The sequence below is a fragment of the Epinephelus fuscoguttatus genome, linkage group LG20 (genome assembly GCF_011397635.1).
Source record: "Epinephelus fuscoguttatus linkage group LG20, E.fuscoguttatus.final_Chr_v1".
NCBI classification, from domain to species: domain Eukaryota; kingdom Metazoa; phylum Chordata; class Actinopteri; order Perciformes; family Serranidae; genus Epinephelus; species Epinephelus fuscoguttatus.
Genome location: NC_064771.1, coordinates 27,002,600 through 27,062,232, shown reverse-complemented (window position 1 = coordinate 27,062,232; position 59,633 = coordinate 27,002,600). Strand labels below are relative to the sequence as shown.

The 59,633-nt window shown below is 42.2% G+C and overlaps 2 protein-coding genes and 1 non-coding gene across 5 annotated transcripts; 1 reads left to right on the top strand and 2 right to left on the bottom strand.

Annotated features, from left to right (window-relative positions):
• Positions 1-1,887: 1,887 nt before the first annotated feature.
• trnai-uau (transfer RNA isoleucine (anticodon UAU)) lies at positions 1,888-1,981 on the bottom strand. The gene is made up of 2 exons: positions 1,944-1,981; positions 1,888-1,923 (listed from the first exon to the last, which is right to left on the bottom strand). It is a non-coding gene; the product is annotated as a tRNA-Ile (tRNA).
• A 3,534-nt stretch (positions 1,982-5,515) lies between these two features.
• Positions 5,516-50,315, bottom strand: mta3 (metastasis associated 1 family, member 3). Of its 3 annotated transcripts, none has more exons than XM_049564058.1 (19): positions 50,042-50,315; positions 47,732-47,799; positions 46,122-46,215; positions 38,788-38,914; positions 38,566-38,629; positions 37,989-38,106; positions 36,063-36,165; positions 35,680-35,779; positions 35,386-35,574; positions 32,570-32,644; positions 28,616-28,674; positions 28,344-28,462; positions 23,564-23,721; positions 18,009-18,231; positions 16,253-16,345; positions 15,964-16,125; positions 15,363-15,394; positions 15,162-15,280; positions 5,516-7,406 (listed from the first exon to the last, which is right to left on the bottom strand). In XM_049564058.1, exons 1-19 carry the CDS (start codon positions 50,067-50,069, stop codon positions 7,235-7,237), a joined length of 2,103 nt encoding a protein of 700 aa, XP_049420015.1. In that variant the 5' UTR covers positions 50,070-50,315; the 3' UTR covers positions 5,516-7,234. The 3 variants fall into 3 exon arrangements, 2 of the variants coding, with proteins under 2 accessions (XP_049420015.1, XP_049420017.1); XR_007448200.1 differs by lacking the exon at positions 5,516-7,406 and adding an exon at positions 15,532-15,639 and having other exon boundaries at positions 15,193-15,280; positions 50,042-50,313; XM_049564060.1 differs by lacking the exons at positions 5,516-7,406; positions 15,162-15,280; positions 15,363-15,394; positions 15,964-16,125; positions 16,253-16,345 and adding an exon at positions 16,820-16,845 and having other exon boundaries at positions 50,042-50,311.
• A 1,935-nt stretch (positions 50,316-52,250) lies between these two features.
• kcng3 (potassium voltage-gated channel, subfamily G, member 3) lies at positions 52,251-58,296 on the top strand. The gene is made up of 2 exons (XM_049564150.1): positions 52,251-53,058; positions 54,538-58,296. Exons 1-2 carry the CDS (start codon positions 52,433-52,435, stop codon positions 55,181-55,183), a joined length of 1,272 nt encoding a protein of 423 aa, XP_049420107.1. The 5' UTR covers positions 52,251-52,432; the 3' UTR covers positions 55,184-58,296.
• The last annotated feature ends 1,337 nt before the right edge of the window (positions 58,297-59,633 follow it).

Genomic DNA, 59,633 nt, shown 5'->3' with positions numbered 1-59,633 from the left:
TGTAATCAATCCTCCGCGCTAGCTGCCACTACATCCCCCTTAATTAATACAAACAATAAACAATAACAATATAAAAGGGCAAGAAAAACAACAGGGAGATAAGAATAACAAGTTATAAAGATATACCTCAACATCCTTGTCATTGTAATTTCTGTTTGATGAGATGTTTTCCCCAATGACAGGGTTCTTACTTGACCTTGTACTTCATTCTACTTAAGTCAGACCTTTTTTGTGCCATCTAGACGTAGTAAGAGCACAATACACAAATCCATGTAAAAACAGGATGGCAGCCATCTCTGCCAAGTCAGTCTGCAGCCGATCCGAAGGTCCAAAACCTGATCACAGAACAGAACAGAAATGAGAAACGATTTTTCGGCGGTTTGTTTTCTTGTAAACATGGCCTTAGATGAGAGGCGAAACGTCTTCAAGAAACACAAGGAGGTCCTGTCGCCTACGATATAGCACTTATGATTACCATGACCTGGGTGACTGAGAATCTTCACTGACAGTCTGGTGTATGCTGCTTTTTAATTCTCATCTGCCTTTGCATGGTATTTTTACTTGTTAGTTTCATGTATCTGTTACATGGCACAGTGGTAGAGGGTCATGGGAGGATACGAATGAAGCAATATTACATCAATTGGCCAAAGGGGGGCGCTATAGCAACCGATTGAAATTGCAAACTTTGAATGGGCATATCTCACGTCCTGTATGTCGCAGAGACATGAAACTTTGCACAGAGATGCCTCTCCTCATGAGGAACAAATTTGCTTCAAGAACCCATAACTTCCGCTTATATAGATTTTCCGCCATTTTGAATTTTTTTAAAAACACTTAAAATCGATCTCTTCCTAGGAGGTTTGACCGATCTGCATGAAACTGGGTGAACATAATCTAGGGACCAATATCTAAAGTTCCCTCTTGGCAAAAGTTGGAAAACTTACTAAAACTGAGCTTCTATAAGGCAATGAATATTGTGGAGGGCGTGGCTCATCACATAAAGGTGTATAACATCTCAAGGGTTTCACCCATCACCACGCAACTTTGTAGGCATATGACCACACATAATCTGAGGGGACCCCTCCATTATTGACCCCATCAAACAAAATGGGGGCGCTAGAGAGCTCATTTCTTATCTAGGCCTAACCGCCATATGGATTTTTACTAAACTTGGTAGATATGTAGAACAGGACGCCTCAAGGTGACTGGAGAAATTTAACTCTAATTGGCAACTGGGTGGCGCTATAACAACAGAAAAATGCTTAAAAATGGCTAAAATGTGACCGATCGCTGTGGCTCCCCCTGTGGACCAATGTTTGGGGGTTTTTTTTCTAATTTTTGGTATGACTAAGTCATGGTATGGTATGCTGTACATAATCACGGAAACTGTCAGTGTGTTGTTCTGTCAGTCAGTCATTCTGTCTGTCCCACGTTTTTCTACTTACTGACGTGGTCAATCTATGTGAAACTGCACATATGCATTGAGGACTGCCATAGGTAGAAGGTGACAAAGCTACCAATGGGTATGGACTAGTTTATATTTTATTTATCTTTCTGTACTTATTTCTGTGTGTTTAAAGAACAAAAGTGGTTTGGCGTGAACAGTTTGCCATTATATGCCAGTTCAGCTTTGTATTGAGTGATGCACAGACTGTATTCCAGATACTTCATTTTGCCTTCTTCGAGGAAACACACCTGTCAGCAGGAAGCAAGACGTCAGCGCTTTGTGGTGAGGCTGTACAGTTTGAGTAGAACCTGAATATACCACAGCTGTTATGGAGGGAGATTACTGTATGACGTCGTTACTGCGCAGTACAGGAAGTCCCCCTCTCACGCGGCGGAGGATTTGCTCGGTTGTCACCAGGTGAGGGGTTAATCTAAAAACTCTGCTCCAGGTGAGGCTCGAACTCACAACCTCGGCATTGCTCTGCTGCATACTGTCATATAAGTACCGCGCGCTAACCGATTGCGCCACTGGAGCTTCGGCGGTTAACGGCCAGGAAGTCGGTTTAAGAAAGACACGAGCGCACGTGTCGTACAAACATCGTTTGTTTGTTTATTTCCGCCTCCATTTTTGACTAAGCGTCGTCGTGGAGACCGGTGGAAGTGACTGAGACCCGGTGACAAACTTCCCGGGACCCCGGTGGTCTCACGGAGTCCAGCAGACGACGTGCTGCGTTCAAGTACCTCTCACAAAGCTCCGACTTTCAAGCTAAGCGGGAGCCATTGTGACGTGTGTGTTTATAGCGTTTTCTTGTCAAACAATTCAATACAAATAATTTCCTGTGGACTGTGTGAGTAGCAGTTGACAGAAAACTAATAATAATGAAGCTTATATACATGACACGTAGTCCTTGAGTCTTTTTTTAGTAAATATTCTGAAGATTTCAACAACTCTAATTGGTGTATCAAGACATCTGACAAAAAGGAAAATAAAATTGAATAATCTGCCATTAAAAATGACTCAACATCATCTTAATAGTATTTTACCTCCGTTTTAATAAGCTGCAAACTCAATTTACAAGAAAAACAAGATGTGTAAATCAAAGATAAAAATGAAAAACTGAGAAGTATAAAGAAACTGGAAAATGTAAGGTAAAAAAAAGTTTTAAATTTCCACTTTACGCACACAGAGAAGAGCTATCAATGGTAATTTAACTTTTATTTTTGTGATTTAAGCCATTAAGAAAAAATGTATGTTCACGTACCTTACCATTCACACATAATGTATGTTTGAGTTTATTAAAGTGTGAAATATTAAATCCAAATTCTGTAAAATGTCTCTTCCTCACCTTTAGTAGGTTTTATAGCTTCAGTGCTCTGTCTGCTGAGGAAATGTCAGTGCTTCATACGAGTTTATATTCTTCTGATATACTTGTGTCATAATTCTAATATTAATGACAGCACCTGAAGGCAGCAGATTTCTGTGTTCAGTGATGACACATGGGTGTGATGTTTAGGTGTCCACATAGTTTTGGCCACTATAGTTCACGTACGGTGTTAAAAAACACTCCAGTTTTGAGTTAAATGTGCAGCCGTTACAGATGAGGAAACAAATTACTATTATCATATTTATCAAAATAATTAGTAGTAGTAGTAGTAATATGTATTTATTCATGTATTCATACATTCATTATCATGAGTGTTATTTATTTTTTTAGTTACTGAACTTGCTTATCAATATTACTATAACTACAATTTATGTATTTATTTATCTTGCCTACTCCTGCTCATATATACCTGCACGTCCCTCTGGTCATAATATATGACACACGTACACAGCACACTGACATACATGCACAATAAATAATAAATACATGTATAAATAAATTTAGTAATAAATAAATATGGAAATAAATAAATAAAAGACTAAATAAATGCATAAATAAATACAGGAAAAAATGCATACACGTGGACCTCCTACCTCATTAATATATTGACACAGAAATAAAGATATAAGTAAATAAAAGTAGTTGTAAAAATCTAGAAATACATTTGATTCTTTTATTGACTTATATTCTGTTTGATTACCAACTTTTATTTGTTTATTTATGATTTATCTATTTATCTACATATTTATTTCAACATTTATTATTTCTTTATTCATGCATTTATTTTAACATTTATTTATTCATTTGATTATTTATTTCTGTATTTACTTCACATTTAGATTTTTTTTATTTATACATTTTGTCCTGTATTTGTGTAACATTTATTTATTTATGTGTTATTTATTTATGTATTATTAAAAAAATTGCTTTATTTATTTATTTATTTATTTATTTATTTATTTATGTATTTATTTTAACATTTTGATTGTTTTAATTATTATAATTACAATTATTTATTTATTTGAACATGTATTTATTTATGTATTTATTTCACTTTTTCATTGTTTTTATTTATACATTTATGTATTTATTTGAATATGTATTTATTGCTTTGTTTATTTATTTAATTTGCATTTCTTTCAACATTTTTTCTTTTCTTCATTCAAGCATTTATTTATTTTTTATCTATTTCTGTATTTATTTATTCCTGTATTTTTTAAATACATTTATTTATTTAATCATTTATTTACTTATTTATTAATTTACTTATCCCAGTATATATTTCAACATTTATTTATATATTTATTTTAGGTGATTTTTGTCCTCAATATTGTTTCACACTGGCAAAAACATAAATAAATTAACACTTAACTTTTTGTGTAAATAAACTGGGAAATTGATTTAACCATAAATAGCAATGCAGCAGTTGAAAGTAAATGTACCTCTGTAAAAAACCAACAACAAAAATCACAGAGGTTGCAACAGCTGACTGTACGCACATTCTTTAAAGCTGCAGAAAAACAAAACCTCTCTGAACACACGAACACACACACACACACACACACACACACACACACACACACACACACACACACACACACCTTGAGGCAGGCTGTAAGCCTCCAAGAACATGATTTATATCCAGAGAGCACTCCTCATTCCTCATCACTGTGTCAAATTACCATATTTTGTGGGGGTATTTTACGAGATCCTCACACAGGCCGCAGTGTGTACCGGGCCCCATCCATTACACTCCCCCTCCACAGCAACACAGAGAGACGGAGTAGGAGGCTGGGAGACAGGGCAGGCTGTCAGGATATAACACCATGAAATGACTCACTGAGACCGGACGCCATAATCCAGCATCGTGTTGTTGTTTTTTATTATTGTTCTCAGCATATTCATAATTCAACACATGACATACAGGAAACACTAACATAAACATTCTGAATGAAAGAGAAGAAATCATCAGCGGAGGCTCACACCTCAAAGACATGCGGCGGCGATGCCAGTTTTTAAAACCCATGAATAAACACACCTGAAGGCTGGATGGGTTCACTGGCAACTTAGTGAGGCGACGTCCTCTGGCACCATGGGAGGGAGAGAAAACAGGATAAACTTGACTGTTGGCTTTAAAGAACAATGAATGAAACGTTGGCAAACAGTTGCTCGTATGTTTTTGCCCCAAAATGTTGCCGGTACATCACAGCCTTGAGGAGAAGATGACAGATCCATGCCCTTTTCTGTTGCAAAGGAAGTGCTTTAGTACCCATGTTAGGGCTAGGTAGGTACAGTCGGCCATAGAAATAGGATGAGTAGATTTACAGTGCTGTAATGAGATATACAATATATTATACACTGGTTCATGAGGGAGGCTTTTGCTGTTTAATGTAAGCTGGCTCTCTATTAATTGCCTTGTGATGTTTTCAGACCATGACAACTTTTAGGGATGTCTCCAGGTCATCTGCTCCAGATTTAAACTTCAAGAGGAGCGTGAAGAACTGCAGGTGAAACACAATTTAAAGCGGCCATTTTCTTTCCAAGAAGGCCTCTGGTTCAGTCTTCGTGTAGTGCATTTTCTTTTTAACGTCAGCGTTGGACATTTGCCTCTTCTCTTATGGTAAAAGAACCTTAGTCCCCAACAATCCCACCCCTTCCCACCCACACCCTAATCCAGCCCCATGCCCCCACCCCGACCCTGCTCCCAAAATAACTTCATACAAACTGATAAAACTTCACAATGATTCACCATCAACACAAAAAAAAGTCCCACAAAGTTCTGTCGTTATGTCCTCCATCCATAAAAACCAAGAACAGCACACGTCAACACGCTCTCTCATGTGTTGTTGGCATGATCTCACACACACACGCACACACGCACGCACACAGACAGACACACTCTATCGCACACTCGCATGCACCCAAATACAGTATTTACACATACAAACACATTCCCAGGATTTAAGACAGGCAGCACTTGCAGTCACCTCAGGTGTTTTTTCTATTGCATCACGGCTCATGACATCCTTCTGTTGCCAAACAGTTAGACAGCTTCTTTAAGTGTTCGGGATTATAACTGCATTTTAAGGAATCAAGGACTTTAAAGGAACACTTCACCCACAAAATGATTATTTGTATATCAATTACTCACCCTGTGTTACGCTGAATTTGTGAAGAAAAATGTTGTTTTTGTCGCATCCCTCCGCAGGGAAGGAAGACTCAAACCCGCAGAAAATTCTCGATGAATTGAAGTCATAGGGGGCCACGTTTAGCAGCATGCTTTAAATACTCTCACACAGCTCATTGTATGCACAGTGCTTCCTAATTGACCCTTCACTGTGTCCCGCCCCCGGACGCAGACTGGCCAATCATCAACTTAGCATCAGGGTCCGACAACAACACAGCTGTGCTCATTTGTTTCAGATTTCCTTCATTTTCAGGCTGGTTTTTGGATTTGGAGCTAAATGTTGTGCCTGGGGCACATTGTGTATTAATGATACTCGTTATCTGGAGAGGTTGGAAAAAGATATACGTTTCAGACCCCGGAAAATGTAGGGTTAGCTAGCTAGCTACTGAAGATATAGCCTACTGAATGTATACACATGCTGCTTTTGCTTTTTAATGATTATAACAGTGAAACAAAGACCGACCCTGCTGTACAGGAGCCAGTGAAGGGAAGCAGGGAAACTTTGCTGATATTCAACCAGCTGTGTGGCATCACATGAATGTTGTTTGATTTCACCCAGAGATCCCTGCCCGTCTGGCGGCGGAGGTCCAGGTGCTGGCACCGGCCGAACAGCGTTCATCTGCACACACTGCGATGCCACACAGCTGGTTCAATAAAAGCAAAGTGTCCCTTTATATTCATTCGTCTTCTGTGGTGATCAGCAGTTAGTTTGCTTGTGTTATTGTGTGAGTTTGGTGAATCTGAACTTACCCTTTATGTCACCAAACTCACACAATAACAAAGACAAACTGATCGAGGCGGGGTAGACCAGCAGTTCAGTGATGTAAACTTAATGTTTTTTTGTCAGTGGAGTTTGGCTTTGAAGAGGGCATACTCGAGTTTCACTTCCAGTTCAGTTTTAAATGGTAAGGTTTAAATAAAAATACATGTGCTTGGGAAGTACCGAGCATACGGCTGCACGAGTTTTATGAGTTTGTAAACAGATAATTTGATATAGTTTTGCTGTTGTTAAATGTGGCCCCTCTGTACATCAATTGCTCACCATGGAGACATGCGAGAAAAACAGAGTCCTCTTTGCAAATTCAACGCAACACTGGATGAGTGGTTGATATACAAACGGTCATTTTGTGGGTGAAGTGTTCCTTTAATGAGAGAAAAGGAGGCGAGAATTTGTTGGTGTGTATGCAGCAGTGGTGTCAGAGGGTACGGTGTCCCGTCAGTCATGGATGACGATTGGGCCTCGCATCCTCAGGCTGGGGTGAGGGTGTGGAGGGGCGAGGACGAGCCCCTGTGGCGGGCCCTGGGTGACCCTGCGCAGGGTGATCTGCTCGCATGGCTGCCGACAAGCGTGCCTCAGCTGGGAGCGGGACAGCATCCGTCTGGCCCTCCTGGAGCAGTGAAGACGAGACAGGACATAAGTGCAGAAGAAGATACACTTATGCCAAGATAATGTTGGTTAAAAAAATCCAGACAGAAAGCACAATCATTACCTTGGAAACAGTAGTCAGTAACGGCAGCAGTAACAGTAGTAGACAAAATAAATCACCAGTCGGCCCGACTACTGTTTCCAAGGTCAGGAATGACTTTTTTTCATCTCAATTTTTAAGCCACCATGGTCGAAGAAGTCCTTAAAGTGCTCATGGAAAAAGGAAACTGAATCTAAAATTACAATTACAGCCAGGCAACTCCGCCTGCTGAGGAGGAGTGTGGTTGAATAAAGCTCCAGAACAGTTACTAAACACACCTTGTGGTGAGATTGTTTTGTCAATTAAAATTAGTCGTACAAATAATTTTGTTCTGATTATTTTGTTTCTTTTGAGCCAGGATAACTGTTCCCCCCGCTTCCAGTCTTTGTGCTAAGCTAAGCTAAGCTAAGCTAAGCAGCTGCAGGTTGTAGCTTCGTATTTAGTGTATCGATACAAGAGACCGTCTAACTCTCATCAAGAAGCAATTTTTTTCCCTCTTACATGTAGTGCTATTTTTTAATCTAGATTATTTTGGTGTGAGTTGCCATGGAGACATCTGCCTTCTCTCAAATATCTACTGCTAGTTCACTTAGCACCACTGCGCTAGCTAACGTTACAGCTCAGCAGAGGAGGACACCATTAATCTTTACATCTCATGCTGTCACACCCACGAGCCTCTCGTTCAGGAGTAGATGCACGCTTCCTTCTGTGCGGTGGTAAGGTTGGTGTAGTTCGGTAGAAAGAAAATAGTTCCTGTATGAAACTGCTCACAACAAGGTCTGTGGATTATCTTGAGTAACCAGGTTATGATTTCTGGGAAGAGACATTAGCTATGTTTCCATTCAAAAGTGATTCGAATCATTGGGAAATGTGCATTAAAAGAAATACGAATCCTGTGTGTTTCCATTAAATGTATGGACTTTGGTGAAAACTACGAACTTGCGCGAGTTTTCCGCAGAACCGGAAACAAAACAAGTCTCGCATTCTTCTTCTTCTACGTTTTCTGGCGGTTGGCAACCAGCTTGTAAATGCATTACCGCCTTCCCGACCCGGAGTGTGGATATCACCACGGAGAGAGGTGCGCTACGTCAGACTTAATTCGACCATAACTGTTTCCATCCGCCGTTTTGCGAATCAACATTTTTTCGAATCAACCAAAACCCGGCTAAAGCAAGTGTATTTTAGGTTGTGCGAATCAGGGGATTTTAATTTGAATTTTGGCGTTTCCATCATAATTTTCTGATGCGATACTTCTAGATGCGCATCTAAACAGGCTGATGGAAACATGGCTATTGCTGTTGAGTTTGTCAAACTCCGTCTTAATCCCAAGTTGTCAAGAGCCGGCCCTTGGGCAGTGACTTGTGGTGTCAGACACTGACGAAAAAGCTGTCCTTTAACGTTAGCATGATATGCAGGTGGTCGCTGGTATAGTTTAATGGCGCTCGGCGGCATCAGGAAGAAACACAGTGGGACAAGAACAAAGGTTAAGGTGGCAAAAGTCCGAGTGGGGTGAATGGGTCGAACAAACAACAACCGTCACCTGGGAGAGCAGTGTTCGCTTAGATTTTAAAGCCAAAGCCTGTTATTTTTTCCTAAACCCAACCACATGCGTTTGTTGTTGGAGAAAAAAAACATCAATTTGTGGTGTTGTAGCGATGTAGTGTGTTTATTTTGAAAGAGACTGTAAATGTTAAATTTCCTGTGAAAACAGAAGTGTATCTTGAAAGAAGACAATGCATGTAACAGGCAGAACTTGACATGGTGTCCCAGGGTACCTTACATGTTGTATGTGGACATGGAAGGTCCATGACCAAACGTTGATACGTGGTCAGAGTTAGGATGTGTTGTTTGAGCACCACAAGCCGAGTGCCATCTAGTTCTATTATATTGGAGAAAAGACAGACATCTCTACGGCTTATCTCCAACACTTGGCAACTCACACCAAAACAATCTAGACTGATAAACGGCACTAAAGGTCAGACGAAATACTATGTATTATTGATTTTGGGATGGACTGTCTCTTTATACAATACACTCGTTAGAAGCCAATAACCCATGACTGTATCTTTATGTTTCAGTAGCCATGCCCGCAGATAATGTTTGTCTGAATACATTATTTATACGGAGCTGACCACAGGCTCGATGCTGTGAGAACAGTGTGCAGTTAAAAGGCTGCCAACACGTGGAAACAATGATGAATTTGGCTTTGGGCTTTAGGAAAGAGATTATTTGTCATGTATGCTAATGGTTTACCAGCAGTTTGACAACGCTGCATGCTACTGCACCTAGGTAATTAATCACTTCATTGTTTGGTTGTGAAAATGTTGTCGTTATTCAATCTTTGATTTCGACAGTGTCTCCCATCTGTGACTGTTTTCAGTACATCTAACAAGCAACAGCTTTGCACAAGGTGTAAGTGTAAAGCCTCACCAGCAATAACTGATTCATTCAAGACATAAAATGAAGAAACTAATAAAGGAGAAATGTTCAGTTTAAGGGCATCAAGTTGAGATTCTCAGCTGCTAAGAAAGTAATTACAAATACCCACTTTTTTCTCATTTCAAGAGGATTCAAAGTGCAGCATTTATTGTGAGCAGAATATATCTGTTACAGAATAAAAGAGACTTCTCTGCAGGATATTCAGACTTATAAAGGAGCTCGCTGGTAATTTCCAGACTGCACTGCACTGGGCTTTGTGCTGTGACAGGAAGGCTTTTTTAACAGCCCACAGCAACCAGCGGCACTAAACTACAAGGCCATGGGGCAGACTCACAAGTGTTGGACACAATACTAATGGAATATTTTCAGACAAATACGAGATACATGACCACAACATACAGTTGATTCATGGTTCCCTTCAGGCGGTCAAGAAAAACACTTTCAGATGTAATGCGCGGCACAGCCCTCGTCTTTTCTTCGTCTTTTGCTGCTCTCAGCAGCACCGAGGATGTTTCTCTCATGTTGGGAACAGGGAAATACATCACTCCCCTCCAGATCCCTGCTGTTGATAAAATGAGCGCTAGAGTACTCATGAAGAATCTGCGCACATTATGTGCTTGTGCATCCAAGTATAGTAAATAGGCCTGAAATTGCATGCCGTAGCCGTGCATCCACACACACATTTTTCAAGTACAATGAACCCTGAGACTTGTTATTACACAGCACGACATACGTGATGTTACTTAGATTTAACGCAGAATATGAACCAGAGAGCAGATTTAGCTCTGGTGGCACATTATCTAAAGCTCTGCGGTTTGTCTGTTCAGCTGGCCGTCGGGAGGAGGAGAGCAAACATGTAAATCCATGCTCAAACACATCAAGCTGTCTCATTTACATTTCTGTTTCACTTTCTCTCGGTCTGTTTTCTAATATTCACCATTTCTGATGCTTTGTCCTGTTATTTCTCTGACTAATTTTGAATTCTCTGTATCTTACGCTAGGTGCAGCTGTGGAAGAAGTACGCAGAATCTTAAAGTAAAGGTACCAATGATACAATGCAGGGCCGTGATCACCTATTTAACTTTGGGGGACCATTTTCATTCCTCAAATTCTGGGATCCAGCCCTCCAGGGGAGTCTAAGAGGAGCCCAAAGGGTGGGTACAATGTTTCCACAGCAACACTGATGGGTCGCAATGGTGCTACTAGTGGTAAATGATGAATGAGTGGCGCTGCTAGCTTGCTCCTGCCCGACCAGGTTGGAGCGCAGTGCAGTGTTAGGGGCCGTACACATGCTGCATCTTTAACCGCCTGGAAAATGCGAGGTCAGGCGCTACATTTGTGCTTTTTTGTGCCAGCTTTCAGGACCGTGGCGGCAGGTTGCATCTGAGGTTGCTAAGGAGCATTAACAAGCATCATATAGCCTATTTACCTGAAATCCTGAGTGCAGAGCTGATCTTCTTCCAGGAGCTGTTTATAAGTGTGTAGGCCTATCTGTGGGACAGATGTAAAGCTCTGGGTAGCCCTGCAGTAACGTGATCAACGTGTCCGTATTTATCAGACTGAATATTTACAGAAGAAGGGAAAAATATCTGTCGTTCCAAAAGCTGAACTGGGTTTATCTCAGAGCACAGCTTCCGTGTCCTGAAAACTAGGCGCTTGGGAACGTGTGTGCGCCACAACAGCATCGCTCTAGCGTTTGAGTGCGCCTGCCATACGTTTACATTAAAAACAACAAATTTAAGGGCAGAAAAACGCCGCATGTGTATGGCCCCTTAGGCTAGCTAACGAGTAGAGACCAGGGGGTCGGCAGTGGACACTGTGTTTCCTTATTTTTAAGTGGCCAGCCAGCCGTCTGTCTCCCACCTGACACGGGTGGTGCACAGTGCAGTTAACTGAAGAGCAGCAAAATTAACCTATAGACCGACATGCAGTTGAAAATATTCTCTGCAATTAACCAACTAGTGGTAAACTGTTGACATCCCTTGTCTCGACACAACTATTAGAAGGGCTGCCATAAAATTAAGTTTCATTCTTAGGCGGAATTTATACCTCTGTGTTGAATCGTCAGCATACCTACACCGTAGCCTGACGTGCACCTCTCCAGAAATGTAACTACACGTTGTGGTGACGCAGACCTCCTGTCTATTTCTGTAAGCTGAAACCATTTCCCTCAGTGGAAACAAAGCTTTTATTTACTTTAATTTCACAGATAAGAAACAATAAATTGTGAAGACAATAAAGCCTCCACAAAAATAGCATCTTAAGTCTTGTGTGTGATTTATCCTGGCTTCATATGAGCAGAGGAAAACTCCGCTAGCTGCTAGGCTAATTTATACAATGTAAAATACCATAGGCTTGTGCTAATAACGTTAGCATGTTGTATTTGTTTGGAAAACGTGTTTAGTATAAGACAGTTGTTTTGTCAGTGAACCTTGTGAGTTGTAATGGAGCTGAATTTTGTAACGTTACCTTTGTTAAATGTTGCTGTTGTCCCTGGTTTCATATGAGTAGAGGGAAGTCAGCTAGCTTCTAGCCTAATTTATACAATGTAAAATGCCATAGGCTTGCGCTAATAACGTTAGCATGTTGTATTTGTGGGGAAAATGTGTCCAGATAAAGACAAGTGTTTGTCTGTGAATGCTGCGAGTTATAGTGAAGCTGATTTGTGTACTTGTGTTTGAAACTGTCTCTATTAAGCCATGTTTAATGTGTGTTTAATGTGTGTTTTGAATCAATTAAACTTTACAGCACTTCACAGAAACCTCCGCCGCCAACTAGTGTTTTGGAGGTGTAACTGCAGAGTGACACAGACACACCACCACACAACTAAACCCCCCTTAAGTATCTTATTTTTGTTGTGCATAGCGGTTTAAATTGTGTGTAACCTATGATAAGAAAAGTGCTAAAAGTGCTTCTCTCTCCCTTCCTGTCTCTATTTGTCTCTCTTGCCTCCCTGAATAAGTGGGAGTGATCTCCCACTCTTCTCTGCTCTGTGAAACACTGCCTTCTCCATCACACAGAGCGAGAGAAAGAGTGGGAGAAAGAGATGGAGGAGAGAAAGAAAATGAAACTTCCGATCATCTCTCATGAGCAGCAGCCTTTCAGAGCGTATCTATTAATGTCTTTTATTCAGAAAAGCATTAATTGGCTCTGCAAGGAGGGAGAAACACAGCATAATATAATAAAGGGACAGTATTCAGGACAACATCTCTCTCACACACAAGCACACATGTTGATATTGGTGGTGAGTGAGTGATCCATACGAGTGCAGCCATGGTTAATGTGGTAATGATATTTCCACTCATGGCCCAGCGCTGCCTGGCTCCACACTGGTCCGTCTGCACCAGTTAGCTGCTCTAATTTTAGCCCTGGTGATCGGAGGGCCGGGTGCCATGGCTCATTTAGACACAGGCCTAATGGAAGAACATCTCTCTTTCTCACATACAGACATGCAAACATTGACTCACTATGTGCATATGTGCATGTGTGTGTGAGAGAGTGTGTGTCTATGTGTGTGTGAGAAAAATAAATAGAGAGTGATTGTCTGCGTGTGAAACATGAATGCATGTTTAATCAATCATGTGTACGACAAAATGTGTGCAAAGAGAATCAGGTGTTTGTTTTCGAGACATTTGGATCAGTTGGGGTTTTTTTAAATTGTGCACCTGTATTACAGTCTGAAGCAAGTTTACGGGGCAAAAAAAAATCATTTACAGTCTTATTTATGGAGGAGATAATCAGTTTTATTTCATTTTAATTTAAGTGAAATCTTACACTTTGCCAATAATGTCATTTAATTTGATTTGAGTCTTGAAAAAACTAAAATATTGCTAAAAAATGCACCATTTAAAGGGACAGTTCACCCCTTATTCAAAAATACATATTTTTCCTCTTACCTGTAGTGCAGTTTATCAGTCTAGATAGTTTTGGTGTGAGTTGCCGAGTGTCGCAGATATCAGCCGTAGAGATGTCTGCCTTCTCTGGAATATAACAGAACTAGATGGCACTCGGCTTGTGGTGCTCAAAGCACTGAGAAAATAAATTTGACAAACCCAACAGCAATGTCTCTTTCCAGAAATTATGACCCGGTTACTCAAGATAATCCACAGACCTTGTTGTGAGCAGTTTCATGTAGGAACTATTTTCTTTCTACCAAACTACGCCTGCCAACTGTATCTAGACGTTCCAGATGATCAGGAGGTTTTTACTGCGAGACAAATTATCTGCAGAGGTTTCTTCCTCTCCAAAACAAACAGAGCTGGTGACTTTACGTGGTAAAACACTTTATGGCCTAATGTAGAAACATGGCGGTGCAACATGGTGGGCTCCTTAGACGAGGACCTGCTCCCTATGTAGATATAAACGGCTCATTCTAAGGTACCGAAAGCAGGATTCTTATTTTCGGGAGATTATACAGTAAAGAAAACATACTTACTGTAGTAAATTAAATTTTTGCCTAAATCCCACACACTGAACCTTAAAAATAATTCATTCATTCATGTTTTGTAGCTGCTTATCGTGTTAGGGGTCACGGGGGGGCTGGAGCCTATCCTAGCTGACATTGGGCGAGAGGCAGGGTACACCCTGGACAGGTCACCAGACTATCACAGGGCTGACACATAGAGACAGACAACCATTCACACTCACATTCACACCTACGGACAATTTAGAGTCACCAATTAACCTGCATGTCTTTGGACTGTGGGAGGAAGCTGGAGTACCCATGCAGAGAACATGCAAACTCCGCACAGAGGAGCCAGCCCAACTGCAAAATAGGCATGACCAAATCCTGCAGAATTTGACTGGAATCAGACAAGAAAAAGGGTTAAGTGTAAAATTTGAATTCCCCAAGGTTGCCAAAATCCCCAAATTCCCAGATAACCAGTGAAGATGACCGCAATGTCTTGGATAGCAGCTTTTCCTCTAAGATTAATTTTCCCTCTGATAAAAATATCTGAATTTCTTCATTTGTTTTGATGAAAATAAACACTTTTATTCAAATCAGTTTTATGGATTTGAACTCTGCAGGCTTCCCAGACGCCACGCTGTTTCAACTCAATGGGTCAGCGTAACTTCAGGCGCATACGTGTATGTCTGTGTGCATGTTATGTAAGTAACATCTTTTCGGTCACAGCTCAATTCCTCCTATATACTGTCGACTCTAAGCATCACTTGCTTTCTCCATCACATGCACACAGTCAGCCAATCAGAGGTCGGAAAAGTGTCACCTTTGCTTACCTGGTCTCCCGGGTGACAAGGAAGAAGCTGTCATCAGGAGCATCAATCCAGTTAGGGCGTCTCTTGCGGATCATCACTCCGCCTCGGGTGTTTCCGGAGCTGCTGCTGCGGCCGTTATGCTGCAAATAGACAATTAGATTAATACAATAAAGGTTGATACACACGTGCAGTGCTTGTTAAAGGGGAGTATAAGGCACCTACCAGGAGGGGTCCACCTGTTGTACCTGGGTTATCTGCAGACACAGGGGAAAGTTGCAGAGTATGCGTGAGGGAATCTGTCACTTGTGAATAGTATTGATTGGTTTATTGCTTTTCCTAGTGGTGCAACAAAATGACTGTGTTTCAATGTCAGTAAAAATAGTGAAGTTACCAATAAAAAACAAAGTGTCAGACTGAAGTTGAACCATCCAAATTATCCAAATGACCCCCATCTGCTGATTCGTTTTCATTAGAATTAGTTGTCATTCTCTCCAACGAGCTAGTTTAGATAAGAAATGGCAGAAAGGGTTATCAGGTCCGGGTGTTATTTCCACTAATTTGATTTTATCAAGCAAAAGGACGACAAGGACATTGGATAGCAACATTGTTTGGTCCCCAAGGCTCACTCACATCATACGTAACTCAGTTAAAAAGCAAGACGGGACGCTTAGTCCAATTTTTGGGGGGTTTAGCAGATGTAAACAAGTACAACTTTTTGCTTCCAGGCCGGATTAAGTAAAGCAATAACACTCTTACTGAAAAATAAGTTGGAATAAGTTTTTTTTTTTTTTTTCCTTCTAAAGAAATGTGTCCGTGCTTGTACCTGCACGCCTGTCCGGCTCAGCCCTGCTGTGGTGATGGTAGCTGCGTTTTCCCAGCATGCCGTGGGGACCGTGTGGGAGAGAGGAGAGGAGGCGTCGAGGTGGAGGCGTCTGCAGGCCCGCGGTGCGGTGGGAGCGCGGGGCGTGGGCAGCCGGACGAGACTCTGGAAGAGACACCACAGCTGGAGCTGCATCAACTGGCTCCTACAGACCATCTGAATAACTTTGATTTATATTCCTTTGATCTGACACGGTTACTCGGCACAGTTTCAGTGCTCAGTGTTGATTTACCTAGAAACTGGAGAACACTGGTGAGAGTGCTCCTTTGGGCAGCTCTGGTTTTGGGTAGGCGAGTCCCCTGCCCTTCCGACACCCTTAACATGTCTAAACCAAACACACACACACACATTTTACAAAGCAGTGTCTCTCAGATTGCTCCCTCTGTCTACTGAGTCAAGTTGTGTATAACATCAGCCCTAACTGTTGGAGGTCTGTCAAAATGTTTCATATGACTAAAAATAACCTCTCATGTTTAAAATGAATGATGCAGGAGTCGATGCAAGTTTGCAAATCTCTGTCAATGTGGTGACTTACATGTCCACTTAAAATAATCTCTACCCACATGCACATACAGATGTAAGTACATGCTTCACATGCACAGACACAGAAAAACAAACTGTAAAGACACATACATTAAAATATGGAGGTATTATGACAGCAGGCACTGAAGGTTGACTCCATGCTGGGAGGAGGAGAAGGAGGAGAGGGGAGGTGGGTCTTTATGGGTTCCTCTGAGTGTTGTGGAGTTGATGGACAGATAACACGGGACACATGAAGCACAAGGACTCGGAAGAGATGCTTTCAGGTGTGACTTTATTGGAGGTCTACTCTCACATCCACACAGTGATGAAAAAAAAAGCAAAAAGAGGTAGAAGATGAGATGAGAATATTGCAACAGTTAGAAAATGAAGACGAGGGGGGAGATATGGCAAATCCTGTGTGCAGGATTTACGAGCGAGGAGAGGCAACATGATGGATTCATATGAATATTGCATGATTGGAACACAGGAGAACATCTGAGTGGATGGTATGGACGAGGGACATTGGTCCTGTCGATGAGTCCGAATGCGTAAGCCTGATCTAGCGGGAGACGCAGTGTAGCAGCATAGAAGTCAAGAGCAGCTAGTTATAAAACAAAAAAAGGTCCTTACTTCAGCTTCAACCTCCCTCCCTTAAAGTTTTATCAGTCCAAATGTGTCTGAAGCTCTTCGTCAACCCCACACACAGTTCATTTTGTCTCACAGAAACACATGATCAACAGCATGAGGAAAAACGTGTGCGCGAGAAGGAACAGAATTGTTTTAAAAAATGGTGATGGCAAACACACTGAGGCTGAGGTTCAGTATTTACAATGAACATTCGTGGCTGAGACAACTCGTTCTGCCGTGACGGCACAGAGTGGGCACGCCTGTACCAGGGGCGCCGTGCAAAATAGAGCTTCTCTTAGTAAAATACATTTTCTCTACATCTAACGTCAGCAAGTACACGGCTCAGACTAGAGTATGGGCTCTATTGGATTACAGTCTACTCGTTAATGACAGGAGCAAAGTCAGTTACTATGCGTGTGTGTGTGCATCTTCAAAGTGTGTGCAGGCGTGTTGAATCGCCCAGTTTCACCAATAAATCTTTGTGTTTAATTCCAACAGAGGCTTCAAGAACCACAACAGATAAAAGAATTAAAAAAATAAAAACACGAATGAAAAGATGATCAGAACTCATAGTTATGAGGACAGGCAGTCTTTATTGGAAACAGGGGGTGGGAGAATACAAAAACCAAAATAATAATAATAACAATAATAAAAACAGAAAGAGAGACAGACGGAGGGGGCAGAGAGGGCAGAGATGGGGGGTTGATGGTGGGGCAGTCAGGGTGAGGAAGGGTGGTGACTGTGTGTGTGTGTGTGTGCGTGTTTGTGTGTGTATGTTTTTGTCTGCAGGTGTGTGTGTCCATGTGGCAGAAGTTAGGAGGAATTGAAAGAGCTCTTACACTCTGCCTTTATGGCCCCACAGTTAATGGGGACAAAGGGCCGGCGCGCAGCACGGCGCAGCCTGATGATGTCACGGCACATGTGCCGGGCCAGCTTGGTGAGGCGGGTGGCCTGCAGCAGGAAAGCCTGCTTGGTCTTCATGGAGGACTTGGGGCTGCCGCTGTTTCGCATTGGCACCATGTGGTTGGACTGGCGAGGAGCGTGACCCCGCGAGCGAGGCTCCTGGGGGGGAAGGAGGGACACAGAGAAGGCATTTTAGGAGTTTTGAAAACTGCTTTTAAAAGGACATGAAATCTCTTCTCCATCAGCTTCTTACTGTGAGTGATGTCGCCCAGCAACATACTATTTTCTGCTTGAACTGGAACAGCTGTGATAGCTGTTTTTTGGTCACAAATCCTGGCTCAAATACTGCCTGCACATAAGCCCCGTCTCCACCAAACACTTAAAGTAACCCTTCAGACATGATACCTAGACCCTAGTGTTTCCACTGCAAACAGTGCCCTTAAATGTGGGCGGGGTTGTTGTCACTCACTGCTCCGTCCAGCACTCACTGTATTTCCTCATTACCGGTGACACAGATGGAAGTCTGCACCTCGTTTATCGTCGACAGAACGAGGCTGCACGCTGACATTTTCAGAACAAAATAAAACAGGCTGCAGTGAGAGTCTCTCTCCGTGGACAGCACAGCATCCTTTCATTTTATAGTTACAGTTTACTGATAAAACTCTCCACAGTATGAACAGTGGTTACATGAGCCTCAAAACCAGCCACAACTCAGCCCTGAGCAGAGTGACCGTCCTCTACTGACAAATCAACAGACTGCAGTGTTCACAGCTCCACCTTTTAGTACCAGATCTGTGTGCTAGGTACCCCAACAGAGGGGGGACCAAACATGGGGACGGTACAGAACGGTTCCATTGGTACCATCCACAACTTTTCACAGTGGAAACAGGAAAAAGGTGAAACTGAAACTTGAATATTTGGCATCACCAAACAAGTCTACTGAGATTTAAAAAAAAAAAAAAAAAGTTTTTCATAATAGGTTTGCTGAGAAACTCTCTGACTATAACCATATCAAATGTGATGTAGTTTCATTGTCTGTATGTACAGGGAAAGTCAGCTCAGTTGACACTGTACCACACAAACTTAACTATTACAGATCAAATGAGCAAATGTGGCAGCGTGGTGATGCAGTGGTCAGCATTGTCACCTCACAGCAAGAGGGTCCCTGGTTCCTGGGGAGCCCTCCAGTGTGGAGTCTGCTCTCTGCTTGGGTGAGTGTGGGATTAAGAGGCAGCTTAAAGGTACGTATGTCAAAGGGCTCAGTAATTTTAAGACAGCACAGCCTTGTGTCTTTATATGATTAATGTGTGTTTATTTTCTATTAATATCATTAGTTTATTTAATCTCATTTGACATGTTGGAGTTTACATGGAGTTTGCATGTTCTACCCGTGTCAGCGTGGGTTTTCTCTGGGTACTCCAGCTTCCTCCCACAGTCCAAAGACATGCAGGTTAATTGGTGACTCTAAATTGTCTGTAGGTGTGAATGGTCTGTCTCTATAGCCACTTTTACACTGCCAGATTTTTGGCGAATGTTGGGCCGCTTTGCCGGCAAGCTGCGAGCGTTTAGACACTCAGAGCCGGATTGGCGAGTTGATCTGAGGTGCCCAATTTTCCACCTCATAGGGTAGTCATATTGGCGGAACCTTTTTGGTTTAGAAAGAACGAGGCACCCTTCCGCCACGGGAGGGGCTGTTGATGACGCCGCACATGCGAGCCACTGGCAGTGGATAAACAGGAAACAGCTGATAGCAGGAATGAGCAGCTAGTAGCAAGAGGGAAACACAAACCTGACAGACACTGTAAAGATGAGAAACTGGAGAGACAAAGAATTGCGCGCCCTCCTTGTCCTTGCAAACGAAGAGGCCATTAACCATCAGATGATGGAGACGGTGAAGGACGGGCCGACTTATGAGAGAATCGCCAAAGGACTGACCAGCCGTGGCTTCCCTCGGAATACGTCACTGTTTACGTCACACGCTGAGCTACACATTTTGTTACTTGCTCACGCCCCCCATTGCCCCGAAAAAGGCGCATTCTGTATAAACAAAAGTAGGCAGGAGGCATTTTGCTGCGCTCCCCGATTTTGTTTTTATACTGCCAATGCTGAAAAAAGACTGATTGGGCTTTCCTGAAAATTTGCACAATTCCTATTTAAAAAGGGCTTGTGTGTCAGCCCTGTGATAGTCTGGCGACCTGTCCAGGGTGTACCCCGCCTCTCGCCCAATGTCAGCTGGGATAGGCTCCGGCTTATCTTTAGTGGCTCAAATTTTAAATGTAATGTTGGCGCCCTGCAAATAATTACTATCAAAAATACTTCAGATTTGAAACAAAGTTTTCAGGGGATTTACAACTTTAAAAAACAGGTGCTAACACCACGTCAGAGTCAACTTCCAGGCTACTTTCTGTTCCACTAGCCTCCACATCACAATGCATTTAATTTTGAAAAGTGTCTTAACATCTAAGTGTCATAAAAGGGGATGTTTTTTAATGCTATTTTTTTTACCTACATGCTATACTCAATAACAAATGTCATCACCCCATAGAGACGCCTGTTTACATGAACAAAACACCAACACTTTAAGTTAAAAATTAATGAAAATACAGCAAGTTGCCAGTTTATTACAAGACACCTACCTGAAACTAATCCAGTCGAATACATCAATAAATCATGCCTCCGTGAAGGTTAATACATATTTAGGAAGGTGTTGACCCGACTGTATGATGATGTTGGAGGCTGCAGTTTGCGGTGCTGTTGCTGCCCTGAGAGGTGATTCTAATATTTCGTCCACCCTGTTTATGTCACTGAGGATAATTACAGCCTCCAAAATGACCATAAAGTTGAATCAGTGCCTTATTAAAAACACTTAAAACAAAAACTGATTATAATCTTCACGAAGGTGGGATTTATTGCAGGGCCATTATATTAGGCTGCATTAGATAACTGGCAGATAAGTGTACATCTAGTGGGAAAAAAGTTAGCTCAATTCGTCGTCTTTTTTTTTTTTTTTTCATGGCAGCAAGAGCACAGATGTAATGAATAATGTTAATGATGGCTGCTGCAATCCAGGTGTGGTGTTGTGGTGTTGTGCATGCAGGCTCACTAACATTTCACAGGGATGCTTTAATTAAACAGAGCCACCACTTGCGTTATTAATTGCACTTGCACAGAAACAGGGCGAACATGGAGGTCATACTACATCCTGTGCAAATAAATCCCTTACAAGAATAACTTGTAGACCAAAAACAGACCTCTAGATAACAAATGCTGTCATTGGAAACAAAAACACCGTATATTTATTTGTAGAAATCCCTTAGGAATATGATTTACATCAGCATGAAAAGAGGTGAACTACAGTGTGGCAGCTGTTTGGCCTTTTAATGACAGCTACAATGAAAATCAGGACACAGTTTCCACTATGATCTGTAGATATATAGAAACTAAATGTTTTAACTGGTCTGTTTTCTCACTTGAATCCACACAATAAAAGCGGAAGATGTGTGAATGTATTAACAGCTAATATGTGAGATACAGTAAGTGATGTTTTGAGCTCACTGAATAATTAAAGCTGACAGCTCAGAACATCACTTGTATACTGTGGATGTTAAACTTTACAGAGCTGCAGCGGAGCAGATTCAGATTTTATTCTATGCTTTATAAACGCTTCTCTAGAACAATATTTTGAGAAATGGGCAAATCGGTACGAGATGAGGTGATTTTAAAGCCAATGTAGGCAGGTTCATTTTGGCAAATATCCCACAATAAACCTTGACTATATTGTAATTCAAGTGGACTGAGAGAAAACTTGAGTTGTGCACCTCCTCTTCGCTGTTGAGAAAGTCCAGGCTGTGAGGGCGTTCCTATTGACTGTTCTGCAAATGCAGATGCACGTCCCTTTGCTGAAAGCCTTATTCAATGGTGGAGAATCTTACAGAGAGAGTTGCTATTTCAGCATTGACAACAACTTCATACACCACCGAGCAACTCACGGGGTCACAGACGCAGCTTCAAGTTCATGTTCATGTAGCTAATGTTAACTAGAGCCTTGACTCACAGTGGGTGTTTCTCAAAGTCAAGGAAGGATCCTAAAAAGGCCGAATTTCAAGGACGCTACATCATCGACCCCCGCCGAAGGACTGTTCCAATGTCAAGGATCCTTCTGAATCTGAATCTTCTGAGTCCTTCTTTCAGAGAAATTCCAAGGATGCATGTGTGGATCCTCAGTGGGTATAAAGTCCCCACAATGCTTTGCACACAATTTGCTGGAAGTGAGGACGGGGCCTCGTCAAGGAAACCTGCAGCAGTGGAGCTCGGCAGGATTTAGATAAATATGTCATTTATTTTGATTAATGTCTCCTCGAGTCACGTCATTACGACTTGATAATTGCTCTCATTCTTTTGGTTTCAATTTGTGTATTTTTCGGGGGAATCGTGGTGACAACGGCCACAGTAAAGACATTAGAATATCCCGCAGGTCAAAGCATCACTCATTTGTTTTGAGGTGAACTTACTTCATAAGATTTCACAGCAGTATCATGTACAGGCAGCAGGTCAGCTGTTTCAGATCATATTACTGTAGCAGAGTGTGTGGTGACACACACAGAAAATATGGACCACTTTGAACTGACAGAGTGATTCTGTGTGTGTTCATACTGTAAATGATAATTAAGAACATTTTTCAGCTGTTGTCTTTACTTCATTACTCCATTTACTCTGCCTTGCCTTGAGGATTCTTCGGATCCTTGACTTTGAGAAACACCCAGTGTGTCCTCTGCCTCACTCTCCGCCACTACATATTTCGTCAGGAGGAGTGCGGGCAGGAGCTCTAGAGGTGGACCCCCAGTCAGCAGCCTCAGAAACCCGAATCTAGCCAGCGCAAACCCCAACTCTGATTGAACCGGACATCCCTGACTCCCTGCCAGATCAACAAACTTTCTGTTGCTGCTGTTACAAAGGTTGACCCAGTGCTAACTCTGGCCACCAGCCCACCGTGACACCCCGCAGTGGGGGGTGGCGCTGGCTTAACTTGAGCCTCAACAGCCGCCAACCGAAGGTCCATCTCCAGAGCTCGCTGTACAGAGCAGCGAGGAGTGAGGTGGAGGGACTGTGGGGTGGCTAGCTAATTTGTTTCTCATTTTACTGTCTGATAAGCACAGAGAGTGAATTGGGTAAGAAGGGGCTGAGTGAATAACCTGCAGGCAACTCTATAATGAAATAAGATTAAATAATCAGTTTATGGGAAACACCGGTTTACTCTATGAAGCGTGTGCATATGCCTGTGGTCGTTTGCTGGGAGGGGCTTAGGACAAGGAGGTGGAAGCTGCAAGAAGAGGGAGTATTTTCAAATTATGCTATTTTTTGTTTGCCATTTCCAGATTTCTGCCGACCCCAGCTTTAAACAAGTCTTAAGAAACCGTCGACACACTGATTTCATTAGATTCTGCTTTCTCCGCCCCCACACCCCATGTGCTTTAAATCTGACTGAGCTTACATTGGTTGCTGGACTCGGGGAGGTCCTCTCCTCTGGGCCCTCTGCTCTGCTTGGCATCTTCAGGCCTCCATACTTCTTCCAGTACATCCAGCAGGAAACGCACAGGCGGCACTGCATGTTCGGAGGCCCCCATGAGTACCACTGGGCCGACTGCATGGCTGTTAACGCACAAAACGCATTACTGAAGGTTAGAAGCATTGCAGGAGAAAACTGGTTTAAAGACACTCAGCATATTGATCTCTACTTCCGCTGCCTCAAGTCTCTCCCTAATGATTTTATCGATGTCTACATCAGTCCAATTCACACTACATGTCCGGTCTGCTGTTGACTGATGAGATTAGTGCTAGAGACAAACATTTTTCGGGATTCCCGCGGGATGGGAGTCAATTTCACTATTCATCATGGGACAGGATTATAGTCAATGGTAGCAGGCGGGACGAGAATCAAAAATAAAAAAAGGTCAGGGAGTCTCTTTCCTTGAATTGGGATTTATTTTGTGGGAGTGTTCGGGGACTCCCGTGTCAGCGTCTAATTAGCACCTTTCGTGAGTTTAACATCTGCAGAGATGTCGCACAAATATATTAGTAGACAGGATATAGTAAAGTATAAAGCAGGATTGGGTACAGTTTGAATTTTGCTGCTGTCGCTCATCCATTCTGCTTCTTGTGAAATCCTGAAACCGTTTTATTTGAGCAAAAAATGAAACCACAATGTGTTGAAAGCAAAAAACAGTGACTTTCTGTCATAAATTCAGAGATATTTTGTGAATCTAATGTTGTTCTGCGCAGTTTAGCTTCTATTAATTTGAACATTAGTGTCTAATAAACTAAACTATCTACCAGACACTTGAATTTAATGCATTTAAAGACCTTTTCAAAATAATCTTTATCTAAATTTAAAACAGATTTTTGGACAAATCATCTTATGAAAGCTTTAAGGGGAGTAGAAAGGTAAGTATGAACGTGGTCCTTTGCAGAGGTAGATTTTATGTAGGAATAAAGCCCCGTTTCCACCAAGAGCAAAAGGGCTGCAGCCGCAGCAGCAAAACAGGCTGCAATGTAATCCCCAACAGGCAACTTTGCACCGCCAGTTAAACTGCTTGATTTTACCACTGTCAGACTCAGATTGTTATCCTAAGTGTATGGAAAGAACCCTACAGAGATACGAAACTAGGGATATCCGATCCAAATATCGGATCGGTATCCGCCGCCGATATTAGCAAAAAACGTGCATCGGCATCAGATCGGACTGCATGGAAAAATGCCGATCCAAGAATTCCGATCCAGTTTTTCACAGACTCCGATCCAGTTTTCCGACCAGCCCAGCGCGCCGCGATTCAAGCAGTCCATTCCAGTGATCCACTCCAGCTCTTACTATCAATCCACCAGGCCAGCATGCAGACGGCAGATACACACGGAGGGTAGGAAGAATAGCGGCCAATTTAGTTAACTGACTATTTGTCTTCTGCTCTGGTTTTTTGAGAGTGACATTTTTATTTGGTTTACACTCTTACTGTTTAAGTTTAAAGTTTGTTTATTTAACCCTGTTAACAATAAACAGGTCAGTTTCTCATACCAACTGTTGTAGATCATTCTAACTAACCTGATTAAGAAGTTGTTCTTGTTACAGTAATATCGCTTGATCAAAACTTTTCTAACATGACTGACAACAAAATAAGTGAATATGTATAATACACGCTTGAATCGGATCGGTATCGGCCAAAACTTAAGGCTGTAATATCGGTATCGGATCGGAAGTGGAAAAAGCTGGATCGGGACATCCCTATATGAAACAGTTTTCCGTACCCTTCGCTGATCCGGTCTGTTTGTTATTGTGTGCAACCAAGTCTTGATCAAGGAAAAGTCTCCTCCTGAAACCTCACAGACTTTTCCATATTGTCAAAATTAGCCTAATATTCAGCCATGACACTGAAAATCTTGATCACTCTAAGCTACACACTCAGTCCTCCAACACAACAAAGTCTTCCCAGCACTCCTGAACTCTGACTAACATTTCCACTGGGTTTTTTTTTCACTGCAGTAAGTCACCTCTTATGAGATTTTATTACAAGATGTCTCCTCAACCAACATTTGGTTACAAACAGACCAGATGAGTGAAAGGTAAGGAAAAACATTTTATTTCTCAAGACTTTCCCCGCCATTGCCAAGATTTTCTGACATTAATGACACAATGCTTCCCCGCCATTGACGAGATATTCTGGCAATCCATGTTTTCACTGTTATAAGATAGGGGGCGCTGTTACACATCTTGTGAAACAGAACAGCACTGCCGTGTCCAAAAACAAACAAAGAAGAAGATCCGCTGGAAACTGGAAGAAGATTGTTTGTTTACAGAAACGTAGTGGCTTGTAAACTGCACAACCATCGACGACGAAAAAGTTTACGGTTGCGCAAGACGTGGAGATGTTGATGGACTCAGACTCCAACAATTCCTGTTTTGATCGACATTCTGAATCCGATTTGGATGAAGAAGCAAACAAGTTTGGTGGGACGAAACAGGATCTCCATGATGAAGACAGTGACACACGGACATGACAACCACAGAGGAGTGGGAGACAACAGAACACTGAATGATCTCTGAACGTGGCAACATGTTCCGCTATGCCTCATTATTAGCATTATTATTTTCATTTATACAATTCGAATTGACGTAAGGAAATGAGGGAAACAAATGTATATGTGAAATTGATTTTATACTTGAAAATGACATTCTTTGACTAAATGCATTTTTCTCAGCTGTTTGTCTGAAATGTTTTTGTTATGAAAACACACAAATTAGAAGAAATGAAATAAGATAGAATAAAACGTTTTCTGTGTTTAAAAACAGAAGGCCTCCTCTTAAGTTTCATGTATATACTGTTAACATATTCATAGAACAAATTATTCTGTGGGTCTTCAAAGATAAGTGAATATGATCAAAAATGCTGGTGGTGGCTGGCAACTTCAAAATAATACTCTGGCGGGGAAATTGTTAAGTAGCTGTCTTTTATTCACTCACTCTACAGCTGGAAACAGCGCTTAAAAATAAAAGCTTGTGCTAGAAATTCACTGTACTTCAAAATAAAGTGTGTCTTTACAAACTTCACACGTTTGCGGGTCACATGCGATCCATACGGAATGTACCCGAGACCCTCTTTTGGACCATGGCCCACCTGTTACTCGACTGCTTTGGGTACAATCAGTGTCAAACACCACACTGTCTCCATTTCATTACTTTTAAATGTACTAGACTAAAAGGTGGAAAACTACAACCATAGTGTGAGCACTTTTCCTCATATGCTGATTCCCAAAATTACACTTAGTGCTGGCGGTGGCTGGCAACTTAATAATAATACTCTGGCGGGGAAAGTGTTAAGTTGCTGTCTTTTATTCACTCACTCCACAGCTGGAAACGGCACTTTAAAATAAAAGCTTGTGCTGGAAATCCACTGTTGTGTGTCTTTACAAACTTCACACGTTTGCGGGTAACATGCGATCCATACAGAATGGACCCGAGACTCACTTTTGGACCATGACCCACCTGTTACTCGACTGCTGTGGTTACAATCAGCCTCAAACACACACTGTCTCTATTTCACTACGTCTAAATGTATTAGACTAAAAGGTGGAAAACTAGAATGTAATATGAATATTAGGTAGTATATCACAGTTGATGTCGATAGTATGCCATAAAAATGAAATTAAAAAAGTCATAAAAATATAGTGTAATACACCATAAAAACGTCATGAAATAATTATGTATTATCTTATAAAAATGTCTCAGTATAATATAATATAGTATATAATAGCGTGAACACTTCTCCTCATATGCTGATTCCCAAAATGGCACATAGTGCTGGCAGTGGCTGGCAACTTCAAAATAATACACTGGCTGGGAAAGTGTTAACGGTCCATTCTACAATGTTATCAGACACTTGTAATGACAATCTGAGCCTGTCTGTGACAAAAACAAACACTTTTAGTGGACGTAAACTGACGGCGCATAGTTGCCCACAGGGATTACAGTGCAGCCTGTTTTGCTGCTCTCTTTCAATACTAGAGCAATTTAAAAAACGGTTTCCAATAGTCAGACACAACGAGAAGGAAAAAAAGGGCCAAAGTTAAAAAATAAAGAAGTTTCCCTTTCATGACACTGGCCAGTGCTAGCTCTTTGACGCATTTCTTCAGGCAGCAAACCAATTTTGTGTTCAAGGTAGAAAATACCATTCAGTGACTTATGGGTCATGGAGTCTAAAGTGTCTTAAGTGTAAGAAAGTGAGATTGATTTATGCTGCTGTATTCTTTGTTTGCAGCTTTGCACTTTTCTCTGCATTATATCACCGTAAATTAAATATTTTGCCACTCTGAAGACATCACCTTGTGAAAATAACTGTTAGCTCGTTAGCCCTAGTAGCATAGTAGGTCCCAGACCTTGCTTACAGGAATCGAAAGGCAGAATTAAAAGTGAAGTGAGATATTGATCACTGCATTAGTAACGGCTGTCAAGATAAATAAGACACGCAGTGATGGGGAAAATGAAAAGGAGCTCGTTTCTTCCAGAGTCAGAGGAGCTCGATAGTGAAAATGAATCCTTTAGCTGAGTAACACACTGCATTTGTACACCATTCATTTCTAACTGACCCATGTTCACTGCCCTTGTGATTCAATTTCACACTCCCCATGCTGAAACACGCACTCACGATCTCTCTCTCTCTCTCTCACTCTCTCACACACACACACACACACACACACACACACACACACACACACACACAACTCACTATAGCAGCTCTCGCAGGCTCTGCCCCCGCCTGCTGCATGGTAGGCCCCAGGGCCCGCTCCATTCACCGTCGCCATCTTGCCATTGGTCATTGAGATCTGGTTGGGATTGGGCTTGTTACTGTCAGAGAGAGGAACGGGGAGAGATTTAAGAAACAGACCGACTGCGGCCGCCTTCTGCAGTGCTTTAAATTAAAACATTAATTATGCATATAAAAAGTCACGGTTACAGTAATGGTAGCAATATCTGTAAATGTGAAATGAAGAGACTTACTATGTGGGGATATAAACCTGCTTCAGTTTGCTCTCTGCCTCTGCTGCCTTCAGTCTCTTCTGCTCAGAGAGAAAAACACAGTGGATTGATTCATTAATAACAAGAAGTAATTAACGGATGTCTTTGAAAAGTGAAAATCATCTCACACACTCTGACACCTTCAAAATCAGGCATTACAACAACCATTTAATGTGTGCGTTTCAAAGGTGTTGTTTTCTTTCCTCTTGACGTGTGATAGTTTGCAGTCACCTTCCAGTGATAAGAGTTGTGTCCCCGCTCAATTACCAACCTTTCCTTTTGCTTGTTTGACTCTCAAATTTCCTGCACCCACAATTCAGGATCTAACACCTCTGAGGTCACACTACACAGTGGTTCTCAACCTTTTTTTCGTGTTATGGCCCCATAAATTGATACACATGAGGTCACAGACATCCATTTGATAAGATTTTGCTTCAGGGACTTCCTCAGAAAAGATCTGGGTTGTTAGATACGATCAAGATCGGAATTTAATTGTTGTTAACTACAGTTGAGGAAATAACTGTGGAGGAATTGAAACCTATAATCAGAGTCTCATGAGTCTTACTCACAGTGAGCTCACTTCTATAGTGAATTAAATGGTGAAAATGAACTACACTGCTCAAAAAAAATGAAGGGAACACTAAAATCACACATCGGATCTTGATAAAGGAATTATTTAAGTTAAAAATCTTTACTGATGTACACTGTATAATTTGTTGAGAACAATATGACAGAACAATGGACAGTGGAAACCAAAATCAACAACCCACTGAGGGCTGGATTCAAGATCACACTGCACATCAAAGTAAAAAGCTGGGTAACACTTCACTTGAAGGTATCTACATAAGAGTGACATGACACTGTCATAACTATGACATGACATGACACGGTCATGAACCTGTCATGAACATTATGTACATGTCATAAACGTTTTTGACTGCTGTCATTAAGTGTCATTCGGTTTTTGTAATGACAAGTTGACATTGTTTAGGTTGTCTTGATTATGACAACTTGACATTAATCAAAGTGACATTACCAGAAGATGTCTTTGTAATGACAAGTTGACATTACATTTGTTTGGGATGTCCTTATAATGACAACTTGACATTAATCAAAGTGACATTACCAGAAGATGTCTTTGTCATGACAAGTTGACATTAAATTTGTTTGGGATGTCTTTATAATGACAACTTGACATTAATTAAAGTGACATTACCAGAAGATGTCTTTGTCATGACAAGTTGACATTAAATTTGTTTGGGATGTCTTATTATGACAACTTGACATTAAACACGATGACATTACCAGAAGATGTCTTTGTCATGACAAGTTGACATTAAATTTGTTTGGGATGTCCTTATAATGACAACTTGACATTAATTAAAGTGACATTACCAGAAGATGTCTTTGTCATGACAACTTGACATTAAATTTGTTTGGGATGTCTTTATAATGACAACTTGACATTAATTAAAGTGACATTACCAGAAGATGTCTTTGTAATGACAAGTTGACATTAAATTTGTTTGGGATGTCTTTATAATGACAACTTGACATTAATTTAAGTGACATTACTAGAAGATGTCTTTGTCATGACAACTTGACATTAATTAAAGTGACATTAGCAGAAGCTGTCTTTGTCATGACAACTTGACATTAAATTTGTTTGGGATGTTCTTATTATGACAACTTGATATTAATCAAAGTGACATTACCAGAAGCTGTCTTTGTCATGACAAGTTGACATTACATTTGTTTGGGATGTCCTTATTATGACAACTTGACATTAACCAGGATGACATTACCAGAAGATGTCTTTGTAATGACAACAAGAAATGCACCTCTTTTTGTGTTTATGACAAGTTGACATAATGATTGATACATATTGATGTCAAGTTGTCATTACAAGGACATCCCAAACAAATTTAATGTCAACTTGTCATGACAAAGTCCATGTCCAAAGCTTCTCATAATGTCACTTTAGTAATGAATGTCAAGTTGTCATAATCAAGACAACCCAAACAATGTCAACTTGTCATTACAAAAACCGAATGACACTTAATGACAGCAGTCATAAACGTTTATGACATGTACATAATGTTTGTGACAAGTTCATGACAGTGTCATGTCACCCTTATGTAGATACCTTCAAGTGTTACCAAAAGTTGAAATCACAGGCTGATCCAACTGTGAATTTTATCACAGCCATTTGTTTTTACTACCAATTGGGGTTTCATATCATTATCATAAAATCATTTGCTTTGGTCTTATTTATTTTCCACCTGCTTTTTCTTTTTTTTAAAACTCTTCTTTTATTTTTCACTGGAAGATTAACTATCCTAATTCTGTTATTTCAAATGTTTGAGCCCCAAACACAGCCACTACTTCGACTAATGATGTATGTGCAACCTTGCAGAAATACTGGGTTTAAGCAGAATGAAAAGACGTCAAGATTGTGAATACATTTTTAAAGCTTCAAACTACTCAGTACAGCCTGAGTTAGAGCCTCTTTGTACATGTTGACAAGAATAAGCACATTGGAAGGGAAAGGACGAACCATAACTGTACTGAGTGAAGTGCTGAGGGACAAGCAAGTGATATTACACTATGCTGCTGCAGCATTATTATTTAAAGGGCGTGTCCATTTGCATTCTTATCCGTGTATTCCAAATGGAGTGCCAACTCCCACTCAACAATTAGCAAAAAGCGGTGACGTAGGTTACAGAGCTAAAACCCTCCCCTCCCTCAACCCTGCACACATCGTTTGCTGACAGTGTAAACATGGAGAGTGTATTAGCTTGGAAGACCTGAGCTAGGAGGTGTAAGATGGTGCCATTTTATTGTTATTAAAATTTTATTTAACCAGGTGAAGACACATTGAGCTACAACATGATACTGCATTTGTATTGTATAAACACATTTATAGATCCACAGTCAATTTTGAGAATTAGACGCAGAGTCCTGACACAGAGGATAAGCATGTTCTGCTGTGCACCACGTTAGTTCGGTTCCGAAAGCCACACAATAATTCAAACAAAAGTGTCTTTCCGACAGCAGGCACTTTCCCCAAGAGCTAGGAACCTTTTGGGGAACTCACTGTGTTGAGGTCACAGGGACAAGGGCCTAATTTAAGCTCCAAGGATGTTATTTTACCCTCAAAATGTCCCTGATCGAGGTTGCTGATTGGTAAAACACAGACAGTGCTGCTGCTTCAACTCCATACCATAAGGAAGTATTCTAGTTTTGATTTAAGACCATTTTAAGATGAGGGGAGCATATTTATCTTTGTTTGACACCATTACAAATTAAGTCAGGCTTTGCTGTCTGCTTCCTGACTCATTTTATTAAAGACAAAAAGACAAAGAAAGAGATTCGTCGGCACAGATCACGGACCTTGGAACTTTGGGTCAAATGCAGCTAAACTTTACGTTCAGAGGCAGCAGTAGACCAGCAACTTCTTGTGATCTGTGAGGTGAAATTATGGTTTCTGTCAAAGGAGTCTGACTGTAAACGGGGGCAGCAGCAAAACATAATTTAGCCTCCTACAAACATGGATATTAGTTTAGGTGCAACTGTGGAGCTGAGGCGGTTATATTGCCCTCTTCAATGCCACCAGACTCCATTGACAGAACTAATAGCAACCAATCAGTTGGTTTGTCTGCGTTATTGTGTGACTTTCGAACCGGACTAACATGGCGTCCACAGCAGTTCAAGGGTTATATAGTGTTTATGTAGCAAGGACATCATGCAGAAAACTTCGTCACATCAAGGGGGGGAGGCTTCACGAAGGGCTTGGGAAAATAGCACTTTGAAGCCAAACTGTACAGACATATTAGACCAAAGTGGTCTTGGACTCAAAAGGTAAAAACTTCCCCTATCACAGCAGAAAGCTATTAAAAAATATTTACTGTTTTGAAACTACTGTATTAGTCTTACCTGTTGCACATATCTGTCTGTGGTCTTCCACATGTAGTAGTACTCTATGATACTAGTCAGAGACTTCCATGGCAGCTTCACAAGAGGACAGAATGATGAGGTGCGGAGAGAGGGGAAGAGAAAGAGAGACAGAGAGCAAATTAATGATATTAATATCTCATGTTCTTGCCATCTGGGTGCGAAAGCCTTCATATATATTCATGAGAGAAAGGCATCGTGACCACAGAGGCTGAAAGCTGCTGGCTTTGCTTGGTTCCGAGCCCCGGACCAAAACACACACACACACACGCACACTCACGTGGACACACACAGTGATTCACACATTTAATAAGTATTCATGAGCACCTGGTGCCCCCACACACACACCCATATCTTGTCTTTATTGTACAGTGCAGGTTGGAACGGTTCAATAGAAACAGTCCCCCCCCTGAAGGCTTGAAAGGCGGCTCTTAAAATTGGTCATTTTCTCCTTCACAGAACAGTGACTGTGGTCATCTTGAATTCATGAAAATTACAATGAATTCCCATCGTGACAAGTTTTCACTGAGGCGGGAGGAAGTATCAGAACATCCATAGAAACTTCTAACATCACTCCTGCAACTTCTCCACTGTGCATCAATATACCAAGTACGCCACTAAAAGCCACATTTACTCCTAAAATACAGCTAAACACACAACTTGTGTTTGTTACTTTGGTGACTCAGGATTATGTGCTCAAGTGTGTTGAAAGTAGCTGGTTGGATCGTAAAGCTGTGTTGATGATTGGTTTAGGGGTGTGCGTGAGTAGTCCTCTAAACGATTAAACATCTGCCCCCTTGCTAGTCGGCACCACAAATATTAGTCGGTTAAACCAATTAGTGTTTTATTCATGTACAAGGCCGCTTAGCTGTCATGCAGTAAATAAGTCAAACAGAACATCCCTAGTTTGGTTGCACCATGAAAACTATGGGTCATCTTAGCTACTCTGGCGTAAAGTCCACAATAACCAAAATACTGTCGCAGAAAATGTAACTTCCTGTGGCCTCAGTGAAAAGCACGACTCTGTCTAACGGATGAAAATAGCCAATATTAATCATCACACAACAAGAAAAAGGTACATAAAGCAGGACATGTTATAATTAGGTGATTAAGTTATACAACAAGTGGTGAAACCGTCAACTGCAACATCAGGGTAATAAAACTTTACCCTATTATTGGGCAGATGAAACTGTAACATTATAACAAACACATAAAGATAGCCTACACTGCCAAATCTATCAGTGAGAACACGTTGGACACACAAACAGCCAAGTATCAAAGACATAACTGGAATTTAAGCCCGTGTTGTGTAGAAAGATGTTTCAGCATATTGCAGGTGTTTCCAGCCTGACTTGACATCATCGTTTTACAAACATTAAAAGCAGGACTGTTGTCATCCTTCCTCGTGAAATGAAGCCACGCTTTGGACTGTGTTTTATGTTTTATGCTTTTTTATGCCACACTGTAAAACAGGATCAACACGAGGTAAAAAAAAAAAAACTGACTGTACGTGTTATTTACCGACTAAAAAGTGCATTTAGTGTTGAGTTACTCTTTCAACAAACAACAGATATTGAATTTTCTCAACTCAGGACAAACTGGGTGTTGAGACATGTTGTACGTTTTTCCTCGTTTCATCCTCTCATTAAGATATAAATCTTATTGACGTTCAGTTTTGGAGTGCAAGGGGAAAATATTAGCCACATTTAAGGCTGACTGAGCAACTTAAAATTTGTGCTGCATTCAAGCCCCGATTCCACTGCGCAGTACAGTTCAGTGTCCATAGTCCACAATCCAATGGAACCGTTCTGTACTGTCCCCATGTTTGGTCCCCCCTCTGTTGGGGTACCTAGCACACAGATCTGGTGCTAAAAGGTGGAGCTGTGAACACTGCAGTCTGTTGATTGGTCAGTAGAGGACGGTCACTCTGCTCAGGGCTGAGTTGTGGCTGGTTTTGAGGCTCATGTAACCACTGTTCATACTGTGGAGAGTTTTATTAGTAAACTGTAACTATAAAATGAAAGGATGTTTTGCTGCCTCTCACAGCAGCTGGAGTCTGAGAACAAAATAACTTCATTCACTGGGCCGACTGCTGGTGACGTTTAAGGTGGAACGTTAACTTGTAATGTTACTCAATGCAACTTTGACCATCACTTTAGTTTTTATATGACATACGCTTTTAATAATGAGTGGATCTTTAAGTGTTCATATGTATTGATTTCGACTGGATCATGTGAACTGCATATATTCTAATCCTCACTCAGATAAAAAATAAAGTGTCGCAGAGCGTTGTTCCTGTGGCTCCAGCAACACTAAACCCCTGAGCTTGCCTGAGAAGGACTAAATGCACAAACCCGCTATTTTTAAATATCCCACGGAGAGAGACTCTCACTGCAGCCTGTTTTATTTTGTTCTGAAAATGTCGGCGTGCAGCCTCGTTCTGTGGACGATAAACAAGGTGCAGACTTCCATCTGTGTCACCGGTAATGAGGAAATACAGTGAGTATTGGGCGGAGCAGTGATTGACAACAACCCCGCCCACATTTAAGAGCACTGATTGCAGTGGAAACACTAGGGTCTAGGTACCATGTCTGAAGGGTTACTGTTGGTTCCAAAGGTGCCATACTGAAAGTGTTTGGTGGAAACGGGGCTTTAATCTGCAGTCCGAATCATGGTTGACAATAATGCACATTAATATCATTAAAACACACCTGAACACCAAATACAAAACATCACCTTACCAACACCGTGACAGTTTACACAAGCCAAAGAGTGGTGAGTTAAAAAAAAACACTTACAAAGTCTTGTCGGATGTCGTTGAAGTCTTTTCCGTATTTCTCTAGTGCCTCTTCAAACATGGCAGCTTCCGAGGCGCTCCACTCCTCCATCTCATCCCTGCAGAGCACTGGGCCGCCCGCTGGGACCAGTACACTCAGCGCACTGGACAGGTCGTAATTATGACGATGGAGCGTGTCCATCGCATGGAACTGCAGCCAATGAACACAGAAAGAGGGAGTTACAACCTATCATTTAAATCACAATCAGGTGCTGCAGAGTGAGCGTGCATTTATGTGTAGGTGTGCTCAGCTCACCAGTGTGATATCTCGTGAGGCTGCAGCTGCACTCATGTGTAGGCTCGGCTGTCTGACTGAGCTGCTGCAGTCCAACGCTCGAGCAAAGGTCCCAACAGCCCTGAAAAACACACACAAATAAAACAAACATGCAGAATATATAAATAAAAAACACAGTTAACATAAATCCTCATCAGCGGGGCTCACTGTTGTTGTTTACAGAAAAATAACCAAACACAGATGCGCAGCTCTGAGTATGCTTTCAGCAACATAAATGAGCAGATGATGAATCACACACAACAAACTGTTGAAGTTTTTGCACTTATTTAAACACAAATCTCTGTTTCATTAATTTTTAACTCAATCGTCATCCATTTTTAGAGGTCAGAGGTGAAAGGTCTTACCGTGCCACCACTAGGAATTGGTCTATCTGTTTGTTGGTGAGTGGGCACTCTGGATCCCACAGCTTCTCTTCTAGCTTGGACTGGTCCCTGTCATCTGCCTCACCTGCACAACACACAGAGACACAACAGTTTACAGGCAGCACAGGAGAAGATGAAGAACCAAATAATCATCCCCACTGCGTCTACTCTAACTTATTTCTGTGGAGGAGCGGGATTTGATTTACGACCAACGTATCGGCTTGCCTAACATAATTTTAACTCCACACTAATGAGTAGCCATGCCAACGTACCTTCATCAAAATAAAAGAACACATACAACGGATGATTTTACTTCAGCATTTAAAAAGAAGCTGCTATTGTCTCCATTAATGAAACAAAGGCTGCATATTCTCCCCCCTCCAAAGAACAACTACCCTTGCCCGCTGTAAAGCCTAGTTCAGATTACACAATTTTCACCGCGATTTTGACATCGCAGAGGATCTTGAGAGCCACCTTGGGTTGGAGGTGAGTCGGCAGATAGTGTGCCACGACTAGGCATGTGCCAGTTACCGGTGTCACGGGGGGGGGGGCAGCCTCAGTCAGTCAGTACATTAGTAATCAGTATAAATCCACTCTCTCAACTGCAAACGTGGCTGGAGGAGGCAAAGCTGAACTTTCCCCACCGGCAAAAAGGACGAAGTCAGTGGTATGAGACCATTTTGGCTATCAGAAGAACCCACTTTTACATGACTTTAGAGAGCATCAGAAAAGGAAAAGCCAGAGCCAAGGCAAAGACCCGCTCCTCCTGTGCTGGGCTCCAGTTCCCAGTCGGCCATGTTCACAGGCTGCTGTGCAAAGGAAACTGTGGAGCGTGTCGGTGCCGGCACTCTGTCTACCTGGTGGCTATGCTGGAGTATCTGACTACTGAGATCCTGGAGTTGGCTGGAAACGCTGCCCACGACAACAAGAAGACCCGTATCATCCCCCGCCACCTGCAGCCGGCTGTCCGCAACGATGAGGAGCTCAACAAACTGCTGGGCGGAGTCACCATCATCAAGTTAAGAAACAGCTCTATTAAACTTTTAACGGGTCTATATTAGCCTACACATTTAAACAACTGGTGTGATGATGCGTTACACTGACAGGAGATGCCTGGTACGTGCTGTCGCTCATGAACGATCAAACAAATATTAGCCTACCATTTTAAAGACTAGAGCGCGAAAATAGGATGACACCTGTTTTATTATTATGATTATTATTATTAATACCACGGTAATACCGGTTACCGTGGTATTTTTGCCCATTTTTGCAAGTCGTCCCCTCATCTGTGACTGGGACTGGATATCTGGCATGCTAGAAAACTGGAGCAGTGTGACACGACTGACAAAGAAGAAGAAGGACCGAAGAAATGTGAGGAGGACAAGCTGCAGGGTTGCCAGGTCCAGTCGCTTCTTCTGGGCTTGTTTCCATAGCCCTGGTTGCTTGTTTCTCTCCCAAGACCTGGCAACACTGACAAGCCGGCAAGCAACAACAATGGCGGCGTCCACAGGATCACGGGGAGCGTGTTGGGTTTGGACCCAGGCCCTGGAGGCAGATCTGATTCAACACTGGGAGGAATATCCATGCCTTTACGATGTGTCGTCTCCAAGTTAAAAAACGTGGCTCGGCGGAGAAATCTTGCAGTGTGCACACACAGGTTGTAATGCAGTTGGCGAGACTCCCGATGACAGAAACACATGTTGCCAGGTATAAACACTCCAGATTACGATAGTCGCTGCGACGCAAAATCAGGGTGAAAATCGTGTAATGTGAACTAGCCTTAACCCGTTGTACCAATCACACACACACACACACACACACACACACTAGAGGTGTGGATAATTACACTAGAGATAAACGTTTGTTGAACCTGCAGGTGTCTAAATAAATCACACATTCCTGACTGACCCTCTTGTAACATTTCAGGTACGTCTGCCTGAAAGCGCGGTCCCACTCTGATCTCTCCTTTGTCGGCCAGCAGGGTCTTCTGTGTTGGGTCGTACACCAGCGAGTAGAAGAACGTATCCTGGAGAGAACAACATACCAATCAGCCACCAGGTTATCTTTCACAAAAGGCTCTAATGACTCTCTATAATACAACTTACAAATCTTAGTATACTCTAGCAGCAGCATGTGTGAGGATTTGTCTTATGTGAGGATTTGTCTTATGAGCTAATTAACATATAGCTTTAGTCTAGAGGACTTGGCTGGGTAAAATGAGTAATCTGACACCATCATCTTGGGTGTTAAAAATTCACTATTTTCTTACATTCTACAGTCCAAACGATAAATCAAGAAAATAATTAGCTAATTAATCGACCAGGAGAGTAATTATTAGCTGCAGCCCTCTGCCTTTCTCTACATTTGTGACACCTGAAATATGAAAATGCATATAATGTATGACTAAACCTGCAATGACACAGTCTGCAACAAGCAAAAAAAGTACACTATAAGATGACAAATCAAGTTCTTTTCTCCAGCTCACCTCTTTGTCAAGGTACGAGAGAACGGCTTCAGTTTCATTCAATAATGCGACACTGCACTTCCCCCTGATAGAGGAGACAGAGAGGGAACAAGCACCATGTAAAACACAGACACAGGAACGCAGCACTCGGTTTGTCTGTTCATGCCTGGATGAGTGGCTATCCATGGGCACAACCTGCGGATGAGGTGTTCGGTCCAGCATGTGTGTGTCTTTGTACAGTACCTGATGTGTGTCGCAGGTAGACTCTCATACTGCCGGGAGAGGAAGAGCTCTCTGTGGCGAAGCTGGTGTTTCTGTTTTTCTGTTAGCTCGGTCTCTGTCGGGCTCTCCTTCTCCTCTTCCAACTCCTCTGCAAAAGGCAAACATGAGCGAAAATGACACACTATAAAACATATCAGAGGAGACACTGATGTTACAAATGACTATGTGACAAATGACACGAGAATCATGACCGTACTTGTGACGGATAACAGACCAACAGATTATAAAAGTCACAAATGTTTTCAGCCAAGTTCCTCCATTTATCTCTAGGATTTCATAAAACACCACTTAATGATATTTCATAGCGGCGCCGTCTTCAGATATAATACAATAGGCTGGTAAAGTGGTTCTCGAGGGCTTTGCGATCACAAACTATTGCTGACATCCATTAAAGACGTCCAAGCTATTATGCTCAAGACGAGGATGAGGAATTTAATTTTAAGAAATGCTAGTCTCATCCATAAATACTAGAGTTCTTGTCTGATGGTCAAATAGCTTCAGAAACCCTCTCCCTTCAAACCCTTGTGACGCTGTTGCGTGGGGGCAGCTGTGTCCGACAATTTCTGTAACTTTCCAAATCCGACCGTCACAGTGACTTCACACTACACTGACCCGCTGAGTGAGGTGAGAAAGGAGCCAACTCTCTTTCTCTGAAACTCATTTTTTCTCAGTCTTGACAAGTACTTATCATTTTTCATATGAACAACCAAGTGCAACACTATGAACGTCTTCCATCAGAGACTGTCTGAACGTGATCTCATCCCTACTCGTCATATTTTGACGCTTGGGCACAAGCCTCTGACATCCCTTTAATAATTTCCAGGACAGCCCTTTGCGTTGTATCTTTTAGCCTCCAGAGGAGGTTTGCGATTGTTGACACAGAAGAAGTCAGTGGTAAGTCATGTGATTCGAGTCCACTCACATGAGTAGAGCGGAATTTATACTTCTGCATTGAATCAACGCCATAAATGCGATGCAGGCTCTGTGTCAACATGTAGCCTGACGTGCACCTCCTGAGAAATGTAACCACACGTTGCGGTGACGCAGACCTCCTGTCTATTTCTGTAAGCTGAAACCATTTCCCTCAGTGGAAACAAAGATTTTATTTACTTTAATTTCACAGATAAGAAACAATAAATTGTGAAGACAATAAAGCCTCCACAAAAATAGCATTTTAAGTCTTGTGTGTGATTTATCCTGGCTTCATATGAGCAGAGGAAATCTCCGCTAGCTGCTAGGCTAATTTATACAATGTAAAATGCCACAGGCTTGTGCTAATAACGTTAGCATGTTGTATTTGTTTGGAAAACGTGTTTAGTATAAGACAGTTGTTTTGTCAGTGAACCTTGTGAGTTGTAATGGAGCCGAATAATGTAACATTGCCTTTGTTAAATGTTGCTGTTGTTCCTGGCTTCTTTGAGTAGACAAAAAAGTCCTAGTCCTAGCCACTAGGTTAATTTATACAATGTAAAATGCCATAGGCTTGTGCTAAAAACATTAGCATGTTGTATTTGTGGAGAAAATGTGTCCAGATAAAGACAAGTGTTTCTCTGTGAATGCTGCGAGTTATTAACCCCTTTTACACTGCCAGATTTTCAGCGAATGTTAGGCCGCTTTGCCGGCAAGCTGTAAGCGTTTAGACACGCAGAGCCGGATTGGCGAGTTGATCCGAGGTGCCCAATTTTCCACCTCGTAGGGTAGTCACATTGGTGGAACCCTTTAAGTTTAAACAGAGCAAGGCGGCCTTTCGCAACGGGAGGGGCTGTTGATGACGCCGCATGTGCGACCCACTGGCGGTGGATAAACAGGAAACAGCTGATAGCCGGAATTAGCGAGCAGCTAGTAGCAAGAGGGAAACGCAAACCTGACAGACACTGTAAAGATGAGCAACTGAGGAGACAAGAAATTGTGCGCCCTCCTTGCCCTCGCAAACGAAGAGGCCATTAACTGTCGGGGACGGTGAAGAACGGGCTGACTTATGAGAGAATCGCCGAAGGACTGACCAGCCGCGGCTTCCCTCCCACGTCACTGATTACGTCACATGCTGAGCTACATGTTTTGTTACTTGCTCACGCCCCCATTGCCCCGAAAAAGGCACATTCTGTATAAACAAAAGTAGGTAGGCGGCATTTTGCTGCACTCCCGGTTTTGTTTTTATACTGCCAATGCTGAAAAAAGACTGATTGGGCTTTCCTGCAAATTTGCACAATTCCTGTTTAAAAAGGGCTATAGTGAAGCTGATTTCTGTACTAGTGTTTGAAATTGTCTCTATTAAGCCATGTTTAATGTGTGTTTAATGTGTGTTTTGAATCAACTAAACTTTATAGCACTTCATAGAAACCTTTGCCGCCAACTAGTGTTTTGGAGGTGTAACTGCAGAGTGACACAGACACACCACCGCACAAATATAAATGCTCGCAACGGGAAAACAAAGAGGACCAAGAGTTCCTTACCATCCAAGCAGAGGACAAGATTAGCTGCCATATATCAGGGATGTTAATAACTGTTATCGCCATAGTAATGTCATTGTTATTGTTTATAAAGCACTGCCAGTGCATATGTTATATGTCACACTGGAGGCCAATGCTGTTGTGTTACATGTCACGCCCATCACGCCTCTTTTGTGTCTGGAACGCCAGCGAGGGCTAATGACATGTACGGGTTTACACTGGAGTTGGTTGAAAGCCCGGTGCGTCTCATACTTCAGCATATTTTAGGACTGAGACCAAGCTGAATACTGCGTCGCCCACCCACTGTATGACAGCCGCCTTTTCACCCTTTCTTCCACTGTAACTGTTTGAGAAAAATCTGAACCTTAGCTGCACTGTGGTGTGACAACCTGTGGTCACATACATTTCCACTGTCAGAGCTAAACCCTTAGTGCCAGCATATGCTCAACACTGGTTGTGACAAATGTAAAAAGAAAGCCTGTGAGAGAAGTTCACACCCTGCCTACTTTCTAACCACTGCACACACACGGCCAATCAGTGCATGAAGTGGTTGTGCATGTAGTTACAAGGGAAGGGGGTTTCAGACGCTGCACGACTGCACTTCAGTTGAAGCACACTGACCCCTCACTTAACTGCAGTGTCTCTGGTTGGTTCAGCCTTGTTCAGATTTTGGTGTTACATCGTCTCTTCACTTCCTACATTAAGTTGCTGTTCTTACATTTATCCAACAGATAGCAGCCTTGCTGTTTTCTGATCTGCTCTCCTTCGATATATCAAAGCTGTGACTGCGGTGTAAAGACACGGCTGATGCAAACTGAAAGATTTTGTTTGCTGCTGCTGTTTCATATAGAAAGCTTTCCACTAGCAAACCACTGGAAGGCAACTCCAGGAAGTCAATCTCGTACTTGTCACTGAGGTTGGCAACTGGTTGCTATTTCATCACCAGACACTGACATTTTGGCAGTCAAGAATAAGTGCATGCATTTAAATATTGCAAGGTATGAATGGTCAAAGAGGATGTTTCCAAATCTAATATTTGAATGCTTGAACACAATTCTATTCACATTCATTGTGTTAAGGAGGCAGCAGCAATCTCAAGGGCAGATACTTGAAAATCTTGTGCATATAAAACCCAAACTACCTGCATAGCTTGATATCAAACAGGGTAGGTTGCAACATGTCTATTTTTGAGATGTTAGCTCTTGTGTAGAGCTTCTTTTTAGCCCTAAGCTGTTGTTTGATCTTTAGCTGCAATGATTAATAAACTTGATGGACAAAACGGATGCCAATGTTGCTAACAGTCCTCCACAATAACTCTACTGAGACCAATAAAGAAATAAACACTCAGAGAAACACGCTGATATTTCCGTACATCAACTTGTGGCTCTGGAGTTTGGTAATAAGTGCAGATATTTCAGCTTTGACTCCTACAAACTCTGCATATTCTGTTTCTATTTCTGTAAATCAGATGCACTGCCTGTCCTTTTGTCTTCCTCCTCAACTAATCCGAGCCATAAATTGTGAGATGTTTTTTTTACAGTGCTAAGTAGCAGGCAGTGTTAAATTTTATTGTTGTTTCTGTCTCTTCTGCAGAGCAGCTGGTAGACGACTGACTCCAAACAGCTTGTGGAATTGGCACTGTGCTGCGATGGCTGCATATGTTCCTGCAAACTGTATGGTTTATATTTCTGTGCTTAAGGTTACTTTATGTTTACAGAGTTTAGCGAAATGAGCAAAACTTGTTTCCCACAAAGTGTTTGACCACGCAGAGAGAATGGGATGGAGCCACACGGTGCATTCCTGTCTTTCCTGTAAGTGCTGATTCTCAGTCATGTGAATTTTTTTAAACCATTTTTGGTTGGTGTCTCATCTCAATCGAACTTCTTGCAGTCGTGCGATTGCTTTGGCAGAGGGGAGTTTTTAATTTCCGGAAAGGGATCAACAGTGTGTTTTATTATGACCTAAGGAAAAAGTGAAACATCACTGGAAACAAGTGGAAGGCTACCCACACAGAACAGGTGTTGGTGTGATAACAACACTTTCCTTTCCTTGCTTCTTTTCCTCAAGCAGCCTCACTCCAATTCTGTCCCTCTCTGTAATAACTAATTAAGAAATAAATGTGACATATGAATATGAATAGCGGCATATTATCAAGTCGCACTGGAGCGCCTAAATGTGACTAAATGGTTACACTCTGGAGCTGTGGTCAAAATGAAAAAAGAAAAATTTCACAGTGGTGGTAAATGTTTCAATGTGCACAGGACGTGCTAAGTGGCAACGCAGCTGGAAGGTTCGCCTGACTGACATGCAGCAGAAAGCCCATAATGACATTTTCCCCTCACTGAAATTGAAACCACACAGGGTCAGACTGGTGATGCAATGTCCATAAATGATAAAACAATTTTAAAATTAGAATCATCATGTTAGTTATTTGTTAAGATGCTGAAAATGGGCAAATTCTCACTTCTTATTTTTTAAAATATTGTTGTGAACACATCTGAATAGGACTGCAACTAACAAATTATTTTTGTTTGTGATTATTTTCTTGATTGATTACCCCAAAAATATTGTATTTACAGTGTTATACAGCAGAGAAAAACTTTTCTTTTGTGACGCTAAAACCAGCAAATTTAAGCAATTTTGCTTGAAAAAAATAACTTCAAAGGAAGACCCGATGATCCAAATTGTTGCCAAATAATTACTTGTTGATCAACTAACTAATCGGCTGATTGTTTAAGCTCTACATTTTAGTTTAATGTATGTTAATATACAGATTCTGAAGACACTGAACTGCTTGAAAGGGACTTTTACTCACACTTGACACCTTAATATCTAAAAGTTTTCTTACTGTATGTACACACCAACAGCGACCAGAGCTTCCAAAACAGTGGAAGACATTAGTTTTCAATGAGAGCCCGGCCACTTTGGCGACCTGGTCATCAGCCGCTTGTCTTGGGCGACCAAAGCAGCCGGAGCGGGTCCGGAGGGGAGTTAAAACTCGTTTAACTTCATAGTAATGAGCTCTGACGTGGTTCGGCGACAACCAGTCGGAAATGCTGACGTGCTTCAATGAAGCGGGTCCCAGAGAACAAGCCATGTAACTTTGGTTCGTACAGCACACTTCTTCCGACAATGGATAGAAAAGTTTCTTACTTGCCTTCGCGCCCACTCAGTCCTTTATAATGTTGCTCTTGCACCTGCTGATGAAATTCACCGTGCTGATCACGGCGCCGGAGAATGTCGTGCACCCAAACCCGACGGAGAAGGCATCTTCGAATGCACAAGACGGCAGCAGCACACATCACAGCAGCAATATCATCTTCCATGGTGAGTCGATACGATTTGGGGTGGGGTAAGTATAACTTTCTGTAGGCCAACTATGAGCTTTTTAACTGGACAACAGCAAGCAGCCACTACGCTGCTTTCAAGCCAGTAGTCAGCTCCTTTAAACTGACAAGCACGATCGAACGTTCAACAATTCACGTGATGAGCGACTAGAGCGACCAAAGCTGCCACAAATATTTTTTGATATAGCAATATTTCTTGGGTGTCCGCAAGAGACATTCCCTCTTTGGAAGCTTCTGGTTTGAACGTTCAGTTAGTGTTTAGCCCTTTTCACACTGCCTGTCCAAAGTGGTAATGTAATGCCATTATTCGGCTTTGCCCTACTGTATAAAGGCAGTAATTGTTGAAGAATTAAACATCACAGAGACTTGTGGTCAGTGGTTTGTGAGGATTGTTAAAATAACATCTGTACAGATGTGAAGCCCTGACTGTATCAGACTGATCTTTAATGAAAGCTGTTGTCTTGTATTTTTTTCCTCTGAAAATTTTAACCTTATAGTCAGACACAATATATTTAGCCTGTGTAGTTGAGGGGACAGGTCTGCTCTGCAGCAGCAAACTGAAGCCCTAAGTAATGCCCAATTTATTGAGTTGTAGTCAAAACACCCACCCTCAAATCTGCGGGTCGCACACGAGCGAGTAGCTGTAAAAAATACTCGCATGGACTCCAAAAATGGTCGCAAAATGTGACCATTTGGTCACAGTCTGGAGCCCTAACAATGTGCTATGTGCGTGACCCAACATTGGGAAATTTGAAAAGCAGCTAGCAGCAGTTAGCGGCTAACACAATGAAGGACAGCAACCGAAAATGTCCTGACTGTCTAAGATTCTAATCATCGGTTGGAAACCCCTCGACAGACTGAGATTCTTTGAGTTGAGCAGTCCCCGGTCCCCAAATGTAGCTGCAGAGTGAGCGCTCATTGCAAGAGGCTATGCCCTATAAGGCCCCGAGATAATGTTATCGTCTGCCTTCTGCTTAGAAGGGATGAATTTACAGTGTCCAGCTTTTCTGTAATATTTCGTGTCTGCAAAAAATGTTGCACATTTCTGATATCTCGTTAGCGTAGTTAGCACGTATTACGTCAGTGTGGCTTGCTTACAACATATATTACAACTTAGTCCAGCTGAACCCCATTCAGTCAGGCACAACCCTGAGAGACAAGGAGGTTCAGGAGAAGGAGGATGAGATCAATCACCACAGAACAAGGACAGTAAATGATTTTTGTTGGCATGTTAAGTGATTGTTATCGTTTAGAAAGTGTTGCCTGACGTGTGTGTTATATGCCACAATTGACACAGATGCTGTTGCGTTACACGCCACATCTCTCTTGCCTCTGGAACACCAGCATGCCATTTAAAAATCACATCCTGGAGCGGCATTATCCCACCATTGTTTGGTTTCATGTAAAAAAGCAAAGCCGGTGTTATGAAAGATCTTTGCTGTGGCAGTTTTGTGGGATCTCTGTGTGAAAAAGACATATGACAGGAGTTGCAACTCACTTGCGTGTTTGTCTGCGAGCTGGATGAGGCTGTGGGAGATGTCTCTCCTTCTGTAGAAACAAACCACCTTGGCCTCCACATTCCCACTGGCCGTCTGTAACAGAGAGAGTAGAGAGATACAGGCTGACTGAAAGCGGAGGCAACACCTTCCTGCACAAACCTCTAATTTCCCAGGAGGCCTGGCTGCTTTGTGTGCTCGTCAAGCTATGCTGCTATGACAGGCTGACCAGGGCAGCAACAGCGTTTTTTGATCAGATGATTGATTGATTGTCTCGCTGTATAATTAGGCCGACAGGCTTAAAGACTCAGCCAGTATTACATTCGGTGACTGATCATGAGTGAATGCATGTGGGGGTATGCAGGTTGAGAAAACTGCTTTCAACGTCTGCTGCTTTTCTGGGGAGCTTGTAGATAAGACCAGATAATGACAGTGTTCAACTGAAGGGTATGGACAAAATAAGAGGAACACCTTATAATATATTGCAATTAGGGCTGGGCAATTTATCAATATCTTAAAATGAGACATCATGTTAGATTTTGGATATCGTAAGTGTTGTCGTCCTGGTTTTAAAGGCTGCATTTCAGTGAAAGTATGACAATTTCTGAACTTACCCACTTAGCGATTATACCCATATTACTGATGATGATTTATCAAAAATCTAATTGTGTAAACTTCTTGTGAAAGCACCAAAAATCAACTCTACAATATCGTCACTGAGGCATTTGGTCAAACATATGATATTTCATTTTCTCCATATTGCCCAGCTCTAGGTGCAATACAGTGCAACACCAACATAAGCTATAACTGCAAGAATGCCCACCAAGTTAAATCAACCGCTCTCTTTCAACAGAAAAATGAACCATATAAGCTTCATACAGACAGCATCTGTTGCAGAACGGCTGTGTTACGTTGCATCATGCTGCAGGGTGTTCTTGTTATTCTGTCCACCCCCTTTTATCACTTACGATAACAACACGGTCTTCTATCTTAATGTTTTATTGTTCAGCCTCAATATGTTTGTTTTTCAGGCTGATACTGACCCGATCTGACATCTTCCCACCCACACCATCTGATAATGGCATGTGTTTACTGCAGTATCTTAGTGCAAATGGAACACAGGAAAAGCTTCTCTGTCACGCCTGTTAAAAGACGCTTGTGTAGTATTTAAACAAAGGTTAGCTCGGGTCTGCTCTTAACTGACATAAGTGACACACATCTATGACAGCAGTTAGAACAGGAAACTCTACAACTGATCAAACATGGGCAGGAAAAAACAACACAAGATCATGCTGCTTTTCAAAGCTGGTGTGAGATGATCTTTAGTCACAAAGCTCTCTGAGCGCCTGAAATGTCCGTTACAATAATATCCCCAAACTACACACACACTCCCACAGGTGTGTCCTGTACGACAATGGCAGTTAAGAAAGTGGTAAACACCTGTCGGGTTCCATCACATTACAAAACACTGTAAGTCACAAATTGCACACACATGCAAACATCATGGCAAAGTGAGGGGTGGGGACAGGAACAGGGAGGAATCCTAGCTATTCACCCTCAGGCATAAAACGCAAAAAACACACACAAAAGTGACACACAAACACCTCAGTACCTTGTTGAGTTCTTCTATCCGCCGGATCAGGTATGGGTTACTTGAGGAGTTCTCAAAGAATACATAATCTGCAACAGAAAACACACTGATTACTTCACTGTGGCGATGGATTAGCCCGGGAGACAAACTGAAAATAATACACTGAGAGGCCACTTTATTAGGTACACCTGTAAAATCGAGTTTAATCTCATATAACAGCTCAGCTTTGCAAAGATAATAACGCTCAGTTTTGATTGACAGTCAGAGAGACAACATTTAACCATATCTTTACTGTTTGCAGAGGCGGTGCAGCGGCTGGCCTTCATTGTACTAAGAAAAGTTTCTAATGTTTTGCACCCTTTAAACAAACATGAGGAGGGTGGGAATATTCAAAACACATGACCTAACCTCTCTCTGACTTTGTCAACAAAGCTTACCATTACAGTCCTCTTAAATACAGAATTTGTGGTGGATCTGTTGTACTGGAGTGCAGTAAATTGTATAAGTGTACCTAATAAAGTGGCCAGGGAGTGTGTGTAGATCTACACATGTGAATTTCAACAACTGCCCCACTGCCAGCTCACTAACACATAAGCTGAGGAACAGGAACTAACTGATTAACGCACTGCTATAGCAGAGCCAAAACCAGAAGCATGTGTATGTGTGTAAATGAGAAACAAATAGTTATCAGCAATTATTACATCTAGTGAAAGAGGTTTAAAACAGAAGTGAGGAGCATTAATAAACTAGATAATTGCAAAGAGCACGCACTGCAACAGATATCAGATTACAGGTTAGACAGGTCAAGGCAAAGGCAATTCTATGTATACTGCAAGTTCTTCGCAGTCTGTGACACAGTCAGTAACCACACTGCTATGATTTTGTAAGATAAATAAATTTAGGACAGTGATACACATTATTCATGTCATAATAGCTGACTCTCCACTGGCTTCACCTAGCCCGAGGAGGCAGAAATGCAGCCTGATTCAACTACACCTGAGCAGAACATACAGTAACTTTGGAAAAGTTCAGTTCATGGCAAATGCTGCCTTCAAGTGCAAGTCTGAAGTATAGTAATTACTATGCTCCAGATACACACACAAGTCAGCGATGAGATAAATATGTAAGAGCAGTTAGGACTTGGCATTCAGTCACTGCGTGTAGATATTACAGGTGTCCACCTCTGGATTCAAAATGTTTATCCCCGTAGTTGTTACCGTGACAATAAATTCCAGCTTTGACATGTGACATGTATATTTTTCTGTGTTGCCAGAGCTGCACAAAGTTGGACTAGCTATATGTATGCAGAGGGAATACTTAGAGATAGATCTGTCATTATTTTATACAGAAAAAAAACTCCACCGGCACCAACTGGATTTCAGTTACAGGAGTTGTAGTTTCCAAAGAGCACTTGAAGGCAGCAGAAGAGCTGCATCTGAGGTGACCATATGGACAACAAACAGATGTAACCGCACCGATAAACTGTTGCCACCAATATCACCTGTGCTAAGACGCTTTATGATCATGTTTAAGTGACGTGTCGAGCATCTGTGCCATTTATGTTTAATTACAGTGTGAATGTGGATTTGAAGTACGTGTGAATAAAGGTGTAAGGTTTAATCCAACCCGACGCAACGACGCCATTCTCGAGACAATAATTTGATGTTGAATTCCACTGCTAACAAGCTAGCTAGCAAGAGCAATTTGCTAATTAATTACGCTTGTGTTGGATGTAGGGGGGGAAAAGTGGGGCAATACCCGGTGTCTAATGTCACCAAGAGTGTTAGATGCGTTGCTCAAATACTGTAAAACGAGCGCCACAGCTGCAATAATGCTAATCAGTGAAGCCACTGCTGGTGCTAACGTTAGCTTAATAAGGACTCGTACTAATGGCTGCATGCCAGAAGAGGCAAATACAAAGGCAGCCTCAGACTGTTCGTGGTAACATTTCAACAACCTTTAAAACACATGTCTAGCCGAGAGGTCCCACGGCGTATCAGCTCCCCGTGTCCCCGGTGTGATTATCCGAGCACCGAGACACAAACAAAAGGTGCCGACAATTGAAATATGTTTACATTGTAAGCTAGCCATGTAGCAAGCTGGCGGCTAGCTGCTGTGGCCACGACAGACGCGAGGCCTGACCCATTTTGAATCCCAAATATTTAGAAATTCTCACCTTCCTGCTCCAACTTAACGCATCCCTGTACGTGTGGCACAGTCGTATCTTACTGTTAGACGCGAACAAACTACAAATAACGCCACACGATCCCCGCGGGATGCAAAACTGGAAGGGTTTCAGTTTGATAAAAAGATCCACATTGACATACATACCTCCGACCCGGTACATGTTGGCCGCCATTTCTGCCCTCCCGGAGTGTTAACGTAAACCATAAACTAAGACAAATAGAATAAATTAATAAAAACAATAAAACTCAGTTTCTTAAAAGGTAAGAGGTGCGTTAAATTATGGTCGTCCGGACTCCGGATGTGAACCCAAGCGGGAGAATTTTTGGCAAATCGACCCCCCCTCCTCCTCCTGGATTCTCAGTACCCTTTACAATACAGTGAACTCACGGCAGCCAAAAGAAGTCGGATCAACCCGAAAAACCACTGACTGGTGACGTCGCGAGGGGGCCGCGCACGCGCACACACATACACACAGCTACCTTTATAAAACGTACTTACTTGAAATGTTAATTCATTTTAAATAAAATTAGAAATATATATTTAGCAAGGGACTATAAAGCACCAGCATCCTTTGTCAATTTAAGTGCTGTATTGTTATTTTTTTTTTTTTTAAAGACGAAGAAGAAGCCTTAAACTATTTTTTTTGCATCTAAGCACTGCTGCACTTCCTTTAAAATGTATTTTTATGCATTCTCTGTATTATAAATATTTTTTTAACTTTATTATTATTATTATTTAGTGGGTTTATTTTCCATCTTATGCGTCCTATGTATTCTACTTCACCTGAGTTTTATTTCCCATTGTATTTTCCTTTAGTTGTGACTTTTTGTTTTGCACTTAAGCACTGCTGCACTTCTTTTAATTTTTTTTTATATGCATTCTCTGTATTATAAATATTTTTGTAACTTTATCATTATTATTTTGTGGGTTTATTTTGCATCCTATGTATTCCACTTCACCTGAGTTTTATTTCCCATTATATTTTCCTTTAGTTGTGACTTTTTTTTTGCACATAAGCACTGCTGCACTTCTTGTAGAATATATTTTTATGCATTGTCTGTATTATAAATCATTTTTCTAAACTTTATTATTATTATTTTGTGGGTTTTATTTTCCATCTTATGCGTCCTATGTATTCCACTTCACCTGAGCTTTATTTCCCATTGTATTTTCCATTAGTTGTGACTTTTTTTGCACATAAGCACTGTTGCACGTCTTTTAAAATATATTTTTATGCATTCTCTGTATTATAAATCTTTTTTCTAAACTTTATTATTATTATTTTGTGGGTTTTATTTTCCATTTTATGTGTCCTATGTATTATACTTCACCTGAGCTTTATTTCCCATTGTATTTTACTTTAGTTGTGGCTTTTTTTTTTTTTTTGCACTTAAGCATTACAGCACTTCTTTAAAAATGTATTTTTATGCATTCTCTGTATTTTTTTTTTTTTTGATTGAATTATTATCCTTATTCAGTGGGGTTTATTTTCCAACTTATGCATCCTATGTATTCTACTTTCATCTTCATTTTTTATCTTATTACTTACTATTGTCACCTGAGTTTTATTTCCCATTGTATTTTCCTTTAGTTATGACTTTCTATCCCTGTTGTTTTTTGTTTGTTTGTTTTGCACTTACTGCTCTCACTTCCTTTAAAGTGTGTTTTATGCATTCTCTGTATTATTACTACATACAAGGATAATACGGGGATACTGGGAAGCATCATTAAATCTCCTTAATATCTTTTCATAATATTTTTTTTTTATTGTCACGTGCACAACAGTTACAGTGAGGCTGTTGTTGACAACACAATTCTTGGTCCTCAGGCTTCTTCCAACAGTGCCCATACACATATCTAAATAAAAATAAGACTAAAATAAAACAGGTTAAACAAATCAAAGTAAGCTAAAACCTAATTAGATAAGACAAAGGCTAAAAACGTGCACCAGGAGAAAATATATAAACGGTAGTAAAATAAATATAGGCTACATACTGAGATTTGTACAGTCCTGGCTTTTAACATTGGGTACAATATAACAGGTGTTGTGCACAAATCCCTACAGAGTTGTTATTATTATGGTGTTTATAATTTAAACATGATGCCGAAAGTGCTTCAGCTAAGAGGACTACACTGTATAAGATTCAGCCATAAAAATGTTTATACTTTTCATATTTATGCAGACAGACTCTACTTTGGAAATACTTGTGTGTAAAATCTCTGTAGTTTCCCCAGTATGTGTCTGTCTTACTGTGTGTGCGTCTATGCGCGCGCGCATGTGACATCATTGATGGGATTGGCTCGCCCTGACTGGGGTGGAGAGTCTCTTCCACTGGCTACAGAGGGAGAAGAGGAGTGAGGGACAGAGGGTAGAGTTTCCATCAGCCACGGAGCTCAGCGCAGGGCCAGCTCCACTCAGAGGGAACCACGCCCCGGGGGACAGGGGAGACTGTGCTCCCCAAAGTGTCCAAACTCCTGTTATGGAAGGGGGGTGGACCGTGAAGATGAGTTTTAGTTAGGTTACAGGTTGACAAGATGAAGTTCGGGAAGAGCATCTGCGTACTCAACGTAGGGGGAACCCGGTACGCCTTCACCCGTGAGGTGATTAGGGATTTCCCTCTCCGGCGCGTCAGTCGCCTGCATGCCTGCGCAACCGAGAAAGAGGTTCTTGAACTATGCGACGACTACGACCGGGACCGGAATGAGTTTTTCTTTGACCGCCACGCGCAGGCTTTCGTGTTCATCATGCTGTACGTGCGCTCGGGTAAACTCCGCTTTGTCCCCGGAGTATGTGAGCTGTCCTTCTACACAGAGATGCTCTACTGGGGGCTGGAGAGCGCGCACTTGGACTCCTGCTGCCAGAAACGCCTGGACGACAGGATGTCCGAGATCGGACTGGACACTCTGTCCGAGGTGGACATCGGAGTGTCGGGGGACGAGTCCCAGAGCTCGAGCGAGCCGGTGCAAGCGACTGCGCTCACCGGCCGCGCTAAATGGCTCGAGAAGATGCGCCAGACATTCGAGGAGCCCAACTCTTCCATTTTGGCGCAGCTGTTGGCTTCGGTGTCTGTGATCTTTGTGATCGTTTCCATGATCATGCTGTGTGCCAGCACCCTGCCGGACTGGGATACAGCCAAGAGAAATACAGTGGAGGAGCACAGGTAGGCGACAGTGAGGGGCCAGATAAGTTTAGAGGAATAAAAGGGGGGCTCTCCATGAGGATGCTGCTAATGTTTAGGCGCAATTTGTGCGGTTTCAAGTGATCTAAAATCTGGTGCGTAAAAGTCAGCCATGATCTCCACAAGCTAAAGTATATAAGGGGTACTTCTCTATCATATTATAAATAATAAACACACTCGGGGACACTTATGAATCTCACATGAGCACCTGCATGCGTTCGAGACAGCGGTCAAACTCATTGCGCACTGACAATTATTTACACAGAAGGTTGATGCTCGGATAGATTCTCATATCCCAGTTTTTCCAACCTTAATACGATTTCATTTTAAGGGTAAAAATCAGACAGCAACATATTCAAAACAAGATAGAAAACACTTTAACATAGAGACTTTGGCCTTGTGTTTAGTGAAGTGACACCTCTTAGTTTCAGGCAATCCGCAAACACACGCTCTCAAAGACAGACAATCAATAAACAATCCATATTATCTACAAAAAGTGAAGTGTTAATGATTACACAGAACACCCTGTCTTCCTCCTGAGCCTCCTCCCCTCCTCTTCACAATTAATTTGAATACCTTTATTGGCTTGGTTAGTTTACACTGCCACTGTACACAAGAAGGACAAACACATCAGATAAATGACAGACACATAATAGTCCAGTCGGTAATGAGTTGAACAGTAGAAGGTGTACAAGCAGGAGGGATCGTATTAGGCCAAGCAAACAAAAAGGAATTACAGGAATCACCTGCAGTGTAAGTCAGCTTCTGGTTATTTTTGGTTTCCATTTTTGAATGCGAGGTGAAAAAGTGCACCTCTCTTTCTACTTTTATTTTTGCACAGCCTGTTCTCTCCAGGAAGCCCGAGGCAGCCTTTCTCTATATAAGGCTGGGTTATGCTCAGTCAGGCTGGACATAGTTTTGGATCGGTCACAGTGGTTAGGTAATCGCTGAAAGTGTAGTTTATATGCTCGGGGTCAAAAGGATTCCAATTTCATGCCAGTAGATGATGCAATTCCCTCAGTTGCTCTATAATTTAGTTTGGGATAATTGTGCTGATGTAGTTATCCTGAGGCTCAGTGGCCTTATTTGCTTGATCCGACTGCCTCTATGTCAAGCACCACCTCGATTTAATTCGGTTTGATTGCCTTTGCTGTGCTAATCAACGGGGTAATCATGTGCTTGCTTGTGTCACAGTGTCTCTTTGAGGGTTTTTACTCCCTCCCTCTGTGCAGTTTCCCAGCCCTCTGTGTATCTGACCTCCTGTCTTTGTTTACTTGCATCAACCCTGAGTTGCCACAGATGTCCTCCTTATTTCCCATAATTCATGTCACTCCTGCTTTGCTTCCGTCTTCTGCACATTTGTCAAAGTCATCTCATATCATCCATATTTCTGTAGCTGCTCTGCCATTTCCTGTTTACACTCAGTTTGTCTCTCTTTCCTCTCTCCTCTCTTCTCTGTAGGATAGTGGAGGCCGTGTGCATCGGCTGGTTCACAGCGGAGTGCATAGTGCGCTTTCTGGTGGCCAGAAACAAGTGGGACTTCCTCCGCCGGCCGCTGAACATCATCGATGTGATTGCCATCACCCCCTACTATGTCACCATGGCGATGGCCCGAGCAGGGATGCCGGGTGCCGGGCTCGGGGTTGCTGGGGTGATACTGCGGGTGCTGAGGATGATGCGAGTGTTCTGGCTCATGAAGCTGGCCAGACACTTCCTGGGCCTGCAGACACTGGGGCTGACGCTCACACGCTGCTACCGGGAGATGGTCATGCTGATGGTGTTTGTCTTTGTCGCCATGGCGATATACAGCGCTCTGGCCCAGCTGCTGGAGCACGGCTTGGACTTGGGGACGCAGAACCAGGATTATGCCAGCATCCCGGCAGCGGCCTGGTGGGTCATCATTTCCATGACGACAGTGGGGTACGGGGATGTGTACCCAGTGACAATCGGGGGACGGGTGCTCGGGGGGATGTGTGTAGTGAGCGGCATTGTTCTCTTGGCACTGCCCATCACATTTATCTACCACAGTTTTGTACAGTGCTACCATGAACTCAAACTTCGCTCTGCCAGATATGCACGCAGCCTGACAGTGGAGTTACTGCAGTGAACATGCATTTACTGTACACCGATCAGCCACAACATTAAAACCACTGACAGGTGAAGTGAATAACTTTTAAAGTCATATTGTTCCACTGCAGTGTCCTGCTGGGAAACCTTGAGTCCTGGAATTCACGTGGATGCACCTTGTCATGCTCCACCTACCAAAATACTGTTACAGAGCTGGTACACCCCTTCACGGTAATAGCACTCCCAGACAACATTGGCCCCCCAGCAGAACGACACGCCATGGCAAACCACAAAAACTGTTCAGGAATGGCTGAAAGAGCCCAAGGCATCGTCCTGGCCTCCAACTTCTCCAGATCCCAATCTGATTGAGCATCTGTGGGACATGCCGTTTACCCAAAGGTACCCCTGATCTACGGTTGGGCCTCTTTGGATCAGAATTGGCTCTGACCTGTCAAGGCATGGACACAGGACCTCTGCGGGGTGTCCTGTAGTGTCTGGCATCAGGGTGATGGCAGCAGAGTCTTGTGGGTCGCAAGGTGAGGAACCATTATGTCTCACAGATGCTCGATCAGATCGATGGGTCGATGCCTTGACCTCTTTGTCACGTTCCTCGGGCCAGTCTTGAGCAGTTTTTTGCAGTGTGGCATCATGCTTTGTACACCGACTGGGGATTGTCGTTGCCATGAGGGGAAGTACTTGGTCTGCACTGGTGTTTGGAAGAGTGGAGCATGTCAAGCGGTACCCGTATGAATGCCAGGATCCAAAGTTTTCCAGCAAAACATTGCGCTGTAAGAGATGATCAATGTTATTCACTCCACCCGTCAGTGGTTTTAATGTTGTGGTTTATCAGTATACACCAAAATACCTTTGGCTCTGCCTTCAGCAGAGAGAAACACAACAAACAAGTGGACCCATTGTGAACTAATGATCGACTTTCAGCCTTGCCCTGTTTCCTGCCTGAGCTGCACCTGATTTTATTTGGCCTGTCTAGTTCCTGCCTGTTGTGTTGATGATCTCCAATGATTGTCCTCAACCAGCATGCGCCTGTCTCCTTAACAACGCCACTTGGACAGAAGAATAGGAATACACAAATAATTATTTATTAAACACACACAGGCGCAGTCAATCCAGTTTTGACAGCGGCTGCTGTTTACACTGTATTCCCATGGTTACAACATTGGCAGAGACGGCTGCCTTTTTGTGTGTGTGTGTGTGTGTGTGTGTGTGTGTGTGTGTGTGTGTGTGTGTGTATGCTGCATCCAGTGCTGTGTGTGTTTGTCTGGCCATCAGCCTTTCACTTTGTCTAAGCTTTGCACCCAGATGGTACAAGTTACACAAGATTGATGTGTGACCTAGATGCATTCTGTTAAACCTGTGAAATATGGAGAGGGAGTGAACAAGTGAGTGCGAGGTGGGGAGGCAGAAGGGGGAACGCAGAGGGCTTAGTGTGCAAGAGGGGCTTAAGCCAGGGGTAATGTAATATGGAGACAGGTCAGCGTGGACTACAAGGTGGCAGACGAATAAAAGGCTGACAGATATGACAGCACAGATGGAGTGTGAAATGGAGGATAAAAGATTCTGGGACAAAAATGACACGAGATGACAGTGCGGAGCAACCCCAAGCGCACAGAATGAAAAGACAGAGGGTGCATCACTTCTCCATTTGTGAGCGAATGTAAGGCATTTTGTGTTCCTGCGTCTCCACGGCAACCTCCATCCTCCAACATGTCAATCATAATGGTGGTTGATTTTGTGCGCACACAAATAGGCCCCGTCCACGCACACACCTCCTGGCTGGCACGCAGCATTTTTGTTTATTGCGGTTTATTGGGAAAATCACAGCACAGGATTATGACATTTCTGAGAGAGAAAAAAAAAGAGAAAGAGAGCAGAAAAAATGAACATGATGGTTCTGACATTCATGATGCAGACATGTTTGCACCGTTCATGATTTGCCAAGATGATATGATTTGTTAAAGAGACACATGATCCAAACAAACAAGTCAACACCTCTCCCACACAACAGTCTTTCTCTGCATCTCCTCTCTTCATCCTCCTGTTGCCATCAACCATCCTCTTCTTACACACACACACACACACACACACACGCTCTTCTGTTGCAGAAATTATTAATGAGTGTGTTCATTATCTGTCAGCCCTTCACAGTCTACATGTGTTATTTCCTCATAAGCTTTGAGCCTTGTATGAGTTTAGTATATACTGTAGACAGCACATGGCTCTCATTATTGTTGTTGTGTTATCAGTGTGCTTTTTACGTAGTCCCAAAATTGAGAGATTATCCACATTTTAGCACCTTGCTTACATCACATAATTTTCCCTCTCATGTGGCATAGCTTATAGCCCAGTGAATTTTTGGCCAGGCCTGGCTGAAACCATCAATCAAAACTTTTTTTTTCATCTATGAACTTGTAATTAATGTGATTAATGTACGGGCTTTTATAATAAATTCATCTGAGCAAAATGTATCTGAATGTGTATTTGCTTATTACAAATCAAACTGTACCATAAAAACTGTAAAATGAAAGTTTTATCAGCTTCCACAGTGTTTGGATATTGATCTTGGGTTTTCACAAAGGGCTGCACGATAAGAGGAAAATATACCATGTGCATGAGCATGACACAGTGGACCTCTGGGCCTGGACATAAAAAGCGCCCCCTAACACCCTTTGGGCACCAACACCTTCTGTTGTGTCTCCCCACAGAGTTGAAGTCCTATAGATAAACTAATGGAATAGAAACACTCACTCAAAATGTATCATGATGGCATCTTTATGGTGCATCTTCAAAGTTTATGTTTAGATTATTACGTTTTTTTCTCAGACTTTTGGGGCCTTGTTATTGATATTGACTCAGAATCGTGTCAGTCGAATCAGATCTGGCTGTTCAAAACCAATATTTGACAATTTGTTCCCATTTTCCATAAAGAGTTTGAGAGTTTGATTAGGATTCAGCGGGACATTTAGGATGACAGAAACAATTACCCAATACAGCAAATGAGCTAACTATGCAAACAACGGATCAGAAATGTGCAACAACATTTCTGCCAACACAAGATATCAAAAAAAGCCAGAGACTGTAATGTATTAAGTTCCTAAATATGCAATAAAAGAAGGCTACTACTGACAAGACAACCATTCATGAATTCTCCTTTTCATTTCGAGTGGTTTGGGGACCTCAGAATTGTGTCTCTGCTTTTCACAGATGATGTGGTTCTGTTGGCTTCATCACACCGTGACCTCCAGAATGCACTGGGGCGGTTTGCAGCCCAGTGTGAAGCGGTCTAAATGAGAGTCAGCACCTCCAAATCTGAGGCTATGGTTCTCTGCTGGAAAATGATGGATTGCCCTCTCCAGGTTGAGGGAGAGTTACTGCCCCAAGTGAAGGAGTTCAAGTGTGTCTTGTTCACAAGTGAGGGTAGAATGCAGCTGAGATGGATCAGCGGTTTGGCACAGCATCTGTGGTCATGCAGGCGCTGTGCTGGATTGTCGTGTTAAAGAGAGAGCTGAGTCCATCTATGTCCCAACCCTCACCTGTGGTCATGAGCTCTGGGTAGTGACTGAAAGAATGAGATCATGAATACAAGCAACTAAAATGAGTTTCCTCCAAAGGGTGGCTGGGCTCAGCTTTATGTTGCGTTCACACCAAATGTGATGCGAATTTTCACATCGCGTTACTCACACAAGTTTAAATGCCAGAATATTTTGTGCTGACTCGCTTCATACACGTGAATAACTCGTGACATGTGCGTGAAATTGCTAAATCGATTAATGAACTTCCGTCGGTACTCTTCAATGTCATATGTCCCCGGAGGATCTCAATGCTGATTGGCTATCTCGGTGCAAATCGGTTGCTGAAGTTCACATTTTTCAACTCTCACGAATAAGCTAATGACAAGAAACTGTGCTACTTGCTTGGCTTTATTTGCATCCATCGTGCCACCCGGTGGAAATTTGCATCTAATCATGTCTTTACATTGACTTTACATGTAAGTCACATGTGCAAATTGTTTTATTCGCACCCAGTGTGAACACAACCTTAGAAACAGGGCAAGGAGCTCGCACATCCAGAGGGAGCTCGGAGTAGAGCCACTGCTCCTTCACAAAGGGGTCAGTTGAGGTAGTTCGGGCATCTATTCAGGATGCCACCTGGGTTCCTAGGCACGTCCAAAAGTTAGGAGGCCTCGGGGCAGACCCAGAACACGCTGGAGGGATTATATATTTCATCCGGCCTGGGAACACCTTGGGATCAACCAGGAGGAGCTGGAAAGCGTTGGTGGGAAGAGGGGCATCTTGAGCGATTTGCTCAGCCTGCTGCCCCCGCGACCCGGCCTTGGATAAGCGGTTGAAAATGGAATGTAATTTTGAGCATAAGTGAATATTTGGGCTGGGGGCTGAAGAGTCTCCCAGTATATATTGTATTATATTGTCATAAAACTGTATGCAGCCATAATTTTCACATCAGTCATTCCT

Excerpts from the sequence above, each read along its gene's own strand:
- kcng3 (XM_049564150.1), top strand. The coding sequence starts at position 52,433 with ATGAAGTTCGGGAAGAGCATCTGCGTACTCAACGTAGGGGGAACCCGG. Across the intron at positions 53,059-54,537 it reads AATACAGTGGAGGAGCACAG|GATAGTGGAGGCCGTGTGCA; the intron begins GTAGGCGACAGT and ends TCTTCTCTGTAG.
- mta3 (XM_049564058.1), bottom strand. The coding sequence starts at position 50,069 with ATGGCGGCCAACATGTACCGGGTCGGAG. Across the intron at positions 38,107-38,565 it reads TCTCGTACCTTGACAAAGAG|GATACGTTCTTCTACTCGCT; the intron begins GTGAGCTGGAGA and ends TGTTCTCTCCAG. Across the intron at positions 35,575-35,679 it reads CCTCACGAGATATCACACTG|TTCCATGCGATGGACACGCT; the intron begins GTGAGCTGAGCA and ends CATTGGCTGCAG.